This window comes from Peromyscus maniculatus, chromosome 20, assembly GCF_049852395.1.
Source record: "Peromyscus maniculatus bairdii isolate BWxNUB_F1_BW_parent chromosome 20, HU_Pman_BW_mat_3.1, whole genome shotgun sequence".
Classification (NCBI taxonomy): Eukaryota; Metazoa; Chordata; class Mammalia; order Rodentia; family Cricetidae; genus Peromyscus; species Peromyscus maniculatus.
The window spans coordinates 66,810,577-66,882,665 of NC_134871.1; the positions used below are offsets into that span (position 1 = coordinate 66,810,577).

General features: G+C 47.3%; 1 protein-coding gene across 1 annotated transcript; it reads right to left on the bottom strand.

Moving 5' to 3' along the window:
* Positions 1-34,118: 34,118 nt before the first annotated feature.
* On the bottom strand, positions 34,119-36,569 carry Amigo2 (adhesion molecule with Ig like domain 2). Its single transcript, XM_042264579.2, has one exon. The coding sequence runs from the start codon at positions 36,554-36,556 to the stop codon at positions 34,997-34,999; it is 1,560 nt and encodes a 519-aa protein (XP_042120513.1). The 5' UTR covers positions 36,557-36,569; the 3' UTR covers positions 34,119-34,996.
* Between the last annotated feature and the right edge of the window lie 35,520 nt (positions 36,570-72,089).

A 72,089-nucleotide genomic window follows, 5' to 3' on the forward strand; every position in this document is an offset into this window, starting at 1 on the left:
ACACAAAGGCAAAATGTTGAAGACCCGAGTGGGCTGCTTTTAAGTACAGCAAAAGAGGAGTTCCTAGGGCATTTAGGTCACTTAAGATATGATTGGCTCAAGCAAGTGGCAATCATATTAGTATGTTCTAATTGGCCAGGTCTAGTCAGGGGTTGGTCATACTACAGTTTTCCATTTGGGGGCAGGCCTGGACACGTCCCAGGCTTTGTCCTTGAGCTGCTGTGGAGGCTGGCTGGCCTAGTATTTATTGACTGTGGGAGCTGGTTCAGTGACCCAGGCTTGGTGCCTCCCATCTCCCTTGTCCCTGTTATCAGGGGCACCAATAATTAATGTCCTTTGTTTGTGGCTTTTTTAGAAGCTGCTTGTTCAATCTCAGGAAACTGAAACTGAGGCCTGATCTCTAAGAGAAGACTGAGCAGCGTTATGGCATCTGCTCGGTCCTCTCACTATCAGTAACAGATGTTGGTATTTTCACTTTTTAAAAGCATCTTTTTTGCTGAGCAGTGGTGGTGCACACCTTTAATCTCAGCACTTGGGAGGCAGAGGCAGGCAGATCTCGGTGAGTTCTAGGCCAGCCTGGTCTACAGAGTGAGTTACAAGAAAGACTCCAAAGCTCCACAGAGAAACCCTGTCTTGAAAAACCAAAAACTAAAAATAAAAAATAAAAATAAAAAATTGCTGTTATTATCATTTTTTTATTAGTCCATAGTTTTTGCAGTAGTTTTATAGTAGTTGTCTTGTAGCGACGCCCTTTTATGTATTCTCATTTGCTGATACCTTTGTCTTTTCTCTTGGACAAAATTGCTAGAAATTTCCACCCTTCAATTAGCCACTTTTAGCTGGGTATGGTCTATAATCCTAGCATCTGGGAGGTAGGGACAGCAGGATCAGGAGTTCAAGACCAGCCTCTGCTACATAGTGAGTTCAAGGGCAGCCTGGGCTGCATGAGACCCTATCTAAAGAGGAAGAAGAAGAAGAAGAAGAAGAAGAAGAAGAAGAAGAAGAAGAAGAAGAAGAAGAAGAAGAAGAAGAAGAAGAAGAAGAAGAAGAGCTGCATGAGACCCTATCTAAAGAGGAAGAAGAAGAAGAAGAAGAAGAAGAAGAAGAAGAAGAAGAAGAAGAAGAAGAAGAAGAAGAAGAAGAAGAAGAAGAAGAAGAAGAGAAGGGAAAAGAAAAAGAAAAGACAAAAGACTAACAACTAGAAAAACAGAAGAAAAATGGTCATATTTTATAAACCATATCTACAGGTTATCAAAGTTTGATTCTTAGCATAAAAAATAAAATAAAACAAAAATATTAGATCAAATATTTATCTCTCATGCTCTAGAAGTTAAGTCCAAGACAGGCAGGGGACTTGCCTCTGCTTCTGAATGGGTAGGGTGGCTTGAAGTCAGCACGCTCTGGGGGTTTGAAAGGCTGTTCTTCATAGGGCAGAAGACAGAACAGACCCTCTTCCTATGGGCATTAACCTGTTCATGAAGGCAGAACCCTCCAGACCTGAACAGTGCCCATCAGGCCACACCTCCCAGGGCCATCGCACAGAAAATTAAGCATCCAGCATATGGAGCTACAGCTGACTGACAAACTCTGGAGTTAGAATTCTGCCACGACTTTGAACTTGAGTATCTTTCTTTTTTAAAAGACTTATTTATTTATTACGTATTCAGTGTTCTGCCCTCATGTGTGCCTGCAAGCCAGAAGAGGGCACCAGATCTCATTACAGATGGTTGTGAGCCACCATGTGGTTGCTGGGAATTGAACTCAGGACCTCTGGAAGAGCAGCCAGTGCTCTTAACCTCTGAGCCACCTCTCCATGCCAGCTTTAATATCTTTTAGAGCATTTCACTCTGAAATTCACTCTGAAATTTCAGCTTCAAAACAAAACATCTGTTGCACATCATTTAGTGTTTCATAACATAATTTTGCTTAATTAGAACTTGAGACAGCAGTCTTATATTCTGGTTTTAATAATATTTTAAAAATATAAAGATAACCTCATAGATTATTGACCCTTCAGAACCTTCTACAGGGGAAGCACTGAATTAGAAAAAAATACGAGCATCTACAGGATGCTGCAGAACAGAGGCTGTTGTTCATCTCTGTTAGAAGTTGGCAGATCTTTGAGTCCTGACTGTTGGGCTCTAGCTGGGCATCTCTGTTCCCTCACACGCCTCTGTAAAATTCAAATGTGATGAAGTGTGCAAAGTGCCTCTCAGTCGCTTTTCTCATCCTGTGGTCAAATATCTGATGAGAAACAATCTGAGGGAGGAGGGATTTATTCTTACACTGCGAGAGGGCACAGCCCATGGAGGCAGAGAAGGCGATAGGTAACACCATGGCAGAGGGAGCGTGGAGCAACTGCTTGTTCACATCTCGGCATAGCAGAACACAGAGAGAGACCGGAGCTCAAAACTGGGACGGACTATAACTCTCAAAGCCCGCCCCTTTGTGACCCACTTCCTCCAGCTGGCCACTACCTCCCAGAAAACCATCCTCAACCTCCCCAAATAATACCACTGCTGGGACCAAGTGTTTAAAGAGCCTGTGGGGGACATTTTAGCTCAAACTATGACAGTACCTGAACATGGGGCACATGACAAGTTATGCCTAATATTATTGATGGGGGAAGAAATTGCTACATACATAACAAAACATTCTAACCATTAAACATGTTTCCAGAGGATGCACATAGGTTGAAAATTCCTACTGATTTTATCCTCTTACCATAAAGAGGCAAAAATCCTGCCATGTTAATGATCTGCACATATCTACATGGAAATACTTCCCAGCATGTGCTACACACACACACACACACACACACACACACACACACACACACTCACACGCGCGCACGCATGCACGCACACGCACTCACGCACACGCTAAGAAGTTAGGAGTCACTGCCCACCCCTTCCATTTCACCTCCCAAACAAGAAAACAGTTCACATGCATTTGTGTATTTAAGAAAACATCTTCCTTTCTAGAAGAATGAAATACTTAGGAAATGCCTATTTCAGTTGTTTTTAGCATTACAATGCTCTTTTCAGTTTTGAGTTATTCTTGCTAGAGTAGATAGAAACTTCAGCTTTCTTGCTGGAAGGCTTACTGAAACAATTCGAAACTGGTGCCTGAATTTTCAAGCAGTTCATTTACCTTAAGTACTCTGAAAATATAAAAATTGCCCATCATTGGGGAGTTGGAGAGAGCTGGTTTTCACAGAATCGTGCTGTTGAGGGAAAAATTCCCACGAGTCTCTCTGTGTTTGGGCTTTGCAGAAGCTGATTGCCTGTTGTCAGGGGCTGCCTTCTCAAGGATGTTTGTGTGTGCAAAACAACCTTAGTAAACAGACGGGGAGTCTCTCTGGAGCAGAGACCAGGCAAGTTGCTGTCACGTACAATGTCACGACATAAGTGCAGTCCTTTCTCTCAGAAATGCAAAGAACAGATGTGATCACAGCCTGCCATGGAAGATTCAGATCGAACTTCTTCTCAAGCCAACCCTCTGCCCATACAAGAACCATCTATCAGTTTTCCTACAGTGCCCGTTGGATTTTGAGACTTGGAGACCTTTTTTTTTTTAATTGATATTCTGAATATTATTGCCGCACAATAAACTATCCTTTATCTCTTTGCAAGAGTCTTGTGTCTTCCACAGCATCCAGGGGTCATGGCTGACTTGCAAGTCAGTTTGAAGATAAAACGAAATGCGCGAGTCTGCAGTGTTTTGAAGTTCTGTTTGATCACCAGCTAAGGGAACTAAGGAAAGACGCAGTCCTAGCAGTGAGTGGGGACCTTGGGAAGCTCTTTAATCCATTTTTGCTAAGTTCCCCTGAGAGCAATGTCTGGATGATTTCGATCTCTAACACAGAAGACCCCAGGAAAGGGCCAAGAAGAATCAAACTTGTGTGCGTACAGGGGTGGGGAGGGTGGAGTGTAACTATACGGGTCTCTGTTCTAGGAACTGAGGATTTCAGACTCTAGGACACAAACTCCAGTTCTGCTACTGAAGCCTTGGATGGGTCACTTTGTGTCATAGAATTTGAGCGCTGGAACCGTGGCAGTGGCTTTCGGGGGGGGGGGGGGGGGGGGGTTTAAAGTGTGCGATCCTCTCCAGTCCTTCCTCTGTTCGGAGGGGACCGCCCCCCAGCTCCACGCATGCGCGCACACCCCTCGGCCCTCGCTCTGTTAAGCCTCCACCACGACTCACCTTTCTCAGCCCGGTGATAAGGTCTGGAAAGGGAAACCATGGCATGCCTTAAACTTCTTGTCCTGAACACCCCCAGCACGGGAGGTGGGGCAGGGGGAGGCTGCTGGCTCAGAAATTCCTCACTCCCACAATGAGCATTTCGATTTACAGAATGCCAATGAGATTTATCTCATGGTTGGTTGTGGAAGTGTAAGGCCAGCACTTCTGACTTGGTGATATACGGATGTTTGGGTGAGCCGCAGAGCGTTGAGCAAAGTAAATGTTTCCATTCCATCCAGTTCTCCAGGCTCACACGGGCATAACCTTTTTCTTTCCCTCCTAAAGTAAACACAAATGGGTCACGCTGTATTTTTCTTTTCTTCTTTTTATTACTGCTGGCATTTTATTTAAATGTTTGCGTCCATATCCGGAGTTGGTATTTCCTTTTTTCCCAAGCCTTTGTTTTAGGGTAATCTTTGAAACAAATAAGATGGTAGGGGTTTTATAAAGAAGGAGCCCTCAAATTATGAACGTTTGTCTGCCTGGAACCCAGCAGCCAGCCCAAGCTGGACAGTGCCATGCAGGAGAAACAAATGTCTACACTAGTAAAGCATTTTCCTGGGGATTCTTGTTACAGCACCAACTGATGCTCTTCCTGACTCACACGCCTGCGTCACTTTGAAATCCCGTCATGACACCGAGTGTCTTCTATATCCACGCGGATGACACTTCAAATGCCCAGGCCTCACATCTCCTTCCAACGTCACTAAACCTCTGGCTTCCTTCCTTACACCCTTTAGCCGCAATCCCAGAGTTTGCCATTCCCTAGACCCTCCCAGACGCACCCACTCTCTCATCCTCCCTGGAATTCGGGGTTAGGGTTCCCTGCCCAGGAGCTCGCAGGAATACCCTGCACCCCCTTGTCCATCGATCGCACCACTCTGGAGAAACCCTGATCCCAGACCTGCCCTGGGGCCGCTTTCTCTGCTCCTGTACCTACTGCCGAGGCAGAAGGAATCTCCACGAGGGCCCGTTACACGCCTTTATTCTTTGTCTCTCAACCACAGCTACAGCACAAGTCATTTCCTCGAGGCCAGGGGTTCTCAGCCTTCCTAACGCTGCGACCCTTGAATGCAGTTCCTCACGTTGTGATGACCCCCCACCCACCATGATATTATTTTCGTTGCTACTTCAGAACTGTAATTTTGCTAGTTACGAATCATAATGTAAACATCTGTGTTTTCCGTTGGTCCTTGGGGGTCTCGCCCCACACGTTGAGAACGGCGACTCTCCAGACCTCGATTAAATGACGCCCTCTGCTGGTTGGCAGCAGAATTGTGGTTTTTGTTTGTTTGTTTGTTTGTTTGTTTGTTTGTTTGTTTGTTTTGTTATTTTCCGGGCAAATGCCTCGGGGTGTCGCTCAGTCCTCGGAACCCTGTCCCGACCCACCCTTTCCCCTGGCTCCTCCTGCTTTCTCGCCTGTCACTTCTGCGCTCCAGCCATCTCTCATGCCGACCTTCATTCCCTCCTCTGCTGGCTTCTCCGCTGTGTGTGTGAGCGATCCAGCCATTTCTTTTCTTACAGACGAATGTAATGTCCCTCCCTCCCCCAAAGTCCCTTTTGTTAATCCTTTGTCGGGTAAACTTGTTTGACTAGGTGCGGTCGTCTGTGGGATTCCTGAAATACTTAAACATCTAGGTGCAGCGAGCGAATTCTGCAAATTCTCCCTGGAGTCTCTCTCTCCTTCTCCCATAGCTTTCTAGATTAGCCAGTCCGGAACAAACCGGGAGGCTGAACCTCGGCAGGGAGGGAAAGTCAACCCCTCCTTGTGTAAGGGACAAAGGACAGGGGCCATCTTGGCCGCCCAGGCTTCTGCCTGCTGGCCGTGGATATAGCACCTTTTACAGAAAGGTTGCTAATTTCCAAGGACCCTGACATTAGATATGCCCAACCGTGCTGACGGTCGGTGGACCTCCCAATTCTGTAGAGGTGGGGCTGTTTTCCTTCCCTCCTGCTGAAATTCCCAAAGACATGTCCCCGCTTCCTTCTTTCCGGAGTATTCCACTGCCGTCTGGCTTCCTCCACCCCTCAATTACTTTGCCAAGGTTACCTGCTCCAAGATCTAGGGAACATTCCAGGCTGCTGAGTTCCACCTTCCTCTCCTTTGTCTTCAGGGGTTCTTATTCTCCAGCTGTTTCCCCCCTTACCTATTTTGTCCCTCCTTTTCTGGCTTTCCAGCTGCCTAAATATGGATGTCTCCACTATTTTCCTTTTCAAAGATTTACTATGTATACAGTGTTCTGCCTGCATGTATGCCTCAAGCCAGAAGAGGGCACCAGATCTCACTACAGATGGTTGTGAGCCACCATGTGGCTGCTGGGAATTGAACTCTGGAAGAGCAGCCAGTGCTCTTAACTGCTGTATTTCCCTTTTCTTTCCTGTCACATAGGCGCTGATTTATGGTACCTCAGCTAGGGCTTGGACCTGACTGAATGCCGAGGGCAGAAATCTGCATCTCTAGCAGAGCCTTTTCTTCTCAGCACCGGGCATCTTCATCTGCTGCTCTGCACATTTCCTCACAACGCCTCACAGGCTGTTCAAGGGCAACACATCCAGCATACAACTCACGTTCTTCTCTCCCCAACACATTCTCATTTGGGAAAATAACACCATCCTTTACTGTGTGGCTCACACAATAAGCCAGAAGGCCAGTCTTGTTCTTCCAGCTCCTTCCATAGTCTCAGACTCTGATCTGGTCAATCCTGGCATCTCTGGGCTTCTCTGATACACATCCAAGCATCCTCTCCTGTTACCACACCCAGTTCAAGCCTTCATCATTTCCTGAGAGATTACTCAGAATTCCCTGAAAGTTGTATTTCTTTTTCAGCAACCGGAAACCTCTTTCTAGTTTGCTCTTTGTACATCACCCCAACTGCTGACATCCACAATAGGACTCCATGGCTTTCAGATTAAGTCTGGAATGATGTGGAGTGTTGTGCTGGACAGTTTTATGCCAACTTGACACATGATAGAGTCATATGGGGAGGGGGAACGTCAACTGAGAAACTTCCCCTAGTAGACTGGCCTATAGACAGGGCTGTGGTGCGTTTTCTTGGTTGATGAATTATGGGGGGGGGGGGCACTGTGGGCAGTGCCGCCCCTGGGTTGGTAGTCCTGGGTGCTGTAAGAAAGTAGGATGACTAAGTCATGAAGAGAAAGTCAGAAATCAGTAACTTCTGACTCAGCCCCCACCCCCACCCCAGCCCCGAAATCTCTGAATGATGGACTACACGCTGTAAGATGAAATAAACCCGTTCTTCTCCCAAGCTGCTTTTCTTTGGGGTGTTTTGTCACGGCAACAGGAACCTGAATTAAGATAGGTATTATATGGTACCCTTCATAACCTGCTTTCAGTCTGCTTTTCCAGATCCTCCTCTGTGGATAAAGATGTATCCAGCCATATTCAGCTGTGGTTCTGGGAAAAGCGAACTCTTACAGCAGATGTACTATGTTCTCTCCAGCCTCTCCCCTGTACCCACCCATGCTACCCCCTCCATAGGAACCCCAACCCTCTCTTGCCACGCTACTTTGCTCCTAGTCTCATCCTTCAAGCTCATCTTGAAGGCTACATGCTTTCAGAAGCTTTTCTGCATGCCCAGCATTCTTCATTCTCCTACAGTGCCTTGGCACATATTTATGATTGCTTCTATGTGAGTCTAAATGATGTGTCTGGTTCAGTTACTAAATCCTGAAAACTAAGAACTCTTCCTGCTCTCTTGTTGCCCCTGGGCAATTGTCAGGTCCCCAGTCGGTTTTCTTATTTTTCTCCCTACCTTCTCCATCCCGGCCAATGTCAACACTGCCACCAGAGGGACCATCTTCAAATGCAAATTGGGTTTATAATCTTGCCCTGCTTAGAAAGAGCTTTAAAGGAGGACCTGAATCAGAACTGGGAGATATTTTCAAAATGTTGCTTTCATGTTTAAATCTATGAATGAGTTCAAAGGTGGCTCCACACGAATGAGACTTTTGCTAGGCTTTCTAGGACTAATGGACTATTTACTGACCAGTATAAAATATTTCAGAGTTTTTGTTTTTGTTTTGAGACAGGGCCTCACTATGAATTCCAGGCTAGTCTGGGACTCATCATATCTAAGTTAACCTGGAACTCCCCATCTTCCGCCTCACCTCCAAATGCTAGGGTTACACATAAGGACCACCATTCCCCTTTTTAAAAGATTATTCAGTATAACAGAGGGAGCCTTCTTCAAGGGCCTTCCGTAGGGAAGATTGGAATGGGCTTTTTAAAAAGTAAGGGTTGTTGGAATTAATACCGGAGAGATTGTCTGTAAACCAATATAGAGACTGTTCGATGTGGTCCTTAAGAGCTGCTCCGTTCAATGGGGCTTTTGCAGGATGAAACCCAGCTCTGCATCTAATTCCCCCACTTGAGACTGACACACTGGAGGCAGTAAGTAGGAAAGACACGTTTATGAAGTGGCAGATCACAGACAATGTCTCAAAGGCCCACAACCGCAAAGCCAGCAATGCCAAAAGCATTCAGGAGAGACCCTAGGGATAAGGAGCTAAATGGGTCAGACAGACGGCGTTCTAAGACGCATCTTTCGGCTTGTTCGTTTGTTTTTGAGATTATAATTTAATTACATTTCTCCCTTCCCTTCCCTCCCCCCACCCCTTCTCACATACCCCCCCCACTCACCTTCAAATTCACAGCCTCTTCATCCATTGTTACTATACGTGTGCATGGATGCATTTGTGTAGACATATAGATTCCTAAGTATAACCTGTTACATCTGTGTAATGTTACTTGTATTCATTGTTTTCACGGCTGACCATTTGGCACTGGACCACCAAGGTGTGCTCTTCCCTGGGGAGGACCAACTCTCCTGCTTTCTTTGCCCCTCAATCTTTGCGTAGGGGTGAGGCCTCACGGGCTTGGCCCCATCCAGTTTGGCGTGTTCATTGGTCTCCTCCTCGGTCAGCTCGTGTTGGGGCGGTCCTATTGATGAGACTTTCTGGGTGCAGCTTCTGATATTCCTAGGAGACACAATCTCACAGCAAAGACGCATCACGTTAACATCCTGATAGGAAAATAACTGGAATGTAGATTGACCTAGAAATTTTGTTTAAAGAACATCATTAGTTCTTGTAGTATCTAACCAAAGTGACTACTTCATATTTAAGTGTATTCATGCTCTTTTACAACAAAGAAAAACTTCAGACAAAATACAAATTTAACACTTTGAGCAAAGAACTCTTTACAAACCAGGCAGCCCTGGGGACCAGGGAAAGATTGGGAGATTACCACAGACAGAAGACTGAGAAGCAGTGAGAAGGGGAAGCCAGGAGTTGCTTCAAAGTTACCTTCCTTCTAAGGTTAAGGGGAAGGAACGGCCTTACTACAAGGCCTATTAGATGACTTAGTTCTCTCTCTCTCTCTCTCTCTCTCTCTCTCTCTCTCTCTCTCTCTCTCTCTCCCCCCCTTCCACATTTCTCCAGAAGTTAAGCAGTTTCACCTTAATAGAATTTTAGTACAAGTGACTCCATTCTGGTTTGGTCTCTTGGGGCCTAATGAAGGGCTCAATCCAGATTATACACATATATACTTTAAAAGGGATGAAAACTGTAACACATGCATGCTTCATAAGAGGTGAAAAGTGTCCCCATAACAGAGCACAGTTAGGTTAACCTCAGAAGAGCAGGCCTGTGAGCACAGAGAGTGGTAGAGTGCTTATCTAGCAGGAACAAGGCTCTGGGATGGTCCCTTAGCATTGCCAAAAAATAAAGGTGAGGCAGAAAGTCTGCTCAGTGGTTAAGCACTGGTTGCTTTTCCCAGAGGACCTAGGTTTAATTCCTAGCACCCATGGTGGCTCACAACTGTCTGTGACTCCAGTTCCAAAGAATCCAACGCCCTCTTCTGGCCTCCAGTGGCACTGCACACAGCTGGTGTACAGACATAAGTACAGACAAGCACTCATAAACATACAATAAAAATTAAATCTCTAAAGCAAATTTAAGGGTGTGGGGTAAGGGAAGGAGAGAGAAAAAGATAGAGGAAAATGTATTTGATATGACTTATCTTACACAAGAACCTTCAGACATGAAGACCAAAAAGGTAAGCTTTCGTCAGTTATGGTTCAGGCTTGATAAAGAAGTAGCTAGTCTAAACAGAGAATTCACAAAACAAGAACTACAAATGGCTGAAAGACATTTAAAGAAATGCTCAACATCCTTAATCATCAGAGAAATGCAAATCAAAACGACTCTGAGATACCACCTTACACCTGTCAGAATGGCTACGATCAAAAACACCAATGACAGCCAATGTTGGAGAGGATGTGGAGCAAAGGGAACACTCCTCCACTGTTGGTGGGAATGTAAACTTGTACAACCACTGTGGAAATCAGTATGGCGGTTTCTCAGAAAATTAGGAATCGAACTACCTCAAGACCCAGCCATCCCACTCTTGGGCATATACCCAAGGAATGCTGATTCATACCATAAAGATACATGCTCAGCTATGTTCATAGCAGCACTATTTGTAATAGCCAGAACCTGGAAACAACCTAGATGCCCATCAACGGAAGAATGGATGGAAAAAAATGTGGTACATATACACAATGGAGTACTACTCAGCAGAGAAAAACAATGAAAGCATGAAATTTGCAGGCAAATGGATGGAACTAGAAAAAATCATCCTGAGTGAGGTAACCCAAACCCAGAAAGACAGTCATGGTATGTACTCACTCATAAGTGGATTCTAGATATAAAATAAAGAACAATCAGACCACAGCCCATAGAACCATAGAGGCTATATATATAGTATGGAGGTCCCTAGGATGACTGTGGCTTATAATAAATTTCAGTTCTACTCAATTATTGAAAAAAAAAATAGCCAAATGAATGGAAACACATGAACTATGAACCAAAGGCTGAGGGGCCCCCAGCTGGATCAGGCCCTCTGAATAGGTGAGACAGTTGATTGGCTTGATCAGTTTGGGAGGCAACTAGGCAGTGGGACCAAGTCCTGTGCTCATTGCATGAGTTGGCTGTTTGAAACCTGGAACTTATGCAGGGACACTTGGCTCAGTCTGGGAGGAAGGGACTGGACCTGCCTGGACTGTCTACCAGGTTGATTGCAGTCCTCGGGGGAGGATTTGCCCTGGATGAGGTGGGAATGGGGGGTAGGCTGGGGGTAAGGGGAGGGTGTGGGAGTGGGGAGAATAGGGGAACCCATGGCTGATATGTAGAACTGAATGGTATTGTAAAATTAAAAAAAAAAAAAAAAAAAAAAAGAAGTAGCTAGTCACACAGAAACCTGAGGAAGCCACATCTGTGATCCAATGATAGTAAACTGAGGCACTTCACAAAGCCAGTTGTGGCTTATTTATTCACACTGACAATCTGAGACAGCTAATAAAGTTAAACCTCCATGACCAGCTGACCGGAATTAGTCATAGAGATTTTGGAGGGCCAGATAGAGAGGTACAGGAAGAGATAAGGAGGGCCTTGGGGAGATTTGAGGGTCTTTTTTGATCTGGGGAGGTAGAGAGAAAGAGTCAGCTTGTCATTTCTCCACTGCTTTCTTGATCTACTAGGTTTGCATCCCAATATCTGACTCCAGAGTCTTTACTGATAAAAGGATAACGTAGATAAACACATCAGCCAATCGTTCAGATTCTCCTCTGTGCCCCTGTGTCTGCACAGACAAGGAGTGGGGAAGAGCTTTCAGATGGAGTCCCCCAGGGTGAGGGGAGTGAGTGACCTTTGCCCTGCTGTTTCAATATTGGTTGATCTCATATTTGGGGACAGCACATTCTGCATCCATTTGCTATTCAAAAATAATCACATGCCCATGAAAACAACTTAACTAATAAGTAATAGGCAACTATAACAACGACAGAAAATTTTAGGGAAAGAGTACCAAAATTAAAATGAAAGGGAAAATAGGGTCAGTGAGATGGCTCAGCAGGTAAAGGTATTTGCCACCAAGCCAGGAGACATGAGTTCGAGCCCCAGGATCCACACGATGGGAGGAGGGAACTGACCCCTACAAGTTGTCCTCTGGCTTCTATAGGCGTGTGTGTGTGTGTGTGTGTGTGTGTGTGTGTGTGTGTGTAATAAATTTAATTTTTAAAAATTAAATGAAAACAAAATGCTACAAGGTACATTTGTCTCCAGAGAGAGTGACAGGCCATTTAAAATCTGGCCTGATGTGTGGAAGCTCTGTGTGGAATTCAAATATTGCAGGAAACGGGTGTTTCGTCTTACTTATCCAAAATAAATAGCTCTGCGTTAGAAATCTTTCTGCAGGAAATGAGGTAATAGGCGGTATGAATCACTTTGATTGGCTAATAACTAAACATGGATTTTCAACTTTCTATTCTTCTTGGAAACTGGGACAGGGCGAATTAATATCAGTTTTGCTATTGTTTTTAAAGACTTTCTGGAGTCATGCATGGGTAGAAAACAGGAACATCTGAATTAAATTCCCAGGTCTACAGTGATTGTAGCATTTCATGGCGGGACATCGCATCCGTCAACAAATAGGCATGTGTTGTTGCCACAGGTTGGGTTTAAAACCCCCAGAGGTCCACATGTTAAAGCTTATTTTTCAGGTTACCTCTCTGGGGAGATGGTGGGCTTTTTGAAGAAATGTGACCCAACAGGAGATCTTTTAAGTTACTGAAGGCATGCTCTTGAAGATAATCATGAAACCAAGGAGAGGAATTTTTTTTTCTTCTGTTTTTTGCTCTATCAAAATACTCTTCCCACTGTATGTTGTCTGGACAGGCCCGAAGTAATAACAATAACCTACCATGGGCTGGGACCTCTGAAACAGTAAGGTCCAAGGAAGCCCCCTCTCTTAACAATTTGATTATATCAGGTGTTCCATTACAATGATAATCATATAGATAATGATGTTTTAAAAAGTCTTGAGTACTAATGAGATTCATCCTTTGTAGAAGGCCTAGATGAGACATACATAATGATTTTTGACAGAGATATTAACTATTGCCTATCATGGCTTTGAGTGTAAGTTGTAGCAATGTATTGGTCTATTTTATGACAAAATACAACATTTAGGATTGAGGACACGAAGTTTTGGTGGTTGCGTGGGGTCATCTCCCTCCGACAGACTTTTACTGAAATGGGAGCAACCCACGGACAAACAGAGAGGTAATTCCTGCTTGCTCAGCCCGGCGAGGAATGACTGATGGAAACGGTTTGAATGGAGTGTTAGAAGTTGAGCCGAATGGTGAAAGGGAGCTTGTTATTAGACTGTGAATGAAACGTATTAGCAGATTCCGAACTTAGATTACAAAGAATGTATCAACTTACGAGGGAGGCGAGAAAGCTTGTGTAGGCAGGAATCAAAACTTTCCAGTTTTCCAGCACTAAATCTATTATGAAACAGCCAGTAATCATTGAAAAAAAGAGAGAGAGACACACACACAATAAAAGAGGAAGCAATGGGAGTTGGGGCAAGGAAGGAAAGGGTGGAGAGAGGGAGGGAGATGAATTCATAAGAAGATATAAAAGTTTAAAAAGAAAGAACAGATTTGTTGCCAAATTCAATGGTGCAGAGAATCATGGGGCCGGCCTGGTCTAGCTGCCTTGAGAGGCGTGTGTTTTGAGGTCTGAGTCCACAGCTCCTGGGGCACACTCTAGGTGTGCCTTTCTGTTCCTGAGACACCAAGGCACTTCCCCAGGCCGTGAAGCACACAGGCTTTCTGTGTGAATCTGCACTCCATAGCAGTTGGCAAAGCCGCGGAAGCTTAGCAGAACCACGAGTCTTAGACGTTCATCTTATATGCCCTGTCTAGCTTGCCACCGCCCTGGTATTCTCTGTGGAGAAGTCTGTACAAAGTCTGATTGCTTGAAATGAAGGTGCCTCGGTCTCACCCCTGCTGAGACCTACTCCAAACAGCCCACTTCTTTCCCGCCGACCACATCAGGAGACCCTGGATGGGGCAGTAAACGCTGGCGTTGACACAATGACTTATTTTTTCACGAGAACTTAAACGTTTCATATAATATACAGGTGAGTATTAGGAACGAACATACATGTGATTGCTGGAAGGATGAGAACACAGCTCCTAACTTCAAACATATTTTGTTGGGGGCTGGAGAAATAACTCAAGGGTACAGTGCTTGTCTAACATGAGTGAGGCCTTGGGTTTTCTTCCCAGCGAAAATGGAACACACACACACACACACACACACACACACACACACACACACACACATTTTTCATTGCAAACACTCAGCTACCAATGCAACTGGCCAGTAAATATTTCTGGAAGTCTCTAGAAGCTGAATGGATGTAAACATTGAGAACAATGAAGAAGCTAATCTTACTGTAACTGTGTGCATAAGTAAGAGCAGGCGGGCAAAATAGCTTGGTGTCTCCCTTTGTGGCCCGCGTGTCAAGGTGCCAGCAGACCGAGTATGCATAGGACATGCTCTTAGAAATGTCAGATCTGTGATGTGTGTCTTAAATGCCAGAGGTCTTCTTAGTGGCTGGAACCCTGAGATGGCTAATGAGGAGAGCATAGAATCACTTTACCATCTGTGGGACTAAGACAAGCATACCCAGGCAAAGTTTCCCCAAAAGGAATGTCACGCATTCATAGTTCTTCTATCGCAGTTTTTAAAATGTGCCACTAAGCTGTCTAGATGCCCATAGTAAGTGGCCTTACAGTGACCACTGGAGAACTGGGTGACAGAGCCAGAAGCTCGGGCTTTAGTGGGAGGCACAGGACATCAGGTCCCATCATGATCACCTGCTCTTCTTATAGCTCTGTTAAATAATCTCCAGTAAGTTCCCCATCTGGAAACGGGTCTTTAATGTCCAACACACAGGGATGACAGAACTCTTGGCAATGATGTAAGCAGAGAACCTGACTCTGTGCAGTTACCTGGGCCTAACAGAAGCCATTCTTTTTTTTTTTTAAGTTTTTAAAATGTATATTTTCTTTATTTATTTTTATTTTTACTTTATGTACATTGGTGTTTTGCCTGCATGTATGTCTGTGTAAGGGTGTTGGGTCTCCTGGAACTGGGATTATAGACAGCTGTGAGCTGCCATGTGGGTGCTAAGAATTGAACCCAGGTCCTCTGGAAGAGCAACCAGTGTTCTTAACCTCTGAGCCATCGCTCCAACCCACAGAAGTCATTCTTGGCAGCTCTTTATTGCTCTGGTATTGGGTATTGACTTTGCAAGTGTGTGTGCATGCGTGTGTGTGTGTGTGTGTGTGTGTGTGTGTGTGTGTTGGTTAAGGTTGAGCCCAGGGTGTTATATAGCTGTTTCCTCCAAACTGAAACATTTCCTCATAGAGTAGACTTATAAGACTAAAAAGGTAAACAAAAACCAATTTTTTAAAGATTCATTTATTATGTATACAGTGTTCTGTCTGCATGTATTCCCCGTGCATACCAGAAGAAGGTGACAGATCTCATTACAGATGGCTGTGAGCCACCATGTGGTTGCTGGGAATTGAACTCAGGGCCTCTGGAAGAGCAGCCAGTGCTCTTAACCTCTGAGCCACCTCTCCAGCCAGTAAAGAAAAATTTTAAGTCTCAGGGAGGTCATGAAATTTATAAGGCTCAGAAAATGGTAAGACTTGCAAGGCCCTTGTACGCTACGATACCAACTTGCCAAGTATGATGTGCCTACCGGCCCAACAGTGGTTACACTATTACAGATGAAACCAACTGATGTCTGCTTGGCTCTGAGGCCCACTCTCTGTAGGGCCAGATGTGCCTACTGATGCAATGGCGGTTACACTATTATGGGTGTAACCAACTGATATCTGATTGGCTCCAAGGCTCACTGTCTGCAGGAGGGTGCTCATGTCCAGTACTACAGACCTAGTCAATGGCTAATGATTGAAGAAGTCACAGACGTAAAAGATATATCTATTACTTGTGTGTAGCTAGAGATTTCCTGCCTTGCCCACAGTCAGGACAAATCTTTGTCACCCGCCAGTCCCACAGCCACTCAGACCCAACCAAGTAAACACAGAGACTTATATTGCTTACAAACTGTATGGCCATGGCAGGCTTCTTGCTAACTGTTCTTATAGCTTAAATTAATCCATTTCCATAAATCTATACCTTGCCATGTGGCTCGTGGCTTACGGGCATCTTCACATGCTGCTTGTCCTGGCAGTGGCTGGCAGTGGCTCTGACTCAACCTTCCACTTCCCAGAATTCTTCTCCTCCTTGTCCCGCCTATACTTCCTCCTGCCTGACCACTGGCCAATCGGTGTTTCATTTCCTAACCAATCAGAGCAACCCATTTGCCATACAGAACATCCCACAGCACAAAACTGCTAAATTGGCATGTTGTCAAACGGCCTCCTAAACAGTTGTGTTTACGCGCACAGACTAGTGCTGCCATCGGTCTGGATCAAAGGAATTCATCTTTGCAACAAACAGCAGTGTTAATACAGACATTTGTGGCTCGTTAAGACGCTGAGGACAAGTGACTGTTGGGTGCCCGATCTTCCGCGGAGCATCCATATCACCCCCTCCGAGGCTCAAGGAACACTGCAGGGGAGTGACGAGAAGAATGTAAGAGCTGGAGGATGAGTACAGAACCATGAAGACTGGGCAGAGCATGGTCACGGCACACACGTCCTCACAGCAGCTGTGGTGGCCTACATCGGGTCCGTACTAGACCGAACCTGTAAACATTTAATCATCGCGATGGGGTAGATGAAGCTCATGAGGGTCAGCCCTGACTAAGGAGCTATTGCCCGTCAAAGGCTTCTGGAGGACAGGAGTCATCGTCTTCAGTGATGTGGCCCCTGATGAGCTCCAGTGAATAACTCCACTCCCAAGGTCCACTCAGGGCCGGGCGGTGGTGGCGCACGCCTTTAATCCCAGCACTCGGGAGGCAGAGGCAGGCGGATCTCTGTGAGTTCGAAGCCAGCCTGGTCTACAGAGGGAGTTCCAGGAAAGGCACAAAACTACACAGAGAAACCCTGTCTCAAAAAAACAAAAACAAAAAACAAAAACCAAAACCAAAACACCAAGGTCCACTCAGGCCACCCTACTTAAACTGAGAGGGTCACAAAGCAAAAACAGAAAGACATTGAAATGGGTTGGCATCTTGCTGGGAAAAGCTGAGTAGCTGGTGCGGGGAGAGTCTTGTGAATGTAACATATATGTGTATACGATTGCTGAATGTGGGGATATTTTGTTTGTGCTCTAACAAATAAAGCTTGCCTGGAGATCAGAGTGCGGAGCTAACCACTAGAGGCCAGGCAGTGGTGGCACACACCTTTAAACCCGGCACTTGGGATCTCATGCCTTTGCTCCCAGTACTTGGGAGGAGGCAACAGGAAGTGATAAGGCGAGGCGGAGACAGGAAAACTGCCCTGCTCTGCTTCCCTGATCTTTCAGCATTAACCCTGATATCTGACTCCGGGGTTTTTATTATTCAGACCAGTTAGAATTCGCAGTACAGCTGAAGAAAAAATAAACTAACAGATAAAGAAGTTTTGCGGCCCCTCTCCGTCTTAAAAACAGTAAGCAATTGCTGGGAGGAGAGGAGACTCTCCAGCGGACCAGGGAGCTTCCTGAGTCATCACCCACGCTAGAGCGGGCTCCCTAATCCCCCCACCCCACCACCACACCCCTGTGCAGCTGCCTTTGAGACACCTAACTTCATGTAAGGAACCTCGAACCCGTAGTCCTATACATAATTCCAACAAGCTCACTGGTTCTCTAAGATCTGCTTGGTTGACATTGTTTATATAGTCTGTCATCAGTACTCTATCTGGGATGAACATCCCTCAGGAAGCCACAAAACACAAGACCATACACATGCTGGACACACACACACTCTCTGCCTCCGAGCTACAGCCCCAATCTTAGTTTTTTTTAAAATAACACTCAGAGTTATAGGATCTTCCACCCCGGTGGGTAATCCCCAGATGCCTACTTCCAACGATCTTTGTGTTAATTCCAAGCGTAGACTATTAATAATAAATCAAAAAGAGTATGTCTTAAAGAGCACACACAGCCTAGGCTTTGAAGGCAAACAAATTTGGATTCTGATCTTCCCTTCCTGCTTAACAACCACCGGCTTTGAGTTATTAATTTCTTTCAGTCTTCTGGATGGAAGTGGGAGGACAGCGTTTACTTCAATGTGCGGTCGAGATGAAATGAAGCATCTCCTGCCGTTTCTCAGTGGTGTGACCGAGGGCACGTGTCTCCATCTCTCTGCTTAGTGTGCCAATCATGTCAGGTGTGCAACCTGATTTCAACTCAGGGTTGTTGTGAGGATCACCACCGTCAGCTCACCGAGCCCAGCGGTTGCCACGTGGAAAATGCTCAGTCGGTATTATTTGCTTTTTCGTTTACAGGTTGTCTCCTTTGGCTTAATTAGTCACCAGAAACTGGGCTAACGACAATGGCACCAATATGAAAACAAAACAAAACAAAACACATACCTAATTTTCCAAGAAGTCTGACCTACTAAAAGTGACATGCTGCCCGCGCCCCCCACCCCATCCTCTTGGGTTTGGTACCAACGGGACAGAGACTGGGGGAGGAAGAGCCCCGGCTCTGGAGAACATGGTGTGTGTTCTGGCAAACAACAGGCGTCATTCACTTCTTCCCACCCAAACTGCCCCTTCCATGCCTGGCACGTCACAGTTCCCACAGCATTGGCCATCCGCTAGCACACCTTCGCTTCCCCCACGTTCCCCCAGATATTCTGAGGGTTCATCCCCATGCTGTGCACCCCACCCCATTCTGTCCCTTCTTTGACTCAATTATTTTTTTTTTCCTGCGATAATGCAAGTTTCTCCTCATACCAGGAACTAATTCAGAAAATAGGTTGTCATGGAAGTTGCTGGAAGTTTCCACATATTGACAGAAGAACAGTTAATTGGCCTGTCAGGCCACACAGCCCCCACAGAGGTCACCTCTGACAGCCAGCCTTCCTCCACTAAGTAAACACCACGCCAGTTGGTGTATTCAAGCACTCAGCCTTCCTCCTGACGGGAATAGATGCCGGAAAAAACCTGCTGGAAAGGTAGAAGACAGCTTATTAAATGGGTGTCAAGCCTGCTGCCTGATTTCTCTTAAGCCCGTCTGATTCCTTTCAGGCCCTTGACACATGCTAATTGGCATTATTCTGTTAGCAGATGCTGAGTGGAGACAGAACCGGCTTCCTGCTTCTCCTGCACATGACACCGTCTCATAAACACCAAATGGGCCTCCTTAAACAAGTGCAATATGCTAAGTGGGTACTTAGATGTATTTAGACCGCTTATTCGTCCGTGAGTATGGCAAAACTCGCTGTGTGCTCTTTTGAGGGTTGAGGGGGGGAAAAGTCACAAACTATGGGGCACGGGAGAGAATGAGTCCAGTGGAAGTCAACTGGGCTATTAACGGTGTGTGCCAATGTGGCTCGGCCGTCCCTCAGTGTTCACATCAGCCGGCAGTCAGCCGAGTTCACATCAGCCGGCAGACAGCTGGCTCCTTCTGGAAGCTCATGCATTCACTTGTTTACTAATAAATATTTATAATTGGCTGGGCCAGACATTGTGATGAACGTGATGGAGAAAGACAAAAGGGAACACAGTGAGTTTGGTCTGGTCAGAAGCCTCCCTGAGAGGGATCTGAGGAAAGGAGGCCAAGCCCGTGAGGGAGTCGTCGGGGAAAGTACTTAGGAAGAACAGGGGAGAAACAGAAGAGCCCTGAATGGGATCACATTCAGAGGACACAGAAGACAGCGGGTGACTGTAGCAGCGTGAGTCTGGTTCTCAGGGTGCTGGCCAGGGCCGTGAAGGGGAGTGAGGGCCAGCAGGCCTTGGGAAGGACTTGAGCTTGGCTGCGCTTGACAACTTACTGCAGGGTTTGCTGCAGCCAAGCGAGTCCCTGGTGTGGACCCCAGCCCTAGGAATGCTTCTGGAATCTTGGTATGTGTTTCCAGTGCAAAGCTAGAGAGTAACTAAGAGACACCGAATCACTGGGATCTAAGCCGAGGATGAAATGAGCTGCCGCATACCTCAGACAAGCCCTGAGGCGTCTAGTGTTAAGGACTGACCCACAGAGGGCAAAGATGGACGCCACGGGGCCAGTCAGGGACCGGAAGCCTGAAGGGAGGATGAGATAGGGATAGAAGAAAGTGGCCAGAGACAGAGTGTAATTTGCAGAAAGAGCCTAGGGAATGTCCCCAAAGGTCAGGTGTAGGATGAAAGGGCAAGGGACCAGTTCAAGATGGTTTGGGGTCTGAGTGATTGAACAGATGGAGCTTCCGTTTGACTGAGATGAGAAAGGCCAAGCAGGGAAGAACTGAGAAGACATTTCCAGATCAGCATGTGAATGCCCCCCCTTCAACGCCTGCCCCCCCTCCCCTATCCCTGGACATCAAGCATTCACTCAATTCACTCAATGCTCTTGAGCTGGGAAGGAGCTGGGAGGGGGGGTGTAGCTAGGTATCTTTTTATTTATTTAATTTTTTTTTTCATTTTACATACCAACCACAGTTCCCCCTCCCTTCCCTTCTCCTGCTCCCCACCCCCATCTCCTCCCCCATCCACTTCTCAGAGAGGGTAAGGCCTCCCTTGTGGAGTCAACACAGGCTGGCACACCAAGTTGAGGCAGGACCAAGCCCCTCCCCCATGCATCAAGACTGAGCGAGGTCTCCCACCCTAGGGAATGGGCTCCAAAAGGCCAGTTCCTCTTCAAGGTGGTTTGATAGCAGCTAAGTACTTAGTCTTTAAGTTCTAAGTAGTTTCTGGAATGAGAGGAGATGAAGATGTCAGCCGGGAACCCTTCCTGGAAATGCCTCTGCCCACATCTCTCAATCACGCCCTGGAGAAGAGGTTTCACTGCCTCGTAGGAATCCCGCCGTCATCTCAAGTCAAGAAGTACAGGAGGCCTGATCCTGTAGGTGACATTCCTACCTCCCCCAGTGTGTGGCACTTAAAACTGAACAAGCTGAGTGACAAATACCAGGGAGCCAGCCACCACATCCTCAGTAGAAAAATCCCTGTAAAGTAATGCCTGGTTTGGCTCCTTAGGAAATCTGAGACCCTGTGTGGGGTTATGTACGATTTCATCTTCAGAGTCCTTGCCAAATTCTTAAGCTGCCTATTGTTGACCATTTACATAAAAAAAAAAGAAAAGAAACAAAAAACGGGCAACATTTTGTCCTTCCAATCACTATATACCATAGGTGATCACGGTTGTCCCTTATTACAAATTATATATAACAATCAATGGTACACTTTCCCAGTTGGATCCTAAGATGACCGAAATTTACAGCTCAAATAGCTCCTGACAAACTTGGCCCACGATCAAGCAGTGTGTTTCCTCTGGGTTTTGGGGGAAAAGTCAAAGTTATTATTAATGGTTGCTAAGGGGAAATGTTAGCTATTTTCTCCACTGATTTGAAGTAGGTCAGATTGAAAACCAAAGGCTTCCCTTAGGTTGTAATTAAGTATGAATATTAAAAGTTTGAGAGCAAATAAAAAACAATCAACTTCTTTTAAACTCCCGCATCACAGATATTTCATTGCGTTTTTTTCCCCCCTTGGGCAAGATGCGTTCTTTGGAGAAAGGAAGTAACGATGAAAAGCTGATTCTTTTAAGTGCACAGTAGTTGTATAAGACCAGACTCTGAGGCAGTGTGGCTCAACCACAGATGCTCTGAGAAGTGTTTAGGTAGGCAGAGGTGGGGCAGAGTGCGCGCACGCACACACACACACACACACACACACACACACACACACACACACACGCTCATCATGCAGCCCGAACTGTTGGGAGTTAGTTCTCCAGGTCTGATGCTACTTTATCCTTAAGAGGCATATTGTCTCCGTCTCGTTCCACCCAAGTCATCCACTCTTATAAAATTGACTTAGTGGAGTCAATATGTGGGCTAGCGATGTAAATTTAATTACAGCGAGGCTTGGGTAAACACTGGCTCCAAGACATTCTTGGACTATGGACTGATAACTGAATTAAGCAGGATTATTTCATCACGACGCAGTTAAGCCCACACGGTTGCATACGAGAAGCTAGTATTTCTAGCTCTTTTTTAGGCTAGCAAAACATACAGATCTATCTATGCGAGCCACGTTAGCCAGGCTTCCTCGAAGAGCTATGTGCGGTGGGGCTGTGTCTTCAGCGCGGAGGAGGGACATAGACCTGTGAAGTGGGGGGTTTTACACTGCACCCCATCCCAAATGTCTAGTGACCCCCACTGATCACACTCATCATAAGGCAGATCCATACTTCCAGCCTTTTTACTGGGCTGGATGTCCATGGAACGTGCTGTGGAAAATACCCAGGACCCCTCCAAGCAAAGCCCTGCTTCAAGCCTCCAGCAGGCATTATTTCTTCCTGGAACTCTTGATCTCCCAAGCAGAGCGTTAAGACATTGAGACATTGACCTCACAGTAAGACTCTGCATTTCCTCAAAACCTGGGAGTGGTTTGATTGTTGTCCATCTTCAGGTTGAGGACAAGGAGAGGTACATATTAGGTATTCAATACTGTTGACTGGGTGGGTGGGTGAGTGAAATTGAAATGTAAGTGCCTACTACACGCCAAGCTTTGGCTAAAGGGATAGATGACGTTCTGTCCAGAGTGAGGTTCTGAGTCAGAAAGATGGGGGCATAAAGAGAAGAAGGAACAGTGCTGATGGGAGGCAACCTCAGCTGGGGCTGTGGGCAGGGGAGATTCTGCAAGGCGGGGCCACTGAAGAGAAGGCCACCGCCAGCCAGGAAACGCAGCAAGAGCAGAGCCCTCTTGTGGACTTGAGAGATACTGCAGCCTAACATACTGCGTACTGTATCTAAAGCAGTTCTTGTTCCATCCCAAGGAGTTCAGATCCGGATACTCTTGGGGAAGACTCCGGCAGCACTTCCAAGCTCACCCTCTGTAAAAGGCACATCCAAAACAATAACCTCACAGGCATGAGGCAGATGTGCAGAGCCTTTAGCATGGAGTCTACACGGGAAATAATTATTACTGTTCTCTTTCTTCTGGTATCGACAGCACACTTTCAGAGAGCTTCATTGTACTGTGGTAGAGGTGAGGCTTGGGGCTGGGAGTGTAGGCACGGGGCTAGCATGCCCTCCCCTCTAGATTAGATCAAGAATGGTAATAAGCCATAGGCAGTCCAACTTGAAACGGAACCTCTGACATTCATTTCAGGACACATTGACTAGCTTCTCTTACCTCCATAAGGCATCAGCAGGTGAGGGACCCTGGTGAAGACGACACTCACAGCATCTATACCGGAGGTTCTCAAACTTCCTAACACTGCAACCGTAAAGGGTTATTATTATTATTATTATTATTATTATTATTATTATTATTATTATTTTCTCGAGACAGGGTTTCTCTGTGTAGCTTTGCGCCTTTCCTGGGACTCACTTGGTAGCCCAGGCTGGCCTCGAACTCACAGAGATCCACCTGGCTCTGCCTCCCGAGTGCTGGGATTAAAGGCGTGCGCCACCACTGCCCGGCCAAGGGTTATTATTATTATACAGTTCGTCCATTTTGTGGTGATCCTCCAACCATATAATTGTTACTACTTCATAGCTGTCCTTTTGTTATTGTTATGAATCGTAACGTAAACATCTGATAGGCGGCCCCAAAAGGATCTCGACCACAGGTTGAGAATCTCTGATCTAGGGACTCTTTAACTAGTGCTCCCGTCTTCACTACATGAGTCCATGTGGCTAAAGCGAGGTGTCTGCCAATCACCTTCCAGTTTTACCTCCTATTGGCTGTTAGAGGCACGAATAGGCAAATCTTGATCACTCTTGAATAGCTTTAGGTTTATCTGATTAATCCTCTGGGCTGATGGGCTTTTTGCCAACTTGACATAAACCTAGACATCTCTGGGAAGAGGGAAGCTCAACTGAGAAAATGCCTGCCTCCATCAGATTGCCGGTAGGTGGAGCACCACCCCTGAGCAGGTGTTCCTGGGAGGGAGGCGTAAGGAAGTGCACTGAGAGCTGTAAGGAGAAAAGCAGTGGGCAGCCATAGTTCCTGCCTCAGTTCCTGTCTTCAGATACCTACCTTGGCTTCCCTCGATGGACTGTGACCTGAGATGTGTAAGCCAAATAAACCCTTTCCTTCCCGGGTGGGTTTTAGTCAAGTGTTTTAGCACAGCAACTGAAACCAAACTAAGACACCCTCTCCACCCCAAAGTGTCTCGGAGGAGAACAGTCCAGTCGCTATGCACCCCTTAAGGCCCCACAGCACTGGCAATGCTCAGTGACCTTGGCCATCTGTTACCAACATGGCGACCCTTTGTCCTGTCGTCCCATGATACAAAGATTCCATGGACACTACCAAATCTTCTGAAAATATATTTGGTGCTCAGCGAGAATATTATCTAGTGGAAAATTTTAATAAAGTAAGCTAGCAGTGGTACCTGATAAGATAATTTTTAAATTAGCTTGAGAAACCTAATTTTAAAATCAGTTTAGGAAGTCCTCAAAAAAGGTCTTTAATTGCCCCTACTATTTTCCTGGAAATTTGAAAACAAATTTTCTGCTCTCCCTCCACTAAAACTTCAACTCCAGAAATCCTCGATCCTTTTTCATTTTTTCTGAATACTGAAATCAGTCACGTGCTCATTTAAATATGTTGATAACAATTCACAGGGATAAAGCAGAAGTCTATTTTGGGTGCTCAATGATTGCATGGAGAAGCAGAAACAGTAAGGAGCCAGTAAACCGAGAAATCCCGGGCTACCATGGCGGTTTACATGAGAAGAGTCCCTGTGGGCTCAGAGATCTGAATGTTCGGTCTCCAGTTGGTCAGCTTGTCTGGGAAGGGCTGGGACGTGTGGCTTTGTTGGAGGTGTGTCACTGGGTGTGGGCTTGGGGGTTTCAAAAGCCCAGCCCATTCCCACTTTCCACTCTCTTTCTGCCTGGAGGATGCGGGTTGGATGTAAACACCCAGCTACTGCTCCAGTGCAATGCCTGCCTGCTGCTGTACCCCACCCCCACGGTCACGGTCTCTGGAACTGAGCCCCCACATTCAATGCTTTCTTTCATAAGATGCCTCAGCCATGGTTTCCGTCCGGGCAGTAGAAAAGGAACTATAACAGCTACCTAATCGACATCTTCCTAGATGGAGTCCCATTTTTGCTTCGTGTACCACATTTGTTCTCAAATGCGTGTCCACACTTACTATAACTTAGGCTTCTCCTGTTCATCTTCTCCATACACTTTCCCTGGAAGTTAATCACCTCCCCTCCTTTGTGTGTCTGTATGTGCATGTGTACACGTGTTTGTGGACATGCCTGTGGACAGACCTATGTCTGAAATCGGCTCTCACTAGACCTGGAACTCACCAGCTGGCTAGCCTGGTTGCTCGGCAGCTCCAGGTCTCCACACGTTTATACCACCCCAAGCCTCCTATCCATAGCACTGGGTTCAGGGTGCCTGCCATCAAGTTCAGGTTTTTACGTGGGTGCTGGGGATCACAACTCAGGTCCTCACACTTGTGCAGCGGACCCTCTTCTGCCTCAGTCAGCTTCCTTATAGTCTTTACTGAAAGCTGACTGACGACTCACGCCTTGCAAAGTACTTTTACCAGTAAACCATCTACGTAAGATTATGGAGAGGTGTGTGTGTGTGTGTGTGTGTGTGTGTGTGTCTACATGATTTAATACAAGTTATTAACCGGGTCATCTGAGAAAATTCCTTTTTCTGTTTTGCACGTCTCTCTCCATTTGCTGGACTCCCCATCTTTCCAGCTTGCTGTGATGAGGAAATGCCGGCAAACCAATACTACTTCTCATTGTACGCCGGGTACTCAGTAGGTGCTTAATACAGGAATCCAGTATAAATGCCATTTTTGCATTTTACAGTGTCTATTTAACCGCTTTTGTTTACCCATGTCCTTATTATAAAAGGGCTGCCTTCCCTGTAACCCATCTGCAAGTCTCAATGGGCCCTAGGCAATACTCTAAATTATTCAAGAGGCATGCTGGCTAGTTTTTTCTTTCTTTCTTTCTTTTTTTTTTTTTTTTTTTTTTTTTTTTTTTTTTTTTATCAACTTGACATCCCCGAGAAGAGGAAATCTCAAAGGAGGCCATGCTTCCATCAGACTGGCCTGTGGGGGCATGTCTGTGAGGCATTTTCTTGATTGATGAATGATGTAGGAGGTCCCGGCCACTGTGGGCGGTACCACTCCTAGGCAAGTATCTTGGGATGCATAAGCAGGCCGAAGAAGCCAGGGAGAGCAAGCCAGTAAGAAGAGCCACCCTACAGTTCCTGCTCTGGCGTCCATCAGCGAGGAACTGTGTCAGAATGCGTAAGGCAAATACATCCTTCCCTCCCCACGTTGCTTTGGGTCACCTTGTTATCAAAGCAGAAGACAGCAGACTAGGACCCAGAGAAAGCTTATGTATAGCCCATGTCTCACAAAGACACTCCAGGAAAACACCCGTGTGAGTACTTAAAAAGTTTTCATGGTTATTGTGATTAAAAACAAACAAACAAACAAACAAACAAACAAAACTGATTAAGTATATGGCAAACCAGTAACTACGTCCCCACACAGACTACCATGATGAGAAATAAGGAACACGGGCCTGGAACTGCCCTTGGGAAGGGGAGGGAGGAGGGAACCAGGAACAGATCTAATGGGTTTTTAAAAAGAATAGTCTAGTATGTTGGAAAACAATGGCATTTTGGTTCTCTGTAAATGGAACCTGCACTCAAAATCCTTGGGCTAGAAGCTGACGGTACCATGAGCTAATCAAATCTGAAAGCTTCAATGCTCGCTGTTACAAACCCGATCTGCTGTAGCTGCTTTCAGACTAAAAATAGCGGAAAAATGAAAGAATCAGGGATGTTGTCATGTCAAAGCAATTTTAGACTTCATAATTTAGAAAAACATAAGATGTTAAGTTCCAGCCAGTGCTTTACTTGGGGGTCCATTTAGAGTCAACATACCAAAAAACAAAACAAAAAAACAAAACAAAACAAAAAAACCTTGGTTTAAAAAAAAAAGAATAGTCTATTTTTAAGGACTAAGATTTTTCTTTTTATTAATAAATCCACGACAAGCCATACTGCATTTTGACAGGGCCTCAACACGTGAAATCTGCTCTGGTCCCACTTAGCATGTGTCCCCACACATCACGTAGAATGAGAATGATATGGTAAGGAAAATTTTTAACCATGATTGGCAGGCTCCACGCTAAACTTCCTGAATTAGGCCCTCTGGTGAGGAGACTGGGAAACCCGTTACTTTCCCCTAAGATTCTGTGGGGAAGCCCGGCTTTGGACTTACTGCCTGGCCTCTAGGCAGGCCCGAGGACACTGGAGGACGACACTGGAGGCGGCAGGAACCAGCTGCGGCTGCGGCAGGAAGAGGACACGGTGGTGGTGCTGAGGACGCGGGCTGGATCCCGGGTCAACAGTACTTAGTAGGATTCTCCAACCACGCATCTTCTCAGGAGTCTATCTGCCTGTTCCTCTTATGTTCTGCCTTCATAAATTTCAACTATTCAGCCGGGCGATGGTGGCGCACGCCTTTAATCCCAGCACTCGGGAGGCAGAGGCAGGCGGATCTCTGTGAGTTCGAGGCCAGCCTGGGCTACCTAGTGAGTTCCAAGAAATGAGCAAAGCTACACAGAGAAACCCTGTCTCAGAAAACAAAAAAACAAAACAAAACAAAAAAAAATTTCAACTATTCTTTTTTCTAATTCCTGTTTTTTAGGGGAAAGTTTATTTGGAAAAACAAAATTCATTTTTCTAATCCCGAGTGCTGGGATTAAAGGTGTGTGCCACCACCGTCCGGCCAAAATTCATTTCTCTAAGCTTAATCAAGCAAAACTAAAAAAAAAAAAAAAAAATTGAACTGTGTCTGGGGCAGCGGTGAGGCGTAATGCAGAGGCCGAGGCTGCTTACTGAAGTCTTTTTAGGGTAGCCTTTCAGGGTGTTAGTTTTGATAGTGTTGTTAAAATATTTTGTGTGTATTGTGTGTGTGCTTATATGTTTGTATGTGCTTGTGTGTATACATGTGTTTGTGTGTCTGTGTGAGTGCTCGTGTGTGTATACTTGTTCGTGTGTGTGCCTGTGTGTGTCCTTTGTATGTTTGTGTGTGATTGTGTATATACTGGTTTGTGTGTGCTTTGTGTGTGCCTGTGTATACTTGTGTGCTTTTATGTGTACTTTGTGTGTGTGTACTTGTGTGTCCGTGTGTATATTGTGTGTGTACTTGTGTGTCTGTGTGTACTTTGTGTGTGTGTACTTGTGTGTCTGTGTGTATTTTGTGTGTGTACTTGTGTGTCTGTGTGTACTTTGTGTGTGTGTCTGTGTGTGTACTTGTGTGTCTGTGTACTTTGTGTGTGTGTACTTGTGTGTCTGTGTGCACTGTGTGTGTGTGTACTTGTGTGTGTGTACTTGTGTGTCTGTGTGTACTTTGTGTGTGTGTGTGTGTGTGTGCGTGTGTACTTGTGTGTAGGGGGAGATGCAGATGCCACAGTGGGTGAGGAGAAGTCAGAGGACGACCTTCTCACGCCGGCCTGTACCAGCCCTGCCCCTGCTCTGAGGGTCTTCACCGCTGTGACGTCAGGCTCGCTGCCCTCGGTTCTGGAGGGGATACCCCGTCTCTACCTCATGGCTAAGGTGTTCTGGGCTTGCTGGTGCTCGGCTGCTGGATACAGTTTTTGACCTGGGTTCTGGGGACCCCAACTCAGGCTTGGCTTTTACCTACCAAATCCTCACCCCTGTACCTCTGAAGTTTTTAACTCTACATAACAATCATTTTATACACATAGAGAAAAGAGTGAACCCGGAATCTCCATCTCAGTGAAAATACTCTAAACCCAAGGAAATTTCATCAGGGCCACGGATGGCGCAGTGGTTAAGAGCATGCAATGCTTTTGCACAGGACCAGAGTTCAGTTTCCAGCGCCCGAGCCAGGAAGCTTAAAACGACTGTAACTCCAACTCCAGGGGATCGGGCACCTCTGGCCTGCACAGATCCCTGCGCTGGTGTACACACATGTGCTCGTGCGCGCGGGCACACACACACACACACACACGCGCGCAAGCGCACGCGCACGCGCACACGCGCGCACACACACACACACACACACATGCACAAGCACAAGCACACACACTGAAATAATCTTTGAGAAAGAAAGGAAATGTCACACTTGAGACCAGCACTTGATTTCTCCACGAGCCTCCACCTCAACCCACTGTACGCTCTGGCCCCACTATGCGCTCTCTTCCACTATGCGCTCTCTTCCACTATGCGCTCTCTCCCACTATGCGCTCTCTCCCACTATGCGCTCTCTTCCACTATGCGCTCTCTCCCACTATGCTCTCTCTCTCCACTACGCGCTCTCTCCCCACTATGTGCTCTCTCTCCCACTATGCGCTCTCCCACTATGCGCTCTCTCTCTCCACTACGCGCTCTCTCCCCACTATGTGCTCTCTCTCCCACTATGCTCTCTCTCTCTCCACACTATGCGCTCTCTCTCCACTACGCGCTCTCTCTCCCCACTATGCGCTCTCTCTCCCACTATGCGCTCTCTCCACTATGCGCTCTCTCTCCCACTATGCTCTCTCTCCCCACTATGCGCGCTCTCTCCCCACTATGCGCTCTCTCCCCACTATGCGCTCTCTCCCCACTATGCGCTCTCTCTACCACTATGCGCTCTCTCTCCCCACTATGCGCTCTCTCTCCCACTATGCGCTCTCTCTCTCCCCACTATGCGCTCTCTCTACCACTATGCGCTCTCCCACTATGCTCTCTCTCCCCACTATGCGCTCTCTCCCCACTATGCGCTCTCTCTCCCACTATGCTCTCTCCCCACTATGTGCTCTCTCCACTATGCACTCTCTCCCCACTATGCGCTCTCTCTCCACACTATGCGCTCTCCCCACTATGCGCTCTCTCTCCCACTATGCGCTCTCTCTCCCACTATGCGCTCTCTCCCCACTATGTGCTCTCTCTCCCACTATGCGCTCTCTCCACACTATGCGCTCTCTCCCCACTATGCGCTCTCTCTCCCCACTACGCGCTCTCTCCCCACTATGCGCTCTCTCTCTCCCCACTATGCGCTCTCTCTCCCCACTATGCGCTCTCCCACTATGCTCTCTCTCCCCACTATGCGCTCTCTCCCCACTATGCGCTCTCTCCCACTATGCGCTCTCTCTCCCCACTATGCGCTCTCTCTCTCCCCACTATGCGCTCTCTCTCCCCACTATGCGCTCTCTCTCCCACTATGCTCTCTCCCACTATGCGCTCTCTCCCACTATGCGCTCTCCCACTATGCGCTCTCTCCCCACTATGCGCTCTCCCACTATGCGCTCTCTCCCCACTATGCGCTCTCTCTCCCACTATGCACTCTCTCTCCCCACTATGCACTCTCTCTCCCCACTATGCACTCTCTCTCCCCACTATGCGCTCTCTCTCCCCACTATGCACTCTCTCTCCCACTATGCGCTCTCTCCCCACTATGCGCTCTCTCTCCCCACTATGCACTCTCTCTCCCACTATGCACTCTCTCTCCCACTATGCGCTCTCCCACTATGCGCTCTCTCCACACTATGCGCTCTCTCCACACTATGCGCTCTCTCTCCCCACTATGCGCTCTCTCTCCCCACTATGCGCTCTCTCTCCCCACTATGCGCTCTCTCTCTCCCACTATGCTCTCTCTCTCCCACTATGCGCTCTCTCCACACTATGCGCGCTCTCTCCCCACTATGCGCTCTCTCTCCCCACTATGCGCTCTCTCTCCCCACTATGCGCTCTCTCCCACTATGCGCTCTCTCCCCACTATGCACTCTCTCCCCACTATGCGCTCTCTCTCCCACTATGCGCTCTCTCCACACTATGCGCTCTCTCCCACTATGCGCTCTCTCCCCACTATGCGCTCTCTCTCCCCACTATGCTCTCTCCCCACTATGCGCTCTCTCTCCACACTATGCGCTCTCCCCACTATGCGCTCTCTCTCCCACTATGCGCTCTCTCTCCCACTATGCGCTCTCTCTCCCACTATGTGCTCTCTCTCCCACTATGCGCTCTCCCACTATGCTCTCTCTCCCCACTATGCGCTCTCTCTCCCCACTATGCGCTCTCTCTACCACTATGCGCTCTCTCTCCCCACTATGCACTCTCTCTCCCCACTATGCGCTCTCTCTCCCACTATGTGCTCTCTCCCCACTATGCGCTCTCTCTCTCACTATGCGCTCTCTCTCTCCCACTATGCGCTCTCTCCCCACTATGCGCTCTCTCTCCCCACTATGCGCTCTCTCCCCACTATGTGCTCTCTCCCCACTATGCGCTCTCTCTCTCACTATGCGCTCTCTCTCTCCCACTATGCGCTCTCTCTCCCCACTATGCGCTCTCTCCCCACTATGCGCTCTCTCCCCACTATGCGCTCTCTCTCCCACTATGCGCTCTCTCCCCACTATGCGCTCTCTCTCCCACTATGCGCTCTCTCCCCACTATGTGCTCTCCCCACTATGCGCTCTCTCTCCCCACTATGCGCTCTCTCTCCCACTATGCGCTCTCCCACTATGCGCTCTCTCTCCCACTATGCGCTCTCTCTCCCACTATGCGCTCTCTCTCCCACTATGCGCTCTCTCTCCCACTATGCGCTCTCTCTCCCACTATGCGCTCTCTCTCCCACTATGCGCTCTCTCTCTACCACTATGCGCTCTCTCTCCCCACTATGCGCTCTCCCACTATGCGCTCTCTCTCCCCACTATGCTCTCTCCCACTATGCGCTCTCCCCACTATGCGCTCTCTCTCCCACTATGCGCTCTCTCCACACTATGCGCTCTCTCCCACTATGCGCTCTCTCTCCACTGGCTTAAGACAGTAACTCAGCTGCATAAGTCCAGGTTATTGCCTAGAAGGAAAATTATAAAGTTTTGAGTGAGGCAAATTTATAAAACACACATTAATTTTGTTCCTATATTTAAAATACATGAGATCAGGCTCCTACTTAAAAATTGATATGCTAGGCACTTAGAATTCCACACCACAACACTCAGTTCCAGGATTTATTACCATCTTCTTGTTTCCTAGGTTAGGTCAAGAACGATAGCTTTGAAAACTCGGGACTGTTTGTTGTTTTACTCTGATTAAAAGTACCTTGGTTTCTATTTAAGAGTATCCTCCCCTAATGTGGCATCTGGGCATTAGGAGAAGCCGGGATTGAATGCCATCGCCGACTCACTACCAGCACTGCCCCTATTCCCTGCCAAGCCCAACACTTATTTCCTAGAATCAGCAGCTGGAAGCCCTTACGGGTCTCATCCGGACAAGATGCAATTTAGGGACCCTCTTCAATTTTGTTGCCAGAGTGGTGCCAGCCCAATCATACCCCAGAGGCAGCACATCCATGCCCTTCGCGGCTGCTGTGATCTAAATAGGAAGGAAGAAGAGAAGACGGCCCCCGTGGTCACATCAGCTCCACACATCTTCTAATAAACAGCTGCAACCATGATAAAATGCCTGCTGGTAACATGGCTCTGAAGGATCCTGTCCAGAGGGGAGGGATATGAGAAAAAGGGTGGTCATTTTTAACACTGGGTAATAATGTTCACAACAGTGAGCCCCCATCCCACATCCTATGTGGGGGCCCACATTACTCAGAGTCCGAGAATCTGAGCTTGCTTTACCCAACAGGGTTGCATAAGGGGGTGATCTGACCACAGGTGTGGTCACCAGGTGTTTGGAAGGGTCTACACTTGGCTGTATGGTGTGCTTTGATCTAGCAAGGGGAAGGTCTTTTGCCTTTCCCCTTGGCCTGTTAGAAAAAGCCTTTGGAATAAACCTTCAAGACTGGTGGGTGTTGATCCAGGCCCTCCTGAAGCTACCCTGTGTTTCTGTCTTACTTCTCATCAGCTAGGTCTCTCTTTCTACCTAATATTTCTTATCCCTCTCTCCTCCTCCTAAAGAACCCTAGAAAAGGTGGGAAGGGTGGGAGCTGGACTCCCAGTCTCCCACAATCCTATTCCCTGACCACTTGTTCCTTAACTTCCTGCCGGACCAGTCTGCTCTAGAGAATGCCACTCAGCCCCTAGGGAGCTGCCACATGCCCGCTATTACAAACTGTTCCGGGTGAGTCACCACCGTCACAGTCAACCCTCCATCCTCATCTGTCTCTAGAAGAGGCCACTGCTGACCCTTCCCAGCATTCCCTAGGGAGATGTTCCCTCCTCTGCCTTTGATCACTCTGATTTTATTCCTTCTCCACGCCCACGGGTGTTTAGGGCAACCATTCTGTGGGACCCCTTATCTCCTCCAGGGAGCATGCTAAGCCTGGGTTTTCTTCTGCCCCTGTCAATCAGTCACTGTTTGGCCATATACCACCCATGATTCTCTCCGAGTCTCCTTCACTCAAACCCTTGTGAGCTGTGCTAGTTCATCCTAACCAGTTAGTGCGGTGCCAACCCACCCTAACCCCATCCCTGTATTCCCTCGGTATATGGTACAGGTTTTGAAGGCCAGTGTGACTCTGGGGCTGGCAGGTGGAGCTGCCAGGAAACCAGATTCTAATACGGGAAGGAACTTGAAGCATCAGTTGGTGTGAACCCTCCATGTTAGTGCCAGAGAGGTGCATGATTATCTCCTAGCAGATGTGGAGAATCATCAGGTCTCCCAGGTATTCACTTGTCCTAGAACTAGAATTTCAGTGTCTTCCAAACCTGGCTGGAATGTGAGATATCAGAGCAAACTGTGATACAGAGAGGAAAAAAAAATCTGGTTCGAATATATCAAAGCTGTTTTCTCCCTCTTTAAAAAAAAATAAAGTCCCTATTGTAAAAACAAGAATTTTGAAGAGGTGCTGTGTACACCATGGGACGGCGCTTTCCACAAACGGTACCATCGAGTCACAGAAAACACCTGAGAGGGCATCTGTAAACAGGCAACCGAAACACCAAGTCACAGAGCACGTGTATTTACACTGATGTCAATGTCTCGAGCACAGCACACATTTGGGCCCACTTGTTGGTTCATATAACTTAAGGTTTTACAGATACAGAAGCCAAGGGACAAACGCGTCTGCGGTGACGACGAGAAAGGCTTAGAGAGCTGCCCAGACATTTCGGTATCGACACACAGTCTTGCCAACAAATAATGACACCTCTGATTTCCTTCAGCGAGAGCTTCTGTACCCGGATACAGCGTCAAGAACACGGAGAAGGGAGAGAACCCAAGCACACCTCCCACTCCCCACCCCACCAGGCGTGGCACAATCCCGTGGATGTTATCAGTTTGTCCATTCTGGTCTGAAATGATGATTTTTTTTTTTTTTGGCTGAAAAACCTCCAAACTAACATTATGCTTTATCCATAACCGATTCTTCCTGTTACATCTTTTAAAAATGAAAGAAGTGGCTAATGTTTTTCTTAGAGAGATGGGGGGCGGGGAGAAAAGCTCAACTTTGGTTCTAGTAAGTTAGCAGAGTCTATTTAGAGAATGCTGATGCATAGCCTCCTTTTTCCTCTAAGAGAGCCAACTAAAAGGATAATGGCCAGTCAGACTGCCTTCAGATCAGCTTTGCAACCATCCACGATGCAGAAGGCGAAGACGCTGTCATCCAGAACTTAAAACTCTCAAAACCGACCTCCTCTTCCCCCAGCACAGCGAGCAAACAGTGTGCCCGGCCTCACTTCCTAGCAACCATCTTAAGACACCATTTGGTTTTATCTCAAAAGACAAAACAATCTCTGCCCTGCTATTGATTTTTGTGGACCACACAAGGTTAAACAGGGAGAGATCAAATCATGACAGCAGACACACACAGGCACACAGCTAAGCGGATGCCACGAAGGGTGTGTCCGAGAACACGGAGTTGACGGAATCTGAGTCAGACTTCACCCTCGTGGACTTTAAGATGCCCTCGGCTATAACGGTCTCACTGGGGAAAAGCTTGACTTTCCCGTTCTGTCCCGCTGCCGTGTCCTTCAGGGGCTCCAGGAACACCACTCTTTTACCTGCCCTCCGTTCGTCAGCGGAGGCGTCACCGGAGGGGCCGGGGCTGAGAATGGAGGAATGGGCACTGCTTTGGTTCAGGACATCCTTCTGTCGCTTGGACTTACATTTGCAGGGGCATGGCGTCAGGTACAGATAGAGCAGTACCAGGACGATGCTGGCCACGCAGGCGGCCAGGGTGGTAAAGGCCGTGTTAAATGCTTCATGAGCATGGGATCTGTTTATAGTGAAATTGCTCACATTTATCATGATATCCACAGTTTCATTTAACAGACGCTGCCTATTCATTGCAATACAAGAATAAACTCCGGCATCCTCAAAGCCAGGGCTCTCTATCACCAGACTGCCGTTGTAAAACACACGAAAGTTTCCCGTGTCTTTATCGGGCTCCAGCAGTCTGTTATCGGGACCGACCCAGATGAAATCAGTATTTCCATTACCCGCCTTGCCGTCACAGTGGACCACCAGCCTTTCCCCGACCTGGGCCTGGTGAATAAAGCCAAGTGCGTGGAAGGAGCTATTGATGACACTCTCGGAACAGTTCAGAAAGCTATCCTGCAGCAGGGACATCGGATGGGAGTGCCTGGAGTCCGGCCGCAGGCGACAGGTGTAGTCGTTCTTAAAATCCATCACCGAGCTGAAGTGCCTACGATACCAAAAGATCAGCAATGAGTACAAGGAACAGTCACAGACAAACGGATTTCCATGAAGGTAGATGCCTCTCAGCTGTTTTCCCGGCACTAAATTTATATGGTGCATTGGTATGGAAGGGATTCGATTATAAGACACATCTAAAAATGTCAGATCGGCCAGCCTGAACCTCCCGACATACAAATCCATAGGAAACTGTGTGAGGAGGTTCCCACTCAAGTAGAGTTTCTGCAAGTGGGGGAGTCCTCCGAAAGCTGCCGGGTCCAGATAGGAAATGTGGTTGTTGTAAAGTAAGAGGACCTCCAGAACCTTCAGCTCCTGGAACGTGGCGCTCTTCACCGACTTCAGCCTATTGGATGATAAGTCAAGACACTTTAAATTGGGAGTTGTGGAGAAACTGCCCGTGGAGATGCTGGTGATGTTGTTGTGACGGACGATCAGAGTGCTCAGCTTGACAAACGACACGGGGACCCAGTCGGCATCCAGAAGTCCAATTCTGTTATAGCTCAGGTCCAGCCTTTTAATCAGCCTGAAAAGGTTCCCGGGCACCCTGGACAGGTTCTTGTTGGTGCAGCTGACAATGTCGGTGGCGCAGATGCAAGCCGTGGGGCACATTCCTGCGGCTCCGGGGCTCACCATCACCGCGATGACCAGCACACACAGCAGCTCTCTGCAACCCGGTCTGACAGCTCCGGGCAGGGTGGGCAGTGTGTGGAGCCTTAACGACATTATGGTCGCCTCTCAGTCTCTTCCAGTCGCTTCTCACCAGCTCAGCCTCCCACCAATCTGGCAACAACATTTAAAAAGGAAGGAAAGTACAAGTTAACTGCCACTAGTTAACCCCTCAGTTATCCCGTGTTTACTTTCGTTCCAATTAACTTTGGAAATGGCTTTCATTTCCAACAGGGGAAAGAGGGGGAAAAAAAACAAAACCTGTTAAAGACATTTTCCTGGCTTCCTCCAACTCAGTAAGATTTCCAGGTACCTTCTTCTCTCAATGCAACCGTCTCACTATCAGAAACTCAGTTTCTAAAAAGGACGCATTCTGCCTTAACTCCCTCCACCGACACAAAAATACACAATCGCATCCCATAAACAATTGAACGGAAATACTTAGCCAGCCGTCGGTCTAGCCGACCACTCACAGCGCTGGGAAGCCGCAGCGGCTCGGGAGAGGCCGCCGACGGCCGTGCGCTCGGAAGGTCTGCGCGTCGCTCGCTCGGCTCGGGCCCCGCGCGCTCGCACCTTCCCTCCTGCTCCCGGTGGGCGGCAGCCTCTCAACTTTGGCGACTTTGGAGGCGGCGGCGGTGGCGCGGTGTCCCCGAGCTCTCGGCTCGGCTGCAGGTACCGCCCGGGGCTCGGCCGTGCCGGGAGCGGGGGTGGGGTGGGCGGCGGGTGAACCCGGCCCGCCGGTGGCGCTCGCAGGCTGCAGGGCCCGGGCTCCCGCGCCCGCCGCCCGCCTTTTATCCCGCGCGCCCGGGGTCGGGAGCGGGCGGGAGGCGGGTCCCCGCGTCCTCGCTCCTCGGGCGCCGCGGCGGGCGGAGCGGGGGGGAGGCGCAGCCAATCGCCGAGGCGGCCCCGTGCGGGCTCCGCGCCGCCTCTCGGCCGGGTGGGACCGCAGCGCGGCCTGCGACTCTGCACCCCCAGGCCCCGCGCCCCTCGCCCCGCACCCGCGGGGGAGCCGCCCAGCCCGGTAGGGAGCCGCCCAGTCTGCCCGGGAGCCGCGCACCGCAGCCCGCGCGTGGCGGCCCGCAGGTGGCACCCCACCCCGACCTCCGAGCCCGGCTTAGGGGCTGGGGCGAGCGAGGGGCCTGGCGGGCGCTGTGCACCGGGTGCTTGCTGGGGTCCCCGCCCGGGTTTGGAGGAGGAGGAGGAGGACAGGAGCGAGGGCCGCAGCACGTTCCCTCCGGCCCCACCGGGGCTTTGCCGGGAGGGAGGGGGGGATGCTAAGGCGCTGCGGGGACGCCCCTCGGTTCCCTGGGAAAGTTCGAGCCCTTTTCCTAACTCGGAGAAGGCGGCCCGAGGCACCGGGCCCAATTTTAGAAGCCAAGGGGCAGGAAAGAAGGCTCAGCAGACCTTCCGGCTGGAGTGCAAAGATAAGGGCATTAGCCTTTAAAAAAAAATAATAATAATAAACAAACAAAAATCCAGAGTCTTGCTGGCGGCTCCGAGACTAGGATTAATCCGGTAGGGGTGGCTACGCAGAAGGACTTGTCCCCTAGAGGCCATGCTGCCACCAGGCTCCAGTAGACTGAGCTAGCGTGCCGGGAAGGCGTAAGCTGGACAAGGCCATGTGAAAATGAGGTAGAGCTTGAGGCTGGTGAGCTTTTCGATTCAAAATCCATTTTTGCTTAAGGCTTAAGCGATGAGATTTTTGACTGAGCCAAATGATCCATTTGGCCGTTGTACACGGATTAAAAGGAATAAATTACTGTCCCCGCAAAACATGATAACTGCAGTAGAAGGGGTAGGGAGCCAATGAAAGGCCGACAAAATTAGGGAGACAGTGGGGGGCAGAGCATGTGACCGGTAATACTACTTAAAAACTAAGATGATTACCTCACCCCCTACCCCCTTCACCCCCCACCCGCCACCACGTAGCAGGCAACCTTAAATTTAGTGAAAACTCCCCGAGTGAGTTTTTGGCATGGCTCTGGTGGACCCGTACAAGTGTGCTGTGTTAACCTGTTGGTGGCCTGGCTCCGAAATAGCATTGTGTATCCAAGTGTTTTCAAGCGAGAGCAACCTGATTGATTGGTGGTGTTTTCACTTTCACTGAGGGTCGCCTGTAAACCGTCATTACCCAGCCCCAGGGCACTCCAAGAGCGCATGCATGCATGCATGCATGCATGCATTCGTTCTTCCCTTCCCCAGAGACACAGGTGAAGCTTTTCAGTTAGCCCTCATCCCTGGCTTCTCAGAACGCTTGGGTTTGAGTCCTTCTGGTCAGAGTTGAATAGAGCCTAGAAGTGGAACCAGGTCACCGAAGGCGCAGATGACCCGTATGTGGCAGGGCTTTGCGGGATTTCACTATCATCCTATTGGAAGGGAACCAGGAAGGCTGTTAGCCCGAGCTTAGCACAACATGATCTAAAAATGGGTGTTTTTAAGAAATGGAGGGCAGAAGTTATGTTAGAGTTGGAGGCAGCTTGCAGAAGTATCGTGCCGTCAGTCTGCAGCATAAACTAGCTGTACCCAAACTCATAGGCAAATCTATGTGAGACCCGATCTTTGCCGCCCTCCCCCCCCACATATGTCAAAGGCAGGAGAAATATGACAGGGGTGTGTGTCCTAGCATGGAGATGAGAGAGCTGACTTTAATGACAACTCTTCTGCCTTGTTTTGTGGAAGATGACGTTTTTATTTCTCAGCCGTCCTTTAACCTGTATCTTCTAATGGGTCCCCGTATTAGTCCATTTTCTGTTGCTCTAACAATACCCCAAACAGGGCGCTTCTTCCAAAGGCATGTGATCGAGCTCACAGTTACAGAGACCGGGTGGCCCAGGTCATCCCTCAGTTCTGCCTCTGTGTCCCCCGTCCCCGTCCCCCCCCCCCCCCCCCGTGGTCCTCACCCCGCATGGTAGATGGAATGGTGACGAGGTGAGAGGGGAAGTGTGCCTGAGAGAGGCTCAGGAGCCAGGTCGGTTCTTTTTCTGACACCTTTAGCACCTGTGGTCCCTTGAGACTGGCATGACTCCCTTCCAAGGGTGAGCCTCCAGGAATGAATGGCTTGGCGTGAGGCCCCACCCCCTAAAAGTCCCAGCACGCTAACACTGCCACACATGGTCAGGCTTCTATTGCATGAATTTCGGGCGGCGGCAGGGGTGGGGGGGTGGGGGCATACTCAAATCGTATTCAAACCATAGCACCCCCCCCCTCCGATGTAAGGACAATTCTGTGAAGGCCACAGTTTTCCCTGTCATGGCCACTGTTGTCTGTCACTTGGTTGGCATTAGGTAAGATCTGGATGAACTGACTGACGAGGAGCCCATCTAGGAGGTGGCTGGTGGTCTCCGTCTCCCGGTGTCTGAAAGCAGAGGGAGAAATGAAGAGGAGCCTGACGAACATTCGAGTCCTGGATCCAGCCACACCTGAAAGCCACCGAATGTTTTCGTGTCTTAACTATATTCTCTACCGGCTCCTCTTTGTTTTGCGTGAACGATTCTGCCTTGTGCTTGTATCCCTTGTGGCTGACCTAGTCCTAAGGCACCCAGTGAAGGTATACGCCTGCGCTTACGGGCCAGACTGAGCGGCGTTTGCATACGTTATTTCACTCACCGTTCACCTCCACCCCACCACGTGATCTTACCGTCCCATAACCCAGATGATAAATAGCGGTACTCCAAATTGTTTGAAAATGGAATGTGTTGAAACGGTCTTGAGGCTCCGCTTGCAGAGTTTAAGTTGAACAGAACAGAGAAGTTTCTTCCTCCAGCTTGGAATGAGTACCAAGATAGATGGCTGAGTGCCGTCTCGGGGCTTTAAAATGGGACAGACGGATATTCCTCTGGTCTCGTCCACTCGGTATTGTCTACGGGTGGGTTCTGGCCGTTTGAGGATGACCCCAGTGGACAGTAGGAAGTGTCTTTGACGCGTGGCTTGATTTTTGAATCTAGTGTGCCGAGATGGGTGTGATGGTGGAGCATCATCTTTCTGGCTTTGGAAGCCGATCCTGGATGGAAGTGGTGATTGAGAGGAGGTCTGTGGTTTCCAGTTTCTCAGGTTATAGTAAAAAACTTAAAGAATTAGAGATCAAAGGCAAGAAATTAGTATAGCAGGAGTATATTAGTCAGACTTCCCTGGGGGACCAGAACTGATGCAATGAATATATATATTAAAAGGGGATTCAGTGCCGTGCCTTGCACCGCTGTCTGGGTAGTTCATCATTGGCTGTCTTCACACTGGGGAGGCTGAGAACCTGGTAGCCATGCAGCAGTCTGTGAGGCTGGGGCTGAGGTTTAGAGGATCCCCTGTTCCACTCTTGGATGGATTCCTCAGTCCGTGCTGGAAGCCTGGAGAAGTTGCGTTCTGGTATTAGCAACGGAATAGGAGAGTAGTGGTGGCAGCCGCGGAGTAGATGACCTTGCCAGCAGGAGCAAGCACCAGCAGGCAAAAAGCCAGGCAGGCCTTTTGGCCTCCAGCCCTCCTTCATCTGAGCCGCCGTGAGGAGGTGCTGTCCACGTTTAAGCTGCGTCTTCTCGTCTCAGAAACCTGATTGAGAAAATCCCTCCCAGGTATTCCCAGACAGCTTGCCTTTTAGTTGAGTCCAGATCCAGTTAAGTTGACAAGCAAGATTAACTGTCACAACTGGTCATTTTTACTAATAACTAACATTGTGTAGGGCCTTCTCTCCTGTACGAGGGTTTCCCCATCCTTTATTTCCTTTGGATTCTAGCAAGTTTTCTGTGATCCAGTAAAATCCCTCTCTCTCTCCCTTTCTCCTCCTCCCTCCTGTCTCGGTCTCTCTCTCTCTCATGCATGTGTGTGTGTGTGTGTGTGTGTGTGTGTGTGTACACGTGCACTCGCTAACTCCCGCCCCTGTGGCACTCTGTTCTTTAAAAAGTCTGCTCGGGTAGGTGCATGCCTTTAATCCCAGCACTCGGGAGGCAGAGCCAGGCGGATCTCTGTGAGTTCGAGGCCAGCCTGGGCTACAGAGTTAGTTCTAGGAAAGGTGCAAAGCTACACAGAGAAACCCTGTCTCGAAAAACAAAACAAAACAAAAAAAGAAAGAAAGTCTGCTCATGGAGTCCTCGATACCAGGTAGTAGTCATAATAGCGGAACAGGAAAGGGTGTGTCCTTGAGAGCCAGGGTTTTCATATTAGGTGAGAGCACCGGACAGTAGGGTCACCCAGAAATTCACGTGAGTCAGCGGTTGTACTTTGGGTCCTTGTCTCACAAACTGGGGAGAGAAATTCACAGACAAGAAGGGCGCATGTGTGGAAGGGAGCTTTTTATTATAGAGCTACAGCTTAAAGAGAAGATTAAAGATCTGTTGCAGAAAGCAGAGCTCGGGAGAGGATCCAAGAGAGGGAGAAACCCACTGAACTGTTTGTCTAGGGGCTTTTTATAGGATGGAAGAAACTAAAAGACGGAGATATTTCTGTTCTGATTGGTTCATTCTCTGAGCATGGCGCCGGCCCACACTCCGCGTGTCCCCTGGCCCAATGAGGGAGATGGTGGCCACAGGCTGCTCACCTGTCTTAGGGGGAGTGGTCAAGCGTTGAAGCCCCTGTGTCTCTCTGGCTTGTTTGTTCACTGTTGACCTTGACTGTTGGATGCTCGCCCTGGCCGCGGTTGCTGGTGGAGACCTTGCCCGTGTGGCTGGCCTTGGACCCTGGTGGGGTCTGCTTGCCGTTACTTTGCTCTCACGCTTACATGATCGGCTTGCAGCTTGGCCGTGGTGGGAGCTGACTGCTCTCATGGCTACAGAGATGCAACTGCTGTTTTCCTTGGTTACTTCATACCTAGCTCCCTGTCTTCGGGTGGGCCCTTTCCTGGAGCAGGTGGAGGCTTTTTAGAAATCATTTGTACCCGTACTGAAGCCTGTTATAATTGGCTGCATTAGAAATAGGAATATGTGAACGCAACAGTGCTTTTCACACATTCCCCCAGGGTCTTTGGGAGAGCCGGCTGGTCTGCCACAACTTCCTCTCATCTGGTCAGCTTGCTTCTCTAATACTCTAATCTCCCTTTTCTCCCTAACCTCTATTTCGCCACTAGGATAGGAGTTTTACTCAAGTGTTGACCCGTAGGAAATACACAGTTTTGCCTACCAACTCCAGAAGTGCATCCACCCTTAGCCTTTCCTGGTTTTGGCTGGCCCCTGCTGGTTTGTGTAAGTTGCCCAACATTTGCAAGAGAGGCAGCTCCCTGCCCTGTGTCCCTCACTATTGGAGATGTATATTCAGGGAAGACTCAGACTCCAGCTCAGATGCTGTATGGATTCCAGGAGTCATGTGTCAACCTACAGCTTGCTTTTCTGGAAGCACCTCTAGTTGATGGGAAATGGTTCAGAAACCATGTCCCTTCCCCAGGGAGAGCCTAGGGTGGAGAGATCTGAAGCAGTATCCACTCACTGGGCTTCATCTTCGTTCCACGTTGTTGTTACTAATCAGTGGAGGGAAGAGTCACTGTTTTAAACATTTTAACTGTACAATTTAGCTTATCCTAAATCATAAGTCCCTTTTTCAGTATGCTTACAGTTATATGCACCGAGCATCACCATCTAAGCCAATACCCATTAAGTAGTCATACCTGGTCCTCTCTGTTGTGAAATGTCCCCCAAAGGCTCACATGTTTGAACAGCCGATCCCCCTGCTGGGTGCAGGCCTGGATGTGGGGCTTAGCTGGAGGAAGTGGTTTACTGGAGGCGGACCTGATGCTTTCACAGCTCGGCCTCCTGCCTGCTGTCTGCTTCCTGTCTGTGTGTCTGTACTATGACCAGACACCTCACACTCCTGCTGTGGTGCCTCCCCAACGCGATGGACTGTGCAGCCTTGTACTGTAAGCCAAGGAACCCTCCCTTAAGTTACTTCCTGTGAGGGATTTTTCATAACAGTAAGAAAAGTAGCTGCTACACCCTTCCCAGCCCTTTCAAGCACTGTCCTCCTTTCCGTCTCTGGGGGCTGCCTGTTCTGGCTAAGTGCATAAATGGGGTGCTGCAGGAGGTAGCCTTCCGTGTATGACGTCACTCATTTACCCTTTTCAAGGTCTGAGTGGCATTGGAACCAGCCTGTTGGAATCCCTGCATAATTGGTTTAGCTCTACTTGAACATAAAAAGGGGAGGGGGGCAGAGTCCCATTTGTTCAGAGTCTTGAACTCTAAAAAGTATTAGACCACTGTGTGATGACAACTCTCCTAGTGCTATGAGCTTGAGGACCGAAGATTGAGTCTTCAGCAAAGTTCCCATCACTTACCCTAAATCCCAAGGATTAATTAACTAATATGACAAATACTGTTCTCTAAAGGTGCTTCCAACTTCCAAACTTAATCCTGAGTTTTGGGCAACAGTGTAACCTCCATTGTTCAAGTCGGGGACATCGACTGGCAAACAGCAGCCCCTGACTAACGGGGACAGGTCCAGGCATAATTTGTCATGTGGGTCAGCGACCACTGTACCGAGCACACAGCCTTCTCAGGCTCTGAAGAAGTTGGTGTCTGTCTCTTGCTTCTTCTGCAAAAGCCACATAAGGACCATCCTTTACAGATGACAACTTGCTTTATCAAGTATTTGACTTTTTAACTATTTATTTGGTGAGTTAGTTGAGGGTTTTTGTTTTTTTCTTTTTGAAACAAGGTATAGGCATGTAGCTCATGCTGGTGGGATCTCACTATGTAGCTTCTCCCACACAGGCTTCAAACTCTAGCTCCTCCTGCCTCTGCCTTCTGAGTGTTGGGATTACAGGTGTGTCACCAGATTTGACTTAGGTTTTCAACTATGGTTGCCTATCACATGCTCATTACAGCATCTTTTCTAGCAGAAAAAAAAAAGGGGGGGTACATTCTTAATGTGGCAGGCGTGTGGGTAAACAAATTAGTATGCATACATCTGGTGTCACACTATATTTATTGCCTCTTCTGCTGTGGGTTGTGAGTGAGGGTGAGTAACTGAATGTCAGGCTTAGGGAAAAGAAACTGGCAACAGTAAGAGTTTCTGAACATTTAACAACCAAAAATTAATTCAGAGTTAAATACACCGCGGATCTGAGGGATCCCTGACAGTGCCTACCTGTGTTTCAATATGTGATGTCACCGCAGCCTTGGTTCTGAACATACGCCACGCACACCATGTGCGGTCATGCCGTGCAGCGCCGTCGAATGCTGCCTGAAACATCCCAGCTTGGATTCACTGCTGCAGTACGCTATGAATTTCAGTGTTTTCACTGCATATACAAGGGTTTCTGCTCCTACAGGAACGTAACAGTCTAACTCTGGAAAATGAAAACATTTAATATTCTTCTACCATCGTTCCTCAGCTTACAAATACTGAATTAGTATGTTTGGATTATGTTGTGTTAGTTTGTCCTTAAATATTATTGTTTGAACTGCTGACTAGTGTTTCATTAAAAAAAAAAATTATTAAGCAAAAAAATTGACTTAGGATTAGGATAGAATTTCTGAAGTAGCCTAAACATACGTCTGCCATTTTGTGTTATGTATTTATGCAAAGTAGTTTATCATCGTTGATGATTATAAAAATCAAAATATCAATCCACTCAGAAAAAAAAACATTGACAATGCTGTGTCCTTCATCATCAACTACTTACCATGATTTGAAGATTCAATTATTTTTTATTTATTTATTTATTTTATTTATCTATTCATTCATTCATTCATTAATTTGTTTTTTTGAGACAGGGTTTCTCTGTGTAACTTTGCGCCTTTCCCAGAACTCACTTGGTAGCTCAGGCTGGCCTAGAACTCACAGAGATCCGACTGGCTCTGCCTCCCAAGTGCTGGGATTAAAGGCGTATGCCACCAACGCCCGGCTCAATTATTTTTTAAAGGTGTGTGTGTGTGTGTGTGTGTGCGCGCGCGCGCTCTATGAGGAGTATATGTATATATATGTGAGAGCAAATACTCTTGGATCCCTGGTGATAGAGTTACTGCAGTTGTGAGCCATCCAATCTGGGTACTGAGAACTGATCACTGGTCTGGTCCCTCTGCAAGAGCATCACATCCTGTTTACCAATGAGCCATCCCTCCAGCCCCAAGATTTAATGCTTTTTGTGAAAATGAACCACGTTCATCTTATTGCAATGAAAGTTTGCTTTCATCTCCAACATTTAGTAAAATTATATACCAAAAATTGTTTCAAAATAAAAATTTTATTCCAGCACATTTTCAGTTAGTTTGCATCTCTCTCTCTCTCTCTCTCTCTCTCTCTCTCTCTCTCTCTCTCTCTCTCTCTCTCTCTCTCTTCTCTCCCTTTCTCTCTCTCTCTCTCACACACACACACACACATCTGTCATCTTGTAAAAATGTATAGGGCAAAAATGGGTCACCAGTGGGAAAGTTTAAGCCCTGCTTTATTGCTATTTAAGATCCTGTGGAAGGGTAATATTTGATGATATCAAAATTACAAAATGGTACAATTCCGATTCTTGTTAAAAGAAATATATGTAGGCATATTTATGAATTGTAGGTTATGTGAGCAAGTTATATTCCTGTATCACCAGTGGTTTTTAAAATACACCTTTTTTTCCTTATCTGTATGTTTTATTATTGTATAATAATTTTTTAAAAAGATTTATTTATTTATTATGTACACAGAAGAGGGCACCAGATCTCATTACAGATGGTTGTGAGCCACCATGTGGGTGCTGGGAATTGAACTCAGGACCTCTGGAAGAATAGTTGGTGCTCTTAACCTCTGAGCCATCTCTCTAGCCTTGTATAATACTTTTATGACAAGGAAAATACAGAGTTCTAGCTGGTTGGAGTTTCTGGTTAGTGGTGATTCATGACTAATCGCGAATTAGTCCCCTCTTCGGTTTCTGGGCTCCAGACCCTTCTGTAGTTCTCAAGCAGTGAAGTAGCCCGTCTTGGGGGAGGGCAACAGCTGTCACTACAGTTGTTTATTTGGCAGATGTACGCTAAGCACCTACAGTGAGAGGCACCATTGGTGTGGGAATTCTAGTGAGGTATGAATGACCTCACGGCCACACCAGTGTGACGGAAGGGAGACACACCAAAACAGGTTCCTTACTGGTCATTAGTCTGCATTCCCAGGTCCAGGTCAGGACTCCACATCCTTTGCTGAATTTCACTGCAAAAAAGCTGTGAGTCCCCTCCCCTCCCAAGGCACAACTGCCATCCAGCCTTTGGGAAGGTCACATGCTCCCCCGCCCCACATGACCCTTTGTTTTTCAATGAAAATTGAAAATACTAATAATTAAAGGCCTTTTCCCTAATCATGAAAATACTGTGTGCTTACTGTAGAAAGGTTGGGAAGCGGAGGAGAATCAGGGAATGCCATTCTTAATCTCCCTCGTAAATTAAAGTTTCTGCTCAAAGAATAAATTTGCTGGCATGAGGAACCTGAAGTCTGTAAAATGATTTTCTTCTCTGTCACAGTTCTGCATTGATAGAAAGAGACCTCCTGCTCTTCTTCTTCCTCCTGTCCCTCCTTCCTCTTCCTCTTCCTCCTCCTTCCTCTTCTTCTTCCTGCTCCTCCTTCCTCTTCCTGCTCCCCTTCCTCTTCCTCCTGCTTCCTCTTCCTCCTCCTGCTCCTCCTTCCTCTTCCTCATGCTCCCCTTCCTCCTCCTCCCCTTCCTCTTCCTCCTCCTCCTCTTCCTCTTCCTCCTGCTCCCCCCTCTTCCTCCTGTTCCCCTTCCTCTTCCTCCTGTTCCCCTTCCTCCTCCTCCCCTTTCTCTTCCTCCTGCTCCCCCCTCTTCCTCCTCCTCCTCCCCTTCCTCCTCCTCCTGCTCCTCCTTCCTCTTCCTCCTCCTCCCCTTCCTCTTCCTCCTCCTCCCCTTCCTCCTCCTGCTCCCCTTCCTCCTCCCCTCCCTCTTCCTCCTGTTCCCCTTCCTCTTCCTCCTGATCCCCTTCCTCCTCCTCCTGCTCCTCCTTCCTCCTCCTCCCCTTCCTCCTCCTCCTCCTGCTCCCCTCCCTCTTCCTCCTGCTCCCCTCCCTCTTCCTCCTCCTGTTCCCCTTCCTCTTCCTCCTCCTCCCCTTCCTCTTCCTCCTCCTCCTCCTCCCCTCCCTCTTCCTCCTCCTGCTCCTCTTCCTCCTCCTCCCCTTCCTCTTCCTCCTGCTCCTCTCCCTCCTCCTCCTGCTCCCCCTCCTCCTCCTCCTGCTCCCCTTCCTCCTCCTCCTGCTCCCCTTCCTCCTCCTGCTCCTCTCCCCTCCTCTCCCTGTGTTGCTATGTAACCAAGGCTGGCCTCCACCTGTCCAATCACTGAGTTTCTAGGAGTGCATCACCATGCCCTTTCTCTTTTGTTTTCCAAATTCAGCCTTAGGGAGGAAATACACAGGTAAGAATTTGCTTCTAAACACTTGTGGGGCTGGGGAGACGGCTCAGTGGAGGAAGTGTTCACTGCTCAGACACGAGGACATGAATTCAAATGTGCACAACCCACATACAAAACCAGAGCCATATGCCTGGAACCCCAGCACTCCCCAGACATGGGTGGATCCCAGGGGGCTCACTGACCAGCCAGTCTAGGTGAAACTGTAAGCTCTGGGCTCAGTCTCAAAAAATAATGTGGAGAGCTTTTGAGAAGACCTTCAGTATCCAGCCCTGGTCCCCACAAATGTATGCATGGGTAAACATACTGCCAGCATGTGCACACACACAAACACAGCATGCACACACCAAAAATTTACATTTTTGAAAATCTCGGTGTGCTAAAACAGTGTTCGGAAGTATTATGATTTTATCTAGGGTCTGGGGCATAAATGGCAGGGGTCTAATTTCCATTTTGTTCATCACTACCCTGAAGGGATCATCTCATTGAATTCCCAAATGCTATTATATCCTCAAAACTGGAGTCCTCATTCTCATTCTGATACATACTGGTAACATTTAAAGCTCCCAGTTTTGAGAATTTCCTGTCGCATTAATTGTCATCGCTTTATAAAGGCCGGTGTGATTATTCAAAGTCCCCTCTAATTTGAAGCAAACATCACTCCCCAGCTCACATTACCACAAATGAAATAAGATGGCACTGAGAGGGGAAAGGGGACCTCGCTGTCCCACAGCCAGCACGACCACAATGCCCCATCAGTTATTTGCAGCAAACAGGCTTTTGTGGTCGATGCTCCGTGGATAATTTGCCGTGGAACTCTGACCTTTCAGTTTGTAGTAGTGAAATGTAGCATCACATTCCCTAGGAGAAGGGCTTCTGGAAAGATCACAGGAAGTGGTCATAGCAAGTGCACGCCGTCTAGACAACACTTCATTCACACCCTGTACTATGCTTTGAGCTGCTACACGGACCCTAGGAAGGGGCTATTAAAACCCCCATTTTCTACCAAGAGCTGTGGGGCTTAGTTGGTGAACTGAACCAAGGTCACAGGTAGAGCCTGCTCTCTTACCCTGGTCTTTCTTTCTCGAGTTTCAGGCTTAACCATTAATGCTAATGTTTCCCATTTAGGGAGTAGCAGGGCCAGCCATGATTTAAATTCCATTCAGCAAATATTGTTAGTCTTGGCCACACTCCCAGAACTATAATGTGGTTGCTCTCTTCTAGGAATCTGTAGTGTGATTGGAAATAAATATCGGCCGTGACGCAGTATAGAGAACGCATCTCTGAGCTGGAGGTGACCGAGAGCTGAAATGCTTGCCCCAGAATAAATGCAGAACTTCGGTTCTCACTCATTTTGTTGACAAAATATCTGATTCAACACGATGAACTGTATGTAAGTAAAAATATAATTCGGGAGAAACTATTAAGTAATCAGGAGTGAAAATCTGTTTCAGAATTAAGAGACTGATGGTGCAGGACATAGTGGTAAGTGTTTGTAATTCCAGTTCTTGGGAGATGGACAGAAGAGGATCTGTTGTTCAAGACTAGCCTCAGCTAGGTGGCAAGTTTGAGGTCAGCCTGGGCTATGTGAGATCCTGTCTCAGAAACAAATGACAAGAAAAGGAATTAAGCAACCTCGAGATCCCTCTTCTCTGTGAACGTTAACAAAGAATTATAAGCAAAGTCAGAAAACACCCCGTAATTAATGCCAAATAGCAGTGTAGAAAAATAGGGTGATATGGTAAAAATGGACCGTTAAATAATCAGATCTTGGGATTTTGGTCCCAAATGCTCTGTTTCTTGACTGTGTGGTCTTTAGCCAGTAACTCGGCCTTTCAGGCTCCAGCCCTCCAGGTGTGTGATAGATATATTGGAGATGCAGTTTGATTCTGCAAGGCTGCCTCGGGTGAGACAGGTGGACGGGGCTTTGGGAATCATAAAGCTGTAAAAAGAGTGTTTTGTCTCAGTGCCCTTGGCCTCGGCTATGGTTTGGTATGGTACAGATGTTCAATAAACGTTTGTTGAACCTCATGGCCAGGTGTTATGTACAGAATAAACAGAGCTGGAGAGGTGGTTCGCCACCGTATGTTTGTGCCAGGGATGTGGCTCCCCCAACCCTGCTCTGCCACGGTGTAGCGGGTCCCGCTTGCTCAGGTGGCTTCGCCTTCTCTCTGCAGCTGCAGATGACAGCTGGTGTACCCACCCGGGCTTCGCAGAGCCCCGGGGGCAATGATGAAGGCGACTTCTTTGGTGGAGGCCTTTAGTTAGGAGTGGAGATGGGCTGTCTCAGTGTTGAATGGAAAATGCCCAAAGGGTACCATAGAAAAAGCAGAATAAAAGCAAACAAACAAAAAAAGAGTCACTTCGGAGAACAGTTTTGACATGCCGCCCTTTTCCCTCTACGCTGTGGTAGACAGCCGTGGTGGAAGGTGCAGCTTTCCTTGGCCGCTGCTGCTCAGAAGCGAACAGGAAACAAGAGGGTGATGAGAGCATGCTTAACTGCGGGAGTGGTCCATATTTGCCTCAAAAGAAAATTCTCCACGTACTCAGTTATGTGTATTAAAACGACTGGATGGCTATTTGCTTGGAGGGGAAACTTGGCTTCTTGGCTGTTGAATCAGTGTTAAAATGTTTGCCGGCTTTTCCAGGTGGTCCAGGTGGGGCCAAAGCAGGCGTGGCCCCATTGCTCCCACCTGCAAATCTAGAAACTGGATATTTTTGGCATCTCTCATACATGGAGAATGATGTGAAATAGAAACCGAAAGAATGTCTACCTATCAATTTAAAGTAAGAGTTTGGTGGATCAGAACTCCAATGGGGCCCCTCTATGCCTGAAAGAAAGCCTGGAAAAGCCAGAGTTGTAGACATGAATATGTTTGGTGAGTATGAAATAATAGTAAACGAGAGTATTTGATAAGCTTAGTATTTAGTGGTGTATCACGATATCATAAGCTGATGGCACACGAGAGATCCCAAGTCATCATCGAAATCTTTTGTGTTCGTTTTTTGAGACAGAATCTGGTTTTAAACTTGCGATCCTCCAGCTCAATCCTCCTATGTGCTAGGGATTACAAGCACACACCAACTCCTATTTCTCAGTGAATTGGGGTTTTTGTTATTTTTGTTTGTTTGAGGCGGGGTCTTGTGCATTCCTAGCCTGGCCTCGAACTCAGTATGTCCCAAAGATGATGTTGAACTTCCATCCTCCTGCTCATAGTTCTCAAGTGTTGAGATTACAGGAGTAAACCACCACGCCCCATCTATTCGGGGCTTCATGCATGCTAGACAAGGACTGTACCAACGGAGCTACATCCTCAGCTCCAGTGAACCTTGTCACGCCGGAAATACAATGGCCTCTGATTCTGCCCCAGTGGGAAGAAAAATGCTGGTCCTATTTAGACTGATCCTTCTTTCCCTTTCCCTTTATCTGGACGTTAGCAGAGTAGAGAGAGGCAGCACATCGCTGTAAATAAGGTAGAATATTGATGAGGAGAGAGGCGTGTGGATAAAGAGCACAGAATTGTGCCAGAAAAACTTATCAGAAAGCTGGGGAGCTACCTGGAGAGATAAAGGCTCAGAAGTCGGTCAGCAGAAGCAGGTATTTGCAGAGCCTCCATAAAATACAGCTGTAAAGACGCGTTTTGAAAGGAAAGCGGACAATTGCATAGGCAGAGATTGCATTCTGTCCAGCTAATTTGATGGGGAAGAATGCTAGCGAGGATAGGCAGGAGACCAGACTCAGAGAAGGGGGTGAGCAGAACAGCCTGCCCTCGAAGGCAACCGACATACAGGACTCCTACCAGCACAGATGTCCTCTGCGTTTCCTTCAGCCACCCACCTGCCAGCGGCAGAGACGTACAACAACACGGATCGTTTTTATACTTTATATTAAGAGAGTCTGTTCACTTTTGGCTAAACTTACTTTGAGAGATTCATCGGTAGTTTTGGCTTTGGGGTTAGCTGTAGATCTGTACGATATTCTGCGATGTGTCAATATTGAAATTTCTTTAACCATTTCATTAACAAAGGCATTTGGGTAGCCTTTAACTTCCTTCCCTCCCTCCTCCTCCTCCTTCCTCCTCCTCCTCCTCCTCCTCCTCCTCCTCCTCCTCCTCCTCCTCCTCCTCCTCCTCCTCCTCCTCCTCCTCTCTCTCTCTCTCTCTCTCTCTCTCTCTCTCTCTCTCTCTCTCTCTCTCTCTCTCTCTCTCTCTCTCTCTCTCTCTCTCTCTCGTGTGTGTGTGTACATACCTGTATATGGAGCCCAAAGAAGCAATGTCAGGTGTCTTTCTCAGTTCCTCCCCACTTTAGTTTTGGGGACAGAATTGCTTGCTGAACCTGGAGCTAGCCAGTCTGCCAGCAAGGTGTTCCTGTCTCCACCTCGGCAGTGCTGGGATGATGGGCACTCACCCTAGTGCCCAGCTTTTCATAGGTGCTGAGGACGGAACTCAGTCTCCGTGGTAACGTGCTTGCCATATCCCAAGCCAGCTTTCGGCTTTTGTCTATGGCAGGTACTGTGCCTGTGCATGTTGTAACACTTGAGTTTGGTAAACGTGCACGTTTCTTTTTTGTTTGGTGGGGTGTTTGTTTATTTGTTTGAGACCGTCTCTTGCAGCCCAGGCTGGACTTAATACGTAGCAGGGGATGACCTTGAAGTCATGGGACTACAGACAGGCACCACAACACCAGATACCATAGTGTCTTCTGAGGGGGTACCTGGGATGGATTCGCTGCGTCGGAGGTTGTATTCATGTTCGGGAGTAGTAGTAACTACCGGCCTCCCACAGTGGTTCTGTGGGTTTAATCCTCCCTCCGGGAATGTGTGGAAACCCATGTTCTCAACAGTCTCTGCCAATAGCTAGTAGCATTTTTCATCATTTCATCTTTGTATGGTTTCACCGTGGCTTTAATGTCTGCTTGACAGATGTAACGACTCCCATGGCCTCACTCACTTTTGGGAAGAAGAAGTTCTTAGCGTTAATAAAGTCGATTTTATTCTATTGTTTCTTTTGTGGTTAGTTTGTTTTTCTATCTTGTCTTTAAGGACAGTTTGCCCCAAGGTCCTGGGAGGGGCGGGCAGATTTGCTTCTAAAAAGCAAGCCACCAGGCTTTTGCATGTAGCCTCAAGAAGTGTTTTTTTTCTCCATTCACCTTCCCTGCTGAGTCACAGGGTCATTTTCTTGTAAGTCATGTGATGGTAGATACGCTGGGCTACTTTTGGCCCTCCCTCTCCCACTGGACACACTGTCCCTGGACCCACAGCACTCATTTGTGATGGCCAGGAGCTTCAGAAGGATAGTTTTTCTCCCCTGCTCTCCTTCTCCAACACCTTGACTCTTCTATCCTTCATAGTTCCCTGTTCATCTGAGAAAGTTTTGTCAGTGTCTGCAAAGAAATGAACCAAAGGCATCTTGGGTCTGCTTAGGGCTGCCTGGAAGCATGCGCTCATTTGGAAGTGCTAACCAGACACTCCTCACTTAACAGTGTGTGCTCTTTATTTGACTCATAGTTTTTTCTCAGTAAGATCATATACTTTTCTGATTTCTAATAATTTTTGTTTTGTTTTGTTTTTCGAGACAGGGTTTCCCTGTGTGGCCCTGACTGTCCTGGAACTCACTCTGTAGACCAGGCTGGTCTCGAACTCACAGTGATCCACCTGCCTCTGACTCCCGAGTGCTGGGATTAAAAGTGTACGCTACCATGCTCGGCTCTACATTTCCATGTATTTGAGTCTCAGTTCCATTGTATGTTTTATTTGCTATGTATTTCTTGCCAGTTCGTACAAATATGCCAAACTTGTGGAAATTTTGTATAGGGATGATCTTACTGTCTCCAAATGACATTATTATTTCTTGCTTTCCATTCACCACTTTCTTTTCTCCCCTCTCTTCCCCTCCCCACTCCCCCACCCCCCACAGACCTCAAGGTTAGTGTTGTATAAAAGTGGTAACAGGGGCTGGAGAGATGGCTCAGCTGCTAAGGAGCACTGGCTGCTCTTCCAGAGGGCCCGGGTTCAATTCCCAGCAACCACACGGCAGCTCACAACTGTCTGTAACTTCAGTTTCAGGGGACCTCACACCAAGGCACATAAAATAAAATTAAATAACAAATGATTTTTTAAACAAGTAATAACAGGCTGATCTAGACTCTGTCCCCCAAGCTGAAGGGGAGTCTTCCGTGTTCTGCCTTTGACATTGTGTGTATTTCGCAGCTGTCCTTTACCACGTTAAGTGTCTGGTCTGGGAGCTAACAGGAAAGTGTCCTCATCAGGAGCCAAAGTTGGATCTCTCACGTGCTTCTCAGAATTGGGAATGCCTGCAAGATTTTCTTCCTCTTCTTATTCTTGAGATGAACGGTTGGATTTCTGAATTGCAGACCGGCCTGGCATACAGAGGCTGAATCACACTCTCTTTGCTTTCCTAATACTTTGTTAGGACATTTTAGAAGTGTCTCTGAGAGAAGAGCGAAGTGGGGTTTTCTTTCTCATAATGCTTATTCCAGTTTTTAAATTGCATTGGGTTATTTTAATATTTTGAAAATGTCTAAGAGGCTTTAATCTTCTTGACGAATTCTAGAATACAGGTACTAATTCTTTTCAAAATGTTTGGAAGAACTCGCTGGTAAGCTGTCTGGGCCTGGATTTTCACTAGGGCAAAGAATTTCTCTTCAATTACAAGCTGTATTTAATGTATTATTTATTATTAATTGTCCACGTGTGCGTGCACAGCACTTAGGTAGCGTCTGAGGACGACTTGGAAGAGTCCGTTCTGGCCTTCTGTGTCTACCATACTGCCTGAACTCTCAGCTCTTCAGGATTGGTGGCCAGCGCCTTCACCCACACAGCCATCCCATTGGTCCCAGGACTCATTTATTATACATTACTGAAATAGTCATGTTTCCTGTCTGCTTCTGTCAGCCTTGGTAAATTTCAGTGTTTGAACTGGCCATTTGTCCACATTATCAAATTCCTGCCATAAAGTTATTTTTATCCATTCATTTTCCTTTTTGTATTCGTGTGATCCACAGCGAAACTCCTTTTCAGTGCTCTTTACCTGTATTAGTCAGAATTGATAGAATGACTATATATATTATGAATGAATATGTATGGAATTTATTGAAGAGGCTTACAAGTCCAACAATGACTGTCTCCTGACAAAAATGCCAAGCATCTAGTGTAAGACGAATTGCTAAATGGTCTTATGAATAAAAAAACCCAGAGCCAGATATTGGGGTGAAAAACTGAGAGATCAGAGGGATAGGACAAGCCACAGCCAACCTCACCTCACCAACTCCTCATCTTCCAAAGAGACCTATTTCCAGTATACCCATGCCTATATGCCTTTCTGTCCTGCCATCTCACTTTCTCTCTCCACCCAGCTACATCACTTCCTGTCTGTCTGTACAGACCTCCAGACCTCTATGGTTAGTGCTGGGATTAAAGGCGTGTGCTACCATACCTGGCTTTGTTCCCAGTGTGGCCTTGAACTCACAGAGATCTAGATCTCTGCCTCCCAATGCTAGGATAAAAGGCGTGTGCGACCACTGCCTGACCTCTACGTTTAGTATAATGGTTAGCTTTTCCCTCGGGTCCTCAGATAAGTTTTATTAGGGTGCAAAATACAATCTAGTAGTTGTTCAGCAGACTGTCTCAGCAAATCTGGTGCTGGAGTCCCAGGGGATCCCTAGAGAGCTGCTGGTCTTTGGTCTGCATCGTGAAGGAGGTTCAAATACTAGCACAGGAATGTATCAGCAATAGGACAGAAGAACTTGCCAGTGACAGTGAGCGCAAGCAGGCGAAAAGCAAAAGCTCCCTTCTTCCATGTCCTTTCATGGGAGCTGCTACCCAAAGGAATGGGGCCCAGATTTAGGGTGGGTCTTCCCACTTTGAATGATCCAATTAAGAAAATCCCTCACAGACATGCCCAGCTGCTTGGGTTTTAGTCAATTCTAAATGTAGTCACATTGACAGCCAAGGTTAGCCATCATAAGTCCCCCCCTTTGTCAACTAGACACACAATGACGTCTCCTTCATAATGTGCTTAATTTCCAAATGAAAACAATAAGCAGGTCATAATTGCCTAACGTAACTATCCACATAACGATTGCAAACACTTTATATATTGTAGACTAGATGGCCGCTAAGTCCTTGATAGACTTTCTTGACAGGACTTCTAGGTATTTGGCCTGGTTAGGAGCTATGAGGGAATGAAGAAAAGACAGACAAATGGACACAGGAAAAAAAATCTGGGGTCAGATAGAACAGGCTGTCTGATGGAGACGCCTCGGTACCCTGGAATCACATGTGCTTATTATATACAATTGAATAGGGAGGCAGGGTTATTGCATACAGCTGAACAAGGAGGCAGGGTTATTGCATACAGCTGAACAAGGAGGCAGGGTTATTGCATATAGATGAGCAAGGAGGCGGGGTTATTGCATACAGCTGAACAAGGAGGCGGGGCTATTACATACAGCTGAACAAGGAGGCGGGGTTATTGCATATAGATGAGCAAGGAGGCGGGGTTATTGCATACAGCTGAACAAGGAGGCGGGGTTATTGCATACTGATGAGGAGGCAGGTCATTACAAGGAGGCAGGGTTTATACCATACTTAACCCTGGCTGGGTTAAGGAGCCAGGTTTCTCTAATCTAGGTCAGACCGGTACAAGAAGATAGTTACTATAATATTTTGAAACTGTTGAGACTTGGTTATAAGATATGGATTTTAATATGTTCATACACATGTGATATGAATGTGAACTGGTCACCAGTCGCCACAACTTGGAATAAGATCAGGTTTTTTAATTGTGCTGTTCCTATCGTCTATATACTTGATATTTTTTGTTTGTTTGTTTCGGCTTAGTCCACCAGTTACTGAAGATGTGTTCATTCTTCTCAATGTGATTGTCGTTTTCTACATTTTAAAAGATTCTTTCCCCTGTGCTACTAGGGGCATCGATATTTAGGTCTGTGATATCAGTTGCTTATGGTCCACACTGCTCATCCTGGTGCTCCTACTTTCTTTTCTTTTTGATTAGTTTCAGCAGGGTATGTTTCTCTTTCCTTTCACATCAAACATTTATTATATTTATAGCGTATAATTGGATTTTTAAAAATGGTCTGACAGTCTTCATCTTTTATTTCAAATTGGATCTGTTATATTCTGTGTAATAGCTGATATATTGAGTTTATAGCTAACCTCTTTTCATTTTCTTTCATATTCTTTTCTTCCTTTCATTTTCGGTTTCTTCTGTCTTCTTTTCTTGCCTTGTTTAGAACACATGCTAGTAACCTGCAGGTTATATATGATTTTGTTATTCTGAAGTAATTATTCTAGAAGCTGGAGTGTACATCCTTGACTTGTCACCGAATGTCTTGGTCTGTTGGGGATGGTGTAACAAAATGCCCTAGACTGCATGAATTACCAAGAACAGAGACAGTGCCTCACAGTTAAGAGGTTGGGGAGTTCCAGGTCACAGGGTAGCAGATCCAGCCCCTTTCTCAGTGGTGCCTTTTAGCTGAGCAAAAGATGCTTCTCTGGTTGCTTTTACAAAGACCCTGTTGCCATCAGTGAGAGGGATAGCCTCATAACCTTCTGCCATCCCTGAGAGGTCTAGCCTCATAACATACTGCCGTCCATGAGAGGTCTAGCCTCATAACATACTGCCGTCTGTGAGAGGTCTAGCCTCATACCTAACATTCTAGTTTTATTTCCCATGGCTGTGATACAATACCCTGACATAAGCAACCCACAGCAGAATGTGTTGTGTGTTATTTTAGCCCACAACTCCAGGTTGTCGTCCGTATCAGGGAAGTCACAGGTGGCAGGGCTGTGAAGCAGCCAATCATGGCCACAGTCACAACAGAGAGAGAGCATGTGTGCTTGTCAAAGCTCAGCTCCGACACCACTCTTCATTCAGTCCGGCCCATGAAATGGCGCCACCCGCATTCAGGATGGGTCTTCCACCTCAGTTAGCCCAACTAAGAAAACCTCTCACAGGCATGCGCACAGGCCAACCTAATCTAGATAATTCCTCGTCTCTCTTCCCAGGTGATTCTAGACTGTGTCACATTGACAATTAAAACCATCACACCGTCACCTATGGAAGACGCCAGCTCTTATTACCATCACCGCAGGGGTCAGAATTTCTACAGATGAATTGTGGGAAAGCTTAGACATTCAGACCATAGCACAGAACTATGCAATTCATTTGTACCACTGATCTAATATGAGACCTTCTAAACCGTTCACCCTCATAAGCACTGTCTTCTCGGTGTGGCGCTTGCTTCTATATATACTGTATGCTTCCAGGTACATTACAGTTACCATTTTGTTTGGACAGCCGTAAGTATCTGTTTATTTATCTATGTGCTTTCCCATGCTTTTCTGTTTCTTCTTGCATTTCCCTTGGAGATGATTTTTCTTCTCCTTTGAACAACATCTTTCAATTTCTCCAAAAATATTTTTATTCCTTTCATTTATGAAAGATGTTTTTCCAAGATATTATCTAGGTCGGCAACTACTTTCTTTGAGCCATTAAAGTTGATAACGTGGTCTTCTGGGATTCATTAGTTCCGTCCATGACTCTAAATCCTAATGTTGCTTCTTTGAAGACAATGTCTTTTTTTATTCTTTTGGCTAACTTTAGGACTTTTACAGATTTTTGGTTCCCATTATTCTGACTGTAACATGGTTGCTTGTGTTTTTCTGAGTGTTTATCTTGCTTTTGGATCTATGCACCCATGTCCTTGTCTTGTTCGTTGGCTCTGGTGTTTGGAACTCCAGTCACATGGGATATGTTCCACCGGTCGCCACTGGCTGTTTCCTGCTCTCTCATTTCCCTCCACTTCCCCGGGCTTTCTGCTGACGGAATCCCAGCTTCCCGATGCAGGCTCATCCACTGGTCGTTCTGTGTCCTACCTGCCGTCCAACTGGTCCAGGTCTTCATTTCAGACATTCTTCAGATGTGTAGAGCCCTTGGATGACCATTTAATTTTTCTTTCTTTCTTTTTCTTTTTCTTTTCTTTTTTTTTTTGTTTTTTTTTGTTTTTGTTTGTTTGTTTGTTTGTTTTTTCAAGACAGGGTGTCTCTGTGTAGTTTTGGTGCCTGTCCTGGATCTCGCTCTGTAGCCCAGGCTGGCCTCAAATTCACAGAGATCCACCTGCCTCTGCCTCCCAAGTGCTGGGATTAAAGGTGTGCGCCACCGCTGCCCGGCCCATTTAATTTTTCAAAACACTTCCTCGATAGAAAGTCCCCCTTTTGTTAACTGTTTATATCCTTTATCAAATTTGGCATAAGTATTTAACCTTCCTTTTCTGGAAACAAATTTTTGGCTCATCTGTGAGTTGGACAGCTGAGAAGCTTGTTTGGTGTTGATGTTGTTGTTGTTGTTTTGTTTGTCATTTAGCTTAGTTGGGGGGTGTGAATACAGGCATGAGCATACCATGGCAGCCATGTGGAGGTCAGACCATAACTCTGTGGAGTCAGTTCTCCATCTTTACCTAAGTTTCAGGGATCAAACTCAAGTGCTCTACCCAGTAAGCCATCTCACCAGCCCAAAGATGTTCTTCTTTCTTCTTTTCTTACAGAGAGGCCATCTTTTAAATTTATTTATTTTAGTTCTATGTATCTGGTTTTGCCTGCTTGTCTATATCTGCATTGTGTGTGTACAGGTGCCTGAGGAGGCCCAAAGGAGTCGGATCCTCGGAAGCTGGAGTTGGTGGTGGGCATGAACCAGCTGATATGGGTGCTGGGGAATGAACTCATGTCCTCTGCAAGAGGAGACCATGTTGGGCCATCTCTCGGTCTCTCAAAGCTTGGTTTCCTGCTGTGTCCTACAGTCTTACCCTTGACCATTGCATCCCTAGTCTTCTCACTGTGAGAAGATGTTCTCAGAGGCAGCTCTCCTGTGCTGGATATTATTTCAGCAAGACCACAGCTCATGTTGGGGATGAGAAGCCAAAGGGTCATTGCAGAGGCGGCCCGGAGCAGCTGAGCTCTGCTCTCTCACTCCAGCCCACTGAAACCCCGTTTCTGGTTTGTATCTCATCACTAGCAGGGCGTTAGGGATATCTCACTGTCATTGTTGATTAGAGACTGAATCCTGTATTGGGCACTGGATAAGCGTGGCATGGAAATATAAACGAACATTACTTAATTAGGCTAATTCATTTCAATAATCTACTTATCTTTAAGGCTGCTGCTGTTTTATCTTTATAGCAGAAGGATTATTGTCTGTTGGTATATGTCTATATTAATAGATCATAGCTTAAAAAGTACATAGCGACTCGGAGAAATTAATTCACCTGTATTTATGTAACCTGCCCTTTATCTTGTTCTCTTCTCAATCATTGAAAATGGAGGCAGTCTTCTCGTGTCCTGTCGTCCTCTGAGGCTCTTTGTGCTACACCCGACACACGCTGGCCTTAGTCTGTGGGTTAAGGTGAATTGCAAAACCTGATCTTACTTTAAGAACAGTGACTATTTTAATTCGGACTTTGGGAGCTGCTGTTCATAACTTGGGAATAGACCACTTGCCTAACATACAAGAGGTCCTGGATTTAATCCCCCAAATTGAACAACAATAAAAAAAAAAAAGATTTTTTTTAAATAAATGGATATGGTAACTATTTCTAGTTTTATTGAATAGTCATCTGCTCTGGATGTATTTGCTTCTTAATGACTAGTTTAATTTCATCCTACTGTATATTTTAGAAAATAAACTTGGAGTCCGCCTAATGTGTGACTGAGCTTGTTTAAATTTTGCTATGGGGCTGGAGAGGCGGCTCATCGGTTAAGAGGGTGGGCTGCACTTGCACTGGCCCCAAGCTCTGTTCCCAGCACCCATATCAGGTAACCCCAACCACCTGGAACTCCAGCTCCAGTGGACCTGTCACCTCTGGCCTCCGAGGGCACCTGAACACAGATACACATCCATACCCAGGACTTAACATGAAACTTCAAAAAACTTACCTGAGGTAGAATTTGGCCAAATACTACTAAAGCTAGATGTGTACATTTGTGCAGAGTAGTTCTAGTAGTACGGAGAGGCAACACTAGTCATTCTTTGATAAAGTCGTGAGTTTCCTCAATCAACCACAACACTTGCCACGGGCTGTTGTAGTCCTCCTTTCTGTTGCTGTGATAGGGGCACCAGGCCTTGGTGAGGAAAGGGTTGATTTGGCTTACCCATCCCCATCGCAGTCCATCATTGAGGGAAGCCAGGACGGGATTTCAGACACAGCAGGAACCTGGGGACAGGACCTGAAGTAGAGACCGGGAGGGGTGATGCTTACTAGCTTGTTCTCCATGAAAACCACCTGCCCAGGGATTGGCATCACCCACAGTAAGCTGGGCCTTTCTACCTCAATCATCAATCAAGAATATGGTTCATAGGCTTGCCCACAGGCCATTCTGATGGTATTTTCTCAGCTGAAGTGCCCTAGCTAGTGTCAAGTTGGGGGAAAAAAAAAGTCTAACCCGGACAGTGGTATTTTGCAGTTTCTGAAGAAATGTTAATTTTCATTCTCTTGGTTAATTCCCTTAATAACTCAGTGATGGGTAAAAAGAAGTACAGAGCAATGGAGGATCACGAAAGGCAAGGAGCCAGCTCACATTGGCACACCTTTGGTTTTCAAAGTCAAGACTTGAACTTAAGTCCTGTGCTGCTGGTTCAATGGCCTAGTTGTATCCACTACAAATACCTAAAATAACTTGTGTGTCTCTCAAGATGAAGGTACTTATCGAAAGCACATCCTTCGGAGCTCACAGCTTCATCACAGTCCCCTAACTAACTACTCTCTTCCTTTTCCTGTCCAGGTTCAAATCTCTAGATTGTAAAGAGCCGTGCAGGTAACCATCTGCCATGGGCAAACAGTGAGCTTCCTGCAGCTCGCCTGAAAGCCGTTCAGTGTAGGGCAGTGGAGGCGAGGCGGATGGGACTGTTTACTTTAACCATCTTGCTCAGGGGTTGTTTCTAGGTGCCGAACTGAACTCGATGTCTAGGGCCAGGAGTTATCTCTGTTTATCTGAATGTATTAAGACTCTGCTTTTCTTTTTTCTTTTTTCTTTTTTTTTTTTTTTAAGACTCTGCTTTTCAAATGTTTAGGTACACCAGATTCCAGGAGTATTTGGGGAACTTCTAAGTAGCCACGTTTAAAATGTGGTTGGGTGGAAAGCTACCGAACACCACACCAGACCGTGATTGGTAGAGAGAGTTTGAGCATTGTTCTTGCACAAGGTTGTGATGGGGGTGTTGGCATAGTGCTCTCACTACATCAATTGACGAATGGATGCAGACAACCGCAGTTCCAGGCTCTGCCTTCTCAGTGTACCCATAGCTTCTCATAACCCCATTTGTAGAGGTGGCTGTTGCCCCTGTGTGTGTGTGTGTGTGTGTGTGTGTGTGTGTGTGTGTGTGTGTGAGAGAGAGAGAGAGAGAGAGAGAGAGAGAGAGAGAGAAGGAGGGAGAGAGAGAGAGGCATTTGTAGTAAAAGGAAAGGGTGGAGAACCAGACACCAAATATTTATGTATATTCCTAACACCATTCTACATTACACAGCATAACAAGCACAGTGTAGCTCTCTGCAAGCCTGGTGCCATGCCACACGGCGCGGAGGGCGTCCTTGGTCTGGGATAGTGGATGGTGTGTGCTGAGACATTTATGTCTCTTTCTCCACTTCCTTCCATGAGGATTCCTGCCTTTCAGAGTCTCTGCTAGGAAGGACAGGCTCAGCAGCCCAGACCCGCCCTATCACAGTGGGAGCAGAGCCATGGACACCGACCCTCAGATTCTCTCATGATTTGGGGGCAAGATAGAAAGGAAAGGCCAGGCCGCCACAGGCCGCCAGGCCGTGGCCTGCAGCGACAGCCCCAGACTCGGGAAGGACTAAAGGCAAGCATCAGAGTAAGGCAGAGTCAGCTACAACCAGCATTACTTCGTAGAATTTCTTAGTCATAGCCAGAGGAAGGCCAAGTTTTTGGAGAGAAGAAATTAGACGTGCTTTTAAAGAACAGAGCGGATCTGGTCAAGAAGCAAAGACGAAAATGAGTGAATGGGAATGCACTGCACGTGTCGTACAGAACCTTCGCCCCCAATTCTGGTGGCTGGGAAGCCCGGCCGGACTCCGCTTCTTGCTCGGTGAGGTCTGTGGACTCGCTGGCCTTATCTTTACAGTCGGCTCATCGTTTTCATTTCAGTTACTTAGACCTAGGCTTGACTCCTAGCAACCAATTGCCCCTAGTTAAGGGTTGTCCCCTCTCCCGGCCACCCAGTGAGCTTGGCTCAGCACTGCTGTCTCCGGTCAGGAGAGAGACATCCTGCTCTCAGGGGCCGTTTGCCGGCCTTCCAGGAGCACTGCAGAGAGGCAGAGGGGCAGGAAGGGCCACATACAGCACTTGGAACTGACAGGTCACTGTGTGCTTTTGACACGCAGGGTCACAGGCTCACCTGCTTACTGTTTCAGCAGCCAGCGCCCCCCCACACACACACTGCCACACACACACACATACACACACTGCCCCCCCAACACACTGCCACACACACACTGCCAGAAAGGGCTGCTTGTGGTCCCACCTGAACCCTCCCGTTCTCCACTCTGCACACTGTGCCTATCATACAGACTCCTCTAGCGATGTGAATACTGTGGAAACACTGATGAGGGCCACTGTCCATCAGGGACTTTGCACCTTCATATGGTGCCTACGAGTCCCAGCATTCTTCCGTTGATGCCTGCCATACATACAATGTGTGTGTGTGTGTGTGGGCACGTCTGAGCCTAATGTTCAGAAACACATCTGTCCCCTTTACTACACTTTCTGGACTTCCATCTGCCCTTGGGTCCTGCTAGAATTGTTTGAAGTGCATCAGGGAGACAGCAAGTCATTAGTTTTTTTCTTGAACAACAGAAATGAAGGGAGGGAGGGAGGGAGGAAGGGAGGGGAGGAGGGAGGGAGAGAATGAAAGGAAAAGCCCTAACTTGGCTCAACCTCATTCACAAAGCGGTGACCGGAGGAGCCAGCAGCAGCGACTGGGAAGGGCTTCCTGAGCTAACATGACCTGCCATGCCATCTGGTTACCCCTAACTGCCGAGCCTCAGGCCTGAATCCACCCCGAGACAGTCACAAAGAGGCTTTCCAGGGAAAACCCAGCAGCACAGCTCATTCAGATTGGTGCACATTTAAGCGCATTAGCGCAGCGGTCCTAAGGCCCGTCCTGAGCAGCGGGTAACATTCACTGGGAAAGGGCCAGTCTCACAAATTCCACCTAAGGCCAGCAAGGGGGAGTATATTTTATGAGGCCCATGCAGAGAACTTGGATAGAAACCGAGGACTGTCCAGACATGCTGTTTTAAGGGCAAGATGGCTCAGTGGGTTGAGTCACTTGCCTTCAGGCCTGACAACCTCAATACTAACCCTAAATTGACCCGGGTGGGAAGGGGGTTGGGGGGGGGGTGGTGGAGAGAGGAGAACTGATTGGGCAGATTTCCCTCTGACTTTCATATGCATGCTATGGCATGGACACGTGTGCACACATGTAAATAAATATAATAAAAAATGTTTAAAATACTGTTTAGAAATACTTGCATTCATTAAAAAAAAAACCCTGTTTCTCCTGACAGACCTATCATTACCATTTAGTCCTCTTTTCGGTATCATTAGAAGCAAGAATAATATTCTGAACACTGGGAAGTCACGCAGACGTGAAATAAAATGATGTTTTGGGCATGCTTTGTTCTCTACCAGATTATGTCCTTGTCTTTTCTGGTACAACAGTAGGATTTATTTTCTAAACATCCCTGCTTTGCCGAATGAATGACTGTGGATGTTGGGGACCAGATGAGTCATCCATCCATCATCTGTCCTTCCTTCCATCACTATCCTTGTTTGCATTTTTCTTTTGTACACAGATGATTATATCAAAGAGGACACTCGGTGTTCTTCGGTTTAAAGCACCTTCCCTTCAAGTAGGTTATTTGGATCAGAAGTAATAAGGCGCCCTAGCTACCAGCCTTGTCATGGCTCAGATCCTGTGAAAATTACTTACCGGCAGACTTGAGTCCTGTGATGCCTACCACTGCCTCAACCAGGCGCCTTCCAAATGGGAGGTCAGTTTAGGAAGGAAGGGTAGGAGCGGACACATGATGGTTGTGCCGATGAATCTGTTTCCTCTTTGCTTGGTACTGAAGGAGACCCTGACTTAAGACGTTGTTTGCCCATCTCATTCAAATATGGAGACTCTTAATATAACTTAAATATAACTATCCAAGATCTTTTATTTATTATATTGTATTCATTTCAAGGGGAATAAATGTAGGTAGTAGAGGAAAAATATTACTTGGAACTGAATTACGATTGGATGGAGGGGGGGGTTGGCACCAAGGCAGGGAGGGGCATTGACCCTAGACTCAAGAGCTGGCGCTGGCCACTGTGAGGCGCTGGTGTGTTGAGTGGCTGTCGCTGATGAGGCTCTCTTGTGATGCAGGCTTCCCTTTCAGTAGAAGGTTCCTGCAGGGCTTCCTGGCTCACGTTAATTCTCACCGACGGACCCTATGGCGATTAGTATTTGACGCAAGACATGCAGCACAAAACATCCCAGTCATTTTTTAACAGCCCATTGCTCAGAAGCTATTGGCTATCCAACACCGTCGTCATGAATCCCTTAATCTCTCCCATCCTGACCCTGTCAATAGAGGGAACTCTGGGTTGGACAGAAGTTTGAGTTAATTACTCACTATTCTCCAGAGGAAAACTCCTAGAAGTAATTTGTCTCCTCCATCTAAAGCGCCCTAGTATTGACTCCCACTTAGTTCTGGGGAGGTGAGAAAGGTAAGGTAAACCCGTCTTTCTAAGTTATCACTTGACTGCCCCCCTGCTCACACACCACTAGCTAGCTCAGTGGCCTACCAAAATAATGTTTCTGCATCATTAGCGTTGAACACTTGAAATCAATTCAATGCTTGGAAAACTCTTAAGGAGCGCGATTCCATGTGGAGGTTTTCAGATAGAATGTATCAAAAGGAGTTTTAGATGTGCTTTGCTATTTTTTTGGTGCAGAGATGGTGGATTTCATTACCATTCCCACCACCCCACCCCAATACTGTATAGATGGTTCTCCAGTCAGCACACTGCCAGTGTGGAAAGACTGTGATATCATCTCCTTAAGGCTAACACACTACAGTATTAGGCTGAACTAGAAAACTGTTGATTTGGGTAAGAAAAAATTGACTCCTGGCAGTTTCCCATGGCTCAATCTGAAGAGCTTTGGGGTTGAATTTGAGCCTGAATTCCATAACCATGGATTGTAGAGTGTCAGTTAGGCCAATTCCTTAACATCCAAGGCTCGGTTTGTGAAATCAGAGTAATACATGCTGTGTGGAATTGATGTGATGGTTAGCAATTACATATAGAAATACTGGGTCTGGCCTGGTGGTGGTGGTGCATGCCTTTAATCCTAGCACTTGGGAGGCAGAGGCAGGCGAATCTCTAAATTCAAGGCCAGCCTGGTCTACAGAGCGAGTTCCAGGATACCCAGGGCTACACAGAGAAACTCTGTGTCAAAACAAAATGATCAAACAAAAAAAAAAAAAAGAAGAAGAAGAAGAAGAAAGAAATACTGGGTTTGGAAGTATTAAACATTCAAGAAATAGTTAATAATAGAATACTGTTACCAATCTAAAATAATGTAGAGAGTTCCTTGGCTTTTCCCCTAGCAATTTCTGCATATATGGCAAAGACAACGGTTGCTATGGTAGAGAGAAATGGGAAATGTTTGTTTGGCAAGCATGATTTTAAAAACCCAAAGCTTTAAAGGCCTGCCAATCCTGTATGCTCTGGCATGTCCTAGTAAGGTCACAGATAAAGTTTGATATACTCAGTAAAGGATCTAAATAGGAAATGTCTGAAGCAAACCAGAAATGGAGTTTTTAAAAAAATATCAAAACACTGAGCAAACATTCTGAGCTTTTGGCAGAAGTATTGGACTGACTGGATCCCCACGATTCTTTGAGTTATTAATAGTGACTCATTTTGCCATCGTTTGAGTCGATGTATATTTGTATGTTGCCGTGCATGCAGTATTGTTGTGCGGAGACTTCCAAAGCTTGATGGTCCTTGGAAAGCTGTGTTGTCCTGGGAGAGAGCAGGGTGAGGAGGTGTCACTCTGTCACCTGTGGAGTGCCTCCCGGGATGTGCTCAGTGCATGCTCTGGGGAAGACGGGTCCTGCTGCAGTGCCTGGGACATGGCTCCATCTGCTTGGCCAGGAGCCGTGATGAAGTCACAAGTTGGGTAACAGTAGTCATTCGAAGCTATTTATGACCATTGTAACAGTGGAGGTCTGTACTGGAAGGCTGTGTTTACATGCCATGCAGCAGCAGAGTGTGGCCGTGACTCATTCCCACAGTCATGTTTGGTCAGACTGGTCGACCAAGCAGTTAGTGTCGATGCTGTGATGAACACATCTCCAGGTTAGCTCTACCTTGCTGGTGTTCTGCTTCTGAGAGCATACCGACCCCCACTCCCCTGACATGCAGCCGCCCTTCCTGTCCACCGTGCAAGCTACATTCTATCCCCTCCACACAGAACCGCCCGGGGGCCGAGCACCCGTATGCATCGTGAGGAAAGCGTATTTTTAGCCCATGTTTATTGTCTCCATTATGTGGCTTCAATTAGTGACCCTGACGAGTCGTGGGTATCGCGATCAGTAAAACCCTTTCATTTCTCCATTTAGAGGGACTTGAGGTTTTAGTTAATTATCACTTCCTGGGAGCTGAAGGTCAGACTGTTTCCTTTTGTTTCACTCTGAAGTTAATCCCCTCATTAAGGGTGATAGAAAATGAATAATTAAATATGTGTGCCATTTTCATATTTCAGGTAATGAGAGGTCCTCAGAGCCCAGAGGACACCGAGGGAGGAGAAGTCAGGACAGTGTTGAAGGCTCTGTCGCCAGCAAACATGTGAGTTTCAGTTTAGCCTTATGGTGGAAAAGCTTCCCCTAATGTATGTACTTCCCCCTACACTGAAACCCGATGAAAATACTCCTTCCGGGGCTGGGCTCTGGCTCTCATGGACTGCAGGGAGCAGAGCACCCATTAAAAACAACTCAGGATGGAAGGTTGGCTTGCATTCCTCATTTCAGAGAGACCTCAGTCTGTCTTGGCAGAGAAGGGTCAGTGGCAGGAGTGATGGAGGATGTTCATTTCGTGATAGATGAGGAGGCAGGGAGATCTAGACCAGGACCGGAGGTGAATATAGCCTTCGCAGGCCTGTCCTGAAGGACCGACTCTAGCCATCTAGGCCCCATCTCCTAAAGCAGTGGTTCTCAACATATGTGTCATGATCCCCTTGGGGGTCAAATGACCTTTTCACAGGGGTTGCATATCAGATCTCCTGCGTATCAGATACTTACATTATGATTCATAACAGTAGCAAAATGACAGTTATGAAGTAGCAATGAAATAATTTTATCGTTAGGGGGTCACCACCATGAGGAGCTGTGTTAAAGGGCCACGGCATTAGGAAGGCTGAGGACGACTGTCCTAAAGGCTCAAAGAGTACCAAAATCCGGGTACCAAGTGCTGAAAATAGGAGCCTTGGGTTGGGGGCATTCTGTATTCAAACCGTAACAACAGTGAACCTTTGACATACAGGTTCTCTCAGCGAGGGGGTGTGGTCACGGCAGTTGTATTCAGAGGCCTCTCAGGCATTAAGTGCAGAATGAATGACGAGCGCCCAACACAGTCCGTGATCGGCACATGCTAGCTAGCCACAGAAGAGCACCATGGTGACCCAGGCGACGAGCTGAGTGATGTCAGCAGCAGGCCTCAGCCAAGCGTCCCCTTGCAGAGTGTTCAAGTTTCTTTTGATTCACTGGGCTGAAGATTAAGGGTAAATTGTATTAGGCCCTGGCTAAAAACCCACATCTCTAGGGTGTGAGGAAATCCAACTTCGACCAAACCTTTCAATTATGATCAAAGGATCTTTCGGAAGGCTGAAGCTACAGGAAATAGAAAAGTGATAGATGTGACCCACAAGGCCACAGCTGTGGAGGGGAGGCAAAGCCACCCCCAATATCCCCCAGGGTACGATCTGAATTCCTGCCACGCTGCCAGACACCACCCTTCACGGCAGTCCTTCCTTTCCGGGTCATAGTTACAGGAAGCCCAATCGGCATAGACCACCCCCCTGCTGCTCTGTGGGGACCAGTTGGGTCAGGCCCTGCCTCTGCCTCCTGTCTCAGCTCACTGTTTCTTTGAGGGACCTTACGCTCATCCCAACAAAGAGTGTACTCAGCCCTGCTGAGGAAGCCCTGCTCCTATTAGGAATCATCAGGGTGTCTTATTGGGTCCCTTCATTTCTTTAGTCAAGACACAGAAAGTCTCCTAAAGGAAGAGCAAGTCTGGGCTGAGTCTAAACGAGATTTGACTGACCAAGACAATAGAGGGTGCTTTAAGGAAGGAAGCGATGTCGTCGCCGGAGTCTGGCACCTGGCACAGAAACTAGCTCCAGAGGGGAGTGATGATGGAGAGGAGGGCTCAGATTGGCAAGGGGGAAAAGGTCTAGGGGTTGGACCTTGATGTGGAGGCCCACTGAGGTTTCCTAGTGAGATCTGAGCTTGCTTCACCCAGCAGGGCTGCATTAGAGGATTGTGTGTGTGTGTGTGGTTACCAGGTGATTAGAACGGTCTGTACTTGGTTGTGCTGTGGGGAGGTCTTTTGCTTCACCCCTTGGCATTTTTATAAATATCCCTTTAGAAGAGACAGAAGAGGCCGGTGGATTAGGACCCAGGCCCTCCCGAGGCTATCCTGTGTTCCTATCTGTTTCTCTCCCCTCTATCCTTCTATCTAAATCTCTTATCCCTCACTCCTCAAGAGTACCCTGGGGTAAAATAAGTGTTCACTGCTATGGTTACAGGAGTGGTTAGATAATTTGACAGGAAGAAGAGGACAGGAGCAAGGCCTGTGGCAATGCCACCTCGGAGAAAAAAGGAAAATAAAAGGTATTCAAATAGATCATTGACTATATGTAAAAGGCTGGCAATTACCGCTCAGAAATGAATCTTAAAATTTGCTGTATCACTCATTATTTTATTCAAAATGGTCAGCCTTAGGCAGACTTTTGTAGGGAAAATATGCTGCTCCTTTCCAAGAGGGCCAGGGAAGCAGGGTCTCTAAACGGCTCCTGCAGGGAGCGTCAGAGGGGAAGACATGGGAATGACAGAGAGGGGGGCCCGACGTGCCAGCGCGTGGACGCGTGCTGGGTGACAGGGCACACTCAGAGCAGCCTCATTTCATCCTCGGATGGAAAGACCTTAGGCTTGGAAAAGCATTGGATGGTGGAGTTGGAAAGTTGTGTGATTTTTTTTTTTCATTGAACAGTGTGTATCACTGCTAGAAAACTAAACCTGGACCACTTCTATTTCACTGTTCCAGGGGAATGAACAGGACAGAAGAATAAAGCCTCTCCCCAGAGCCAAACGTGTTTGACTGCTGGAAGGTAAGGGCTGGGACTCACCAGAGTCCCGGGGAACTGTCCGAGGGCTAAAATAGGAGGCGCGGTGTCAAGAACTGTTTAATTGCATGCATGCATTGCATTGTTTTTTATTGCAAGTGTTGCATGTCTCTGTCGAGTCAACTAGCTGTGAAGTAGGCCTTGTACTGATGACATCTTCACTCAGAGGTGTGAGTTGCCCAGTGGGAAGGAAAAAAGGTTCCTATGGCGAAGGACAGACTTCAGAGAGCCCCAGCCCCCTCTTAGTGGTGTTCAGGTTTGGGTGAATCTCATGCAGAGGAATCAGCAAATGTTCTCTGGTCCACCATGTGGAGACAGTCAGCCTACATCCAGAGAGTCAGTACCCACTGCCCCCCAAGGGATCCCTTCTCCATCTTTGAGGGAGCCCCTCCCCCCGCCACTGCACCCCTGAGTCTCAATTCTGTTCTCCCTGTTACCATAGTTTCATGTATTGAAGGCCTGCCTGGCTCCTTGGCTAGGGATGCTGTTTGGTCAGGTTCCGGAAGCTTACGAGGTGGGGCCTAGCTGTAGGAAACAGGTCACTGGGGCTATATCCTGTCTTGCTGCCTTGCCTGTCCCTCTGTCTGTCTCTGTCGCTCAGTCTGTCTCTTCCCCCCCACACCCCTCCCTGGCCACTCTTAGGTGAGCAGCTCTGACTTAGCACACCCTTCTCCTGTGACTTCCTGCCCTGGACTGAGGCCATGAACCCAAATAAACATTTTCTCCTTTAAAACAGTTTCTCTCAGGTATTTGCACAGCAGCAGAAGGCTACTGAACGCACTCTTCCTTATAGTTCTCCATCTCTGTCCACGTAAAGCTGCGAGAGAAAAGAATCCATCCTGTCAAGACACCGTCCTTCCCTTCTCCACGCTTGTCCTTTCTCAGTCCCTGCCTCTCACTCACGAGCAATCGCTTGTCTCCGCTTCAGGCAAACCCGTGCTCGGCCCTGCTTTGTGTCCCCAGGCTACAGCCTTCTCTATGGCATCTCTTCCCCAGACACGTTACTTCTCCTGCATACTGGGAAGGGACCTCCCCAGACCCACCCTTCTCTTGCAGATTCCCCCGCCCCCACACACACACATTTCAGCAGCCTGGCCTGGTGAGGACACAGGAAGTCATTAGGAGACACGGTGGGGCTTAATTTAGAGACACTGACAGATGCCCTGTAAACTGTGCGTAGAGCAAGGGCATGTGCCACTGAGGGGCTCTGACAGGCTGTAAAGTTATAGCAGAAGCCAATCAAGTCCTCAAGCAGGGTGATTTTCATTGGACCCTTGTTTCATTAAGCACAGACCACTTAAGAGATCTGTCTGGATGTTCGTCTTGATGGTGTTTCCATTTTGAAATTGGATCAAGCAAATCCACTGTTGGCTAGGAAGTTCCCCAAGCTCGGCCCTTCATGTATTATGCATATCAACTCTTCCTGCAAACTTTCAGCATCTTAGAAGGAGTCAGACCCATTTCATTTTATGACATCTTCAGTGTTTAATGCTTTTGGCCATTGAAATCACCATGTCTCTGCTGGGTATTCCCTGGACGGCCGTTAGCAATGGGGCCGGTTGGAGCTTCTAATTTTCTGATTTCATTTTTCTTTCTCACGGTGTTTCCTAATTTATGATTCTAACTTCACAATATTCCAGGGCTGACTTTTATTGAATTTCGCATTAAGACTAAAGGTGGTTCGTTTTTTTGTTTGTTTGTTTGTTTGTTTTGTTTTTTAAGTTACTTGTGCTAACATTGTGCTAGATGCTGAACAAGTCACGGGAAGTAAAGTTATATGTTTTTC

Coding starts and splice junctions, on each gene's coding strand:
- Amigo2 (XM_042264579.2), bottom strand. CDS start 36,556: ATGTCGTTAAGGCTCCACACACTGCCCACCCTGCCCGGAGCTGTCAGA.